Source organism: Lampris incognitus, chromosome 13 (genome assembly GCF_029633865.1).
Source record: "Lampris incognitus isolate fLamInc1 chromosome 13, fLamInc1.hap2, whole genome shotgun sequence".
Classification (NCBI taxonomy): domain Eukaryota; kingdom Metazoa; phylum Chordata; class Actinopteri; order Lampriformes; family Lampridae; genus Lampris; species Lampris incognitus.
The window spans coordinates 46,278,568-46,336,785 of NC_079223.1; the positions used below are offsets into that span (position 1 = coordinate 46,278,568).

Below are 58,218 nucleotides of genomic sequence, written 5' to 3' on the forward strand. Positions count from 1 at the left end.
CTGCCGCGCGGCGGCCTGCGCTCCCCTCCGTGCTCCGTGCGGAGAGAGAGGAGAGAGGGAGGGGGAGGGGGGGGGCATTTCAAAAACCGGAGATCTTTACCCCCGGAGAGGGGCAAAACGGAAGAAATTCGCCCTGATATTCACAGCCTGCGGCGTTATAACGCAGCGGCGGCGCCGCACCAATCCGGATTTAAAGTTGCTGTCTTGCGCCAAAAAACGGGGAACAAAAAAAAACAAAAAAACCGGGAGCGCTCGAACGCGCGTCTTTTCACGTGTACTCACCCGCTGGGGACGCGCGGCGGCGGCGGCGGCTCGCCGGTGCGGCTGTACCAGATGTCCTCCCGGCGCGCTCTCCCGTCCTCCCTGGTCGTCGTCGCGCACGTTGTGGCCACCGAGTCTCTGTGGATACTGGCTCCCCTCAGCGCCCGCCTGCATACTTATTTACCCCCCCGCCGGAAGACGCAGTGGAGCGGTGAAAGGCTCGACGGTGTGGCGGCGCACGCGCTCACGACGGGCGGCGGCGCACGCGCACCACCCGTCACTCTCTCTCTCGCGCGCGCGCGCGCGCACACACACACTGTGCCCGCGTTAATCCCGGGGATGACTTAATTTTACGCACGTGGTTTACAGGTTGAAGGTCTCTGTTTCAAACCTTCAGCCACTTAAAACAACTTCCGCATGGCACCTGTCGCCGCCCCTGTAGCCAACATGTAGACGTGGGAAATATAAATATGAATATAAATATAAATATAGATATAAATATAAATATGGACATCCCTGTAGAGCCATGCAGCTGGCAGCGGAGGAGGGCGGATCAGGGAAAACCTGCCCAGTACGCGCAGCTTTTCCAATGCCGGGGTCATCGGCCCGACGCAAACGAGCAGCCAGGTCCAGACGTCCCGAGGCCTAGGAAGGACCCCGAGGAACCCCCACTCCAATATTCAAATGAACCAAAAAAATAAATAAGATAGCTCGCTGCTTCCACCGATCAACATCTCCACACCAGCCCCGCGATGCGGGATGATCCAGGGAGTGCGCGCTAGATGGGATCGTTTAATTTGATGAGTAATGTTATTTGCCCAGCGGCTGCGGCAGACCCGCTAGGCTCACGTCACGCTGGCAACTTCAAAAGCAGAATTCCTCTCTGAACTTCACGTTTTTAGGCTCCGGCGTCCCCGCGACCCTGGGAGCAGGGTAAGGGGTTTGGGTGATGGATGGATGGATGGATGGATGGATGGATGGATGGATGGACGGACGGATTGATGAATGGACGGATGAATGGATGGATGGATGGATGGATGGACGGACGGACGGATTGATGAATGGATGGATGGATGGATGGATGGACGGATGGACGGACGAATGGACGAATGGACGGACGAATGGATGAATGGACGGACGAATGGATGGATGGACGGATGGACGAATGGACGAATGGACGGATGGATGGATGGATGGATGGACGGATGGATGGACGGACGAATGGACGGACGAATGGATGAACGGATGGATGAATGGATGGACGGACGAATGGACGGAAGAATGGATGAATGGACGGACGGATGGACGGATGGACGGACGGATGGACGGATGGACGGATGGATGGACGGATGGATGGATGGATGGATGGATGGATGGATGGATGGATGGATGGATGGATGGATGGATGGATGGATGGATGGATACGGAGAAATGACTGATCTACAATCCTAAAAAAGAAATCAGCTCGTGGCACCTTTACTCTGTACACATCCTGCTGCTCTTCGTCCCTCTGGTGTTTGTTACTGACTAAACGAAGAGGTCCAGAATGTTGACCCGGACTAGAATAAGATGCCAGGACACCTTCTCATACTGAAGATGGACTGGGACTAGTGGGTACCAAAGCAGAAACTGGACTAAGCCCGGTGCCGCGGGGCACTTTTCTTCTCCGCCCTGTAGGTAGAAGAAACAAAATGAAAAATAACGTCAACTTTTATTATTCTTATTATTATTATTAATAACACGAACAGGTCGTGAGAGGCCGATACGGTTCTGACGTCGGTCCGGTACACCGCCGCGGCGTCCGGTTTCACGTCCCCACCGACACACCCGAAATCTGCTCTTTTTTTGCAGTTCCTCTTTCTGTCGCTAGGGGGAGCAGAACTGCAGTCACACTAAATTAGGCCAGAAATGCACAAAAGGCGGGGGGGGGGGGTTAAACGTTAAAGCATATGTTCTGTATTCTTAAAACTCCCTTAAAATATGTTCAGAGCTACACGGAGAAACCCGCCTGTGGTGCCACGTGTGGTGTTTTGTTTTGTTGTTATTTTTGTTTTTGTTTTGTTTTTATGTTGTGTTTTGTTTGCGAGCCAACTGACAAAGCACAAAATAACAAACTGACGCAACCGCGTCAATGTTTCTGGCGACCGTTCTTCTGTGAGTTTGCGGGGAACTGTTTCTCCCCTCCTTCCTTCTTTCTCCTCCATCCTGCTCCGGGTTTCTCCTCCTCTCCTCTTCCTCCTCCTCTGGGACGGGCCAGGCCGCCGGCTCCGCACGCAGCACGACAGGCCTGACGCGCGCACACTCCGACGGCACGGGAAAGTTCCCAAAACGGGCACGCACACATCCGTCATTCGACCGCCAGGGAATCGGCTCCGTGTGCGGACGTTGAGGAGCAGAAGGAGAACATCGAGGAGCGGAGGGAGAACATGTGAGCTGGCCGTCGTGCCGAGGGGAAAGCGGGCTTCGGATCAACATAAAGGAAAGGCTGTTTCGGAAGGAAAGATGGCGAGGAGACGGGCTGGCGTGTTCCTCCTCCTCCTCTCGGCTCTGTTGGGGACTCTCGTTCTCCGAGCCTCCGCAGGACGGGAGCCGAGGAGCACGGAGCCGCGGCAGCAGGAGCAGGGGAGAGAGGAGGGGGAGACGGAGGAGGAGGAGGAGGAGCAGGAGAGGTCCTGTCAGGGAGCCTTCGACCTCTACTTTGTCCTGGACAAGTGAGTGTCCCCGTCTTATTTACGACTTCGTTACTTTCCCGTCCGCTGCACATTGCCGCGCAACACACCCAGCAGCTGCGCCACGCCGCGCGGAGCGCGTCGGCCTCCTTATGGCCCGAGCCGAGCCGAGCCGAGCCGAGCCGCGCAGGGGGGGACGTCTGGGCTTCGCTCAGGGGGGACGTCTGAGCTTCGTAGGCTCGAGAGCGTTCCTGCTGCGAAACTAGTCCCAAGCCAGAGCTTGTGTAGTGGGTAACCAGATATGGAGCTCTAAAGGCTAACCCCCCCCCTCTCCCCCCGAAGTTTTGGTTGGGTACCTCAAAAACGCCTTGCAGCTCATGTAATGGCAACGCGGTGACATGACCTAAGTGTAGTCGGAGAGGGACATTAGGATTTAATCATCGTTTTGTCCTTTTTTTAACCGCGGAGACAAACACAGTCTCCCTTCCCACCGGGATGTGGGCAGGGCCACTTGCGTTTCAGACCGATGACGCGCCTGCGGACGCAGCTGGAGCAGCTGCTGCTGCCGCTGCCGCTGCCGCTGCCGCTACCTCCACTTTCCTCTCTGATGGACAGACAGGCAGACAGACAGACAGACAGACAGACAGACAGACAGACAGACGGATGGACAGGCAGACAGACAGACAGACAGACAGACAGACAGACAGACAGACAGACAGACAGACAGACGGATGGACAGACAGACAGACAGACGGATGGACAGGCAGGCAGACAGACAGACGGATGGACAGACAGACAGACAGACGGACAGACGGACGGACAGACAGACAGACAGACAGACAGACAGACAGACAGACAGACAGACAGACAGACGGACAGACAGACAGACAGATAGACAGACGGACAGACGGACAGACAGACAGACAGACAGATAGACAGACAGATAGATAGATAGATAGATAGATAGATAGATAGATAGATAGATAGATAGATAGATAGATAGATAGATAGATAGATAGATAGATAGATAGATAGATAGATAGATAGATTATCCATTATCATCTTTCAGTGGTATTGCGTCGTGATGAAATTCGGTTATTGATGATATCCGATGTTGCCGTATTATTATCGATATGGTATCAAAATTGTGGGTAAATCAATCTAAACTAACTTAATGATAACGAGAATCTGTTACCTAAAACGCCTCATCAGGTGACCTCCGGACCATCTGGGGAGTGTCGTTTACAACTACTTTACATGATCAAACAGTTCAATGGGATGAAGCGTGGCTAGATTCTTAAATATCGTTTTATTAGGCAGGAGTCATTATATACAATGTGTCAACAATTTACTTGAATCACTGGATGTTATCATATATATACACACATCAATGTTGTGTATGCTTATGGTGATAATAATCTTTTCCATACCGCCATACCAACCCCAACCCTGCTGCGTGCTGCACACATGTGACGGGCAGGAAAAGCCGCGAGAACGAGCGGGATTTCCCTCCTACCTAAAACGACCACGGGTGGTCAAATTTTTAAACTCTATATTGTGTCAAGATAAACACCCAGTTGAGATATTAATGCGTTGCATATGTTAGCATGTCTGTTAGGAAACTAACTGACACCAAAATTAACATTTTAACAACTATAATGCTATTTTTAAACAATTTAAACTTCAGAGAGACATGGTTGAACTTGAATAGCAAAAGTGAAAAAGTGAAAATGTGACCTGAAAAACAAAATGAATAACACATATTGCCTATCTAACAAACGTAACAAGGCCTATAAAACGTGAAATGTAAAAAAAAAGAACTGAAAATAAATATTGAAACAGTCCCGAACAACGACCAGAACTTAAAAACTACTAGAACGACAGTGGGCGGTCATTTTGACCGCCGCGGTTTTTAAACTCTATATTCTGTCAAGATAGATACCCGGTTGACCCTTTAGTCGAGCGGTTAGCGATGCCTCCTGCGGTGCGGGCGATACGGGTTCGCGTCCCGGCCGCGGCAGTTCCTGTGGTTGCCCCTTGAATTCGCTACAATATGTTAGTCATGTTATGAAACTCGCTGTTATGACACTAACTGACACCAAAATCAACATTTTAACAACTTTAATACTATTTTCAAACAATTTAAAATGGCCGCCGTCCAACGCCTGTAAATCCTGCAGCGCCTCGGTGGGAGTCATGGTGCGTCTGTAACCAGACATGTTGGACATAATCACACATCAAGTTTAGACTATTTCTCTCCACTGGAGGGCGCTAGTGTGTTTCTAGGACAGAGCAACGAACTTCACGAAGGAAATGACGCCACCAACACGCGTCATAAACGGTGACGTGATGTGCACGATCACGCGCAAATTTCGAGCGGTCATTCTGACCGCCCGTGGTCGTTTTAGGTAGATCTTACAACGTTTTGTGCAGTTGATGTAAAGCTCGTTTTAAATGCAAATATATGCAAATTTAGGGAACTTCAGGGAGCGGTAGGTCTGCATCTTTTTTTTCACAGTTATTAAACTTTGAAAAGCCAAAACGGTCCAAATGACCGCCTTGGTCGTCCTAGTCTAAACTGTGCCGAGAGACATGTGGCGTTTGTAAGTCGCTCACACGTGCTAAGCAACGTCACACATACAGCAAATTCACACAACTCGTCACCTGTTTCACGTTGCCCCCCCCCCTCCGAGAACGGTATGTTTACGACACCAGCACCGTCACATCCACCCCTGCGCCGTCTCTGCAAGCCACAGACTGACGCTGGTGTTCGGAGCTGAACCCGAGTTCACAACTGACATTTTTGTCATATCTTGTCTGGAGCTGCGAGGTGAGATTATGCACATGGACACAGAACAGCCAGACATGTCAAAACATGCTGAGTGGCTGCGCGGGGAGAGAGAGAGGGGGGGAGGGAGGGGGGAGAGGAAGATGGAGAGAGAGGAAGACGGAGCTCTGAAGAGCAACGGCCCGGTCGCTGCAGACTTACCACGTGCCTCCTCCCATACACGTGGAGTCGCCAGCCGCTTCCAAGGGACGTAGCGCGTGGGAGGATCACCCTATCCCCCCCCCTCCGTCTCCCACCTCCCGCGAACAGGTGCCCCGACTGACCAGAGGAGGCGCTGGTGCGGCGACCGGGAGACATACCCACATCCGGCTTCCCACCCGCAGACACGGTCAATTATGTCTGTAGGGACGCCCGGCCAAGCCGGAGGCAACACGGGGATTCGCAACGCCGATCCCCGTAACGGACTAGACCGCTACGCTACCCAAGCGTCCTACTTCCCATTGTTGCGTGGGAGCAGAGATAGCAGACTGGGCAAATAGACCATCCAGATACTGAATCCTGAAAACGTGGCTGTGCATTATTGTGTGACGTCGAAAGTAAACACCGTGGTGCTTTAGACTGTTGTAGGGTAAGACAACCCTCACGCTCACCGCTCCAGACTGCTGACAGACAGGCAGACAGACAGACAGACCGACAGACCGACCGACCGACCGACAGACAGACAGACAGACAGACAGACAGACAGACAGACAGACAGACAGACAGGCAGACAGGCAGGCAGACAGACAGGCAGACAGACAGACAGACAGGCAGACAGACAGACAGACAGACAGGCAGACCGACAGACAGACAGAAAGACAGAGAGAGACAGACAGGCAGACAGACAGAGAGACAGGCAGACCGACAGACAGACAGACAGGCAGACCGACAGACAGACAGACAGACAGACAGACAGACAGACAGACAGACAGACAGACAGGCAGGCAGACCGACAGACCGACAGACAGACAGACAGACAGACAGACAGGCAGACTGACAGACAGACAGACAGAAAGACAGACAGACCGACAGACAGACAGACAGAAAGACAGAGAGAGAGACAGACAGGCAGACCGACAGACAGACAGACAGACAGACAGACAGGCAGACAGGCAGACAGACAGGCAGACAGGCAGACAGACAGACAGACAGACAGACAGACAGACAGACCGACGTGTTGGGTGACATTTCGATAAAGGTTCTCCACGTAGGACGGTCTTGTAGGTGGCCCACGCCAACATCTCTCAGCCACCCTTCCTCCGTGTTACCCTTTGCCTCGGAAAGTGCAGGGAAACAGCCCGGGGAGTGTGGCACGACACGCATGGCCAAACCCCTGGCACGCCGCTGTTTACCCGACTGTCTGGACCTGCACGCTCCAGCAGGCCTCCGGGAAGCCGCCGCTGCTGCTGCTGCTGCTGCTCGTTCCGTCAAGCCTGTGTTGACTTGCGGTGCCTCTCTAAACCTTAAATGCCACGCCGTGACCTAATCTAGACCCCCGGGCACGAGAATACCGGGTGAAACTTGCCCGTTAAGTTCTCCTCCCGGCTAAGCTGGGGTTTTACCGTAATTACCGCAGTAAAGACAACGTGTTCCTCTGCAGGTACACCTTAACCTGAAACGCCAGGGGTGCAGAAAATACAGAAGACCATAAAACCCAAAATGCCAGGGTTGCTTAACCCCAAATAATGGGGCGATACCGAGAACGATACCGGGGTTTGATATTGGGACGAGACCAGGCTAAAATGGGTCACTGGTATCAGAGGTTTTACCTGAGACTAGAGTCCAGCAGTGAAGGCCGCGAGTGACGTAGCAAAAGCAAAATGGCTCGACTCGCTGTATTTGCGGCACACAGAAGCCTGTGTTTCTATCTCAGTTATGTCGCCCGTTGACCCCAAACTCAGGTCGGCGTCTACACCGCTCAGTTACAGTAATGGGGGGAGTCGGTACTCAGTATCGGCTGATTCGCACTCAGAATCGGTATCGGCGGTGTAAACGTGACATCGGTGCATTCTGACAAAATACTCCTAAAGTAGAAAAACTCCCAATATCTGGACTCTATGAGCAAGGTAGGCTAGCTAGGCTACACTGTGCAGCATGCGCCACGAAGGCCGAACGTGCTTGTAAAGGGATCGGTGCGCACCTCGCAAGCATGTGTCTGACTCACATGTGTGACTGCTGCAAGGCTGTCCAGACAATTATGGGCTGAGGGGATATGAGGCATGCAGAGAGGAGCGCCGAGACTTTTCTACACATACACAGAAAGACAAGAGAGAGAGAGAGAGGTTTTTTAAATTTTAAAACCAGTCTTTATTTAACGTACTTTTTGAACAACAACAACAAATTGAACAAAATTATTTAACAAAAAAAGACTTGACATCTTTAGCAATATGAACAAAGAAAGGGAGAGACAGAGTGAGAGAGAGACAGAGAGAGAGGAAGAGAGACAGACACAGGGAGGGGGGAGAGAGAGAGAGCGAGCAAGCGAGAGAGCAGAGAGAGAGAGAGAGAGCATTAAAACCCTGGTAGGCCATCAGCTCCTGACATTCCAACATGTCTGACCTACGCTGAATAGCAGGCTACATATTTTCTGTCTCTCTGGTAACCCGCAAGTACGATAATGACTGCAGCGCTCCGGGCTTGGAGCTGAGAGGTGACGGTAGTTATTCACTGACATAAGGGCTTTGGAGGGCAGATCTCACTTAGCAGGAGTGGATCCTTGCCTTGTAGCACAGATTATTAGTTCTACCATTACCAGAGGGAAGTCTAATGGGGCGCAGAGAGGGAGTTTTCTCAGCTAAGTGGACATAAAACCATAAAGTATGTGTGCAAGAGACAGTCTCACATGCGCAGTATCATTTAGATGACATGACAACCGACTCAGAAGTAGCGACGATGAAGATGATGATGGTAATCATGAAGAAACTGAGATAAAAAGCCACGGAACATAGAAGCATTCGGCGTGGCGGATTGTGCGAAGAGGTCTTTGTCGTGGCGATAGTTGCACACAACAGAACAAAACAACAAGTCCCCCAAACCCATACGACCACATGGGTCGTTTGTCCTCTAATACGACCCACAGGGGCGTTTCCTAAATTAGCGCCCCTACCGGCGGCGGGAGATGTGCCACAGATACTTTTCGCCTCTGTGCATTGTGGGGTTTTTCCAAACAATTTGAGAACAATCTGAAAGCGAGAGTGTGTTTGTATGTTCGCTTAGAACTCCCAAAATACTCATCGTAGAACAAAAAGAAAGGTATCTTTAGAATCGGCACTTTCCGAGGATTGCACAGCTCGAAAAATATTTCAGAAACAAAGTAAAATGTTTAATTATTTGCGATACTGAGTTTATTTTGAGGCGATTTCCGCCGATTAATAGACATTGGCAAAGAAGCTTGATGAATGGATTGAAAATGATGACATTTGATCATTTTCATTAACAAGATTCGTTTATTCGACATTCGTTTATCACATGTATCATCGTGAAGATCAGATCGTCTTGGTTGTTTTGGTGAGAACGGATGCCTCTGCTAGTAGAACATGTGGTCGGTGCGTTTTTGTGTTGTTTTGCCGTCTAGTATAGTAACTAAGATTGCTATTGCCAGTATGTTTACCTATGAATAACGTTATACGAGCTAACTTAACGTTTGCTAAAAGTTAGAGAGCCAGCTAGCGTGGAAATGATAACCGCTATGTGACATTAGACTCACTGATATTCGTTCTCGCGAGAGCTTACGGAAGGAGCGCTTATAGTTGCAGGGAAAGTAACGTGTTATAATTACGGAGGGCCGCGAGGAAGGAGCTTGAAACGTAACTATAGGTCGTAATAAGCTGCTTGTACAAACGACCTATGGGGTCGTTTTTTGGTTGAGGGCAGTCTCGAATAAGAGGCCAGAAGAATTAGATGGTTTAGGAGGTTACACGCTTGTGTCTTGGCTCTGGAAATAATAGTCAGGTAAGACTGACAATAGAAGTGCGATACCCCCAAAATTATGATGCTACTCCATTTACTGGTCCATTTCTTAGACAGTGATACAAATAAGGGGAACCCACCACAGAATGCAAATCCCTGTATTTAAGACATGGTTTCATCCTCTTTTTCTTTTTTTTTTGCCCTTTTTCTCCCGAATTGTACTGGCCAATTACCAATTGTACATGGCCAATTACCCCACTCTTCCGAGCCCTTCCGGTTGCTACGCCACCCCCTCGGCCGATCCGGGGAGGGCTGCAGACTACCACATGCCTCCTCCGATACATGTGGAGTCGCCAGCCGCTTCTTTTCACCTGACAGTGAGAAGTTTCGCCAGGGGGACGTAGCGCGTGAGAGAATCACGCTATTCCCTCCAGCCCCCCCCCCCCAAACAGGCACTCCGACCGACCAGAGGAGGCGCTAGTGCAGCGACCAGGACACACACCCACATCCGGCTTCCCGCCCGCAGACACCGCCAGTTGTGCCTGTAGGGACGCCCAACAAAGCCGGGGGTAACACGGGGAATCGAACCGCCTTCCTAAGGGAACAAACCAACCGGACGCCCCTGTTTTCATTCTCAAACAGATACAAGAAGGGCGCTGCTAACATTTTGAATTATAGTTTTATTTGGCAAATTCCTATTAATTTTGCAGTGTTTGACACTTATTTAATTAAGTTGTGAGAACATTGAGTCCTATCTGTAAATCCTACTTTTCAACCATCGTGTCGAATATGACGTGTTGCCGGATGAATGCTTGAAATTAGTCTTACTCTTGAAATTACTGGCAAACGAACCCGAGGATTTAGAAGAGAGATGGAGGGGAATGCTGTTCTCAAATCACGACTCGGTAAAATGGGATCCTCTGTTTACGACCAAGGGTGCAGCTCTCATTACAACTTTGGGGAGAGGGGGAACCTAAACGTGGAACTTTCTCGAGCATGTTCTGGAGGGGATATTAATAATATCCCCATCGCTTATCAAATTGCCTGCTGCAGCAGACCCCCTCGTTAATAGTAGATATTAATAAGTCACTTTTAGAACATCACCACATATTGTAGCGAATTCGGGGAGGGGTGGGGGGCAACCACAGGAACTTCCGCGGTCGGTACGCGAACCCGTATCTGCCGCGCCGCGGGAGATATCGCTGACCGCTCGACTAAAGGGTCCGACCCGTTAGTCAAGGACCAACGTGTCTACTTACCCATGCACGCTACACCACCCCCCTCCTTCGGGAAGCGCACGCGCTTCAGCATATCAGCTCCCTCACGCCGCACGCGCTTCCGATGATCTCACGGTCTCACCATCCCGCTTCTAACACCAATGTTGCGAATTGGGGGGGGGGGACAACCACAGGAACTGCCGCGACGGGGACGCGAACCCGTATCGCCCGCACCGCGGGAGACATCGCTAACCGCTCGACTAAAGGGTCCGACTCGTTAGTCAAAGACCAACGTTTCTACTTATCCATGCTCGTTACACTATTTACCTGTTTTACAGAGCCACACATCCATTAATGCAGCGCCATTCGTTCTCTGAAAACAGGCTTGTAGGTGTCACGGGCCAATCGTCAATAACTGTGGCACGTGATGAGCAGTAATATAAAATCAGAATTTGAAGTTTAACTTGACAACCTTTTCAGGGATCAGGAACATTTATTTGTCGTTTCATTTCATGCACTTGCGCACATGAAACGAAACGAAATATCGTTTCCCCCAGCCCACAGCAGTGCAACACAAAGACAAAAACACATATCCAAACTACAAGAACACACATATCCAAACTACAAAAAAAAAACGGTAACACTTTAGTATGGTGAACATAGTCACCATTAATTAGGTGCTTATTAGCATGCAAATTAGCAACATATTGGCTCTTAATTGGTCATTATTACGTACTCATTAATGCCTTATTCTGCATGGCCTTATTATACAACCAGTAAGCCATTAACTATGAATTTTCCCTCTATAACCTCAGAAGTACTGCTTATTAGTAGTACCATCTCAATATGCTTTGCTTAGTATGGCCTTTATAAGGTGGTAGTACCACAAGAAGAGTTATTCTCCCTTACTAACACTTAATGAATATGCTCTGTTCTTACATAACAAAACATAAAACTACAACTGTTCATAGTGTTAAATTACTCTAAATTAAGTTTTTGTTACTTAGAATATGTTCCCCATACTAAAGTGTTACCAAAAAAAACTACAAAAACAAATATATCCAACATATCCCCAAAAATAAAGGTTTTTTTTTTACTGTCCAAGAGAACGAACGCCAGGATGACTGTCGGAACTGCCGGTCTGCATGGGCTAGCAGTTAGCTTAGCCTGCCCCGCTTCCGCGTCCTGTCAGACCGCCCTCGGTGTTTCCTCCTCGGGCGCAGCTCCAGGCAGGGCCGTGGTCCCTGGGCCCAGACCAGGCTCCCCCAGCCCATAACGTCTTCCGTGGGCCTATAAAGAAGAACAGTCTCAAGTTGTTTGGTCAAACTTTGCTTAGCCTGTCGACGGGAATACAAGTTGGGTTTTTCATGTTCTTGGTGTTTTATGGTATTTAGTATGTGTATTCATGATCTTGTATGATCAACATATGGGACTATGTGCCCTAACTATGGTTGTGTACAGACAAGATAGCCGACAATGTTTTTACAGTGCCAGAAACGCTGGCAGCTTTATTATAAACACAAAACTTAAAATCAGTACAGTACTTGAACCACACACAAAAAAGTAAAACCAAACCCATGTACCACACAGATATGCAGTACTGCTCATCAAATTAACTAACTAGCAAATGCACTAATATTGAAATTATTTTTTGCCTAGCAAATGCAATTGTTGCCTAACGTGTAGTAACGTCTCCTTCATTATGCCTGCTAGACAAATGAGCCAAAGGAGTTTTTACGGTTTCACAAATTGCTGGCAGATTTGCCCTACCCAGCTGGCCAATTTTGTCTCTATGCACGTGACACGCAACAACACCGTTCGGTCTATTTTGAGCCATGTGGGCTGCTAGCCAAGTTTTGAGCCTTCTCATGATGCTAAAACTCCTCTGTGTCACAGGAGGACACTGGCACCGCGAACAAAAGTCTAACCAGAGCGTCTACTTGTTTGAAAAACCGCCGCACCTCCACTGGCCGTCCCCTGAGTCTATCTGCTGTCTCTCCACCGCAGCTGAAGTGATATTTACTGTAAAAGAAAGGCAACTGCACAGCAAGAGCATCTCATTTCAGCTCAGGGTGCTGTCTACCGCATCATCCATGTGCCCAGTAAGAAGCGCACTCTCCAGTTTCTGCAGGACCTTAAAACTCTCCCGGTCAAAGCGGTCAGCAAGTTGAACATCCACATGACTAAGACCTCGAAGAACTCGGCATAGCAGTGGTCATCTGCTTTCCCAGCAAGACTTCTAGAGTTTGGCATCTCAATGGCTTGTATATGTTCAGACTCAACCACTGCAGTTGCCTTTTCGAATAGGTCACCACAGTGTTGGTCCTTTCGTTTGCCCTGAAAACACAGTCACCAGCAGCCTGCACATCAGACACAGTCTGAGTTCTCTTCTGCAGGGATTTGTTGAGGCGTTCCAGCTCTCGTACCACAGCAGAAGCGAGTACAAGCCACTCCTTCCTGGAGTGTTCAAATAAGCCACTAGCAGTGGAAGCGTTCTTTGATGTACCACTAGCCATCTCCTCTAAGCTGCTGAGAACACTGTCATATCGAGCAAGCACAACCCTCATGGCCGTATCCTGGACAGTCCATCTTGTTAGGCAAAGAGGTTTCAGGGTGGTCATTGCCTGATTTTCTGATGGGGCAATCTTCTCAAATGTGGACTTGACCTTCCCTGACTGGCCAGAGAGAATTCCTAATTTGTCGACCCAAGAAAGTACCAGATCAGTGGAGAGTACCAGAGTACCAGATCAGTGGGGAGGCTGAGCCTGTGTTGACACAGTTGACACAGTGTGCCCAACAATGGACATTAGAAGGCCAATGGCTGCAGCCTCCTCAGAATGGCCTGTACACCCGAGTATTTCCCCGCCATGTTGGGAGCTCTTTTGCCATGCAAACCAGTCATGGGTAAATTGAACCTTAGTAGGACGTCAGCAGCAACATTCGAAATTCCCTGACCAGTTGTCTTGGAAACCCTGTGCAGCCCAATGACTCATTCGTGTGGTGCTAGGTCATGATCGACATACCGCAAGCATGACAGAATTCTGCTCTGCACCGGATACATTTTTTTACCCCCCCCCCCAATTGTACCCGGCCAATTACCCCACTCTTCTGAGCCGTCCTGGTCTCTGCTCCACCCCCTCTGCCGTTCCAGGGAGGGCTGCAGACTACCACATGCCTCCTCCGATACATGTGGAGTCACCAGCCGCTTCTTTTCACCTGACAGTGAGGAGTTTCACCAGGGGAACGTAGCGCGTGGGAGGATCGCGCTATTCCTTCCAGTTCGCCCTCCCCCCTGAACAGGCGCCCCGGCCGACCAGAGGAGGCGCTAGTGCAGTGACCAGGACACATACCCACATCCGGCTTCCCACCCGATCACCGGTTCGAATCCCCGTGTTACCCCCCGGCTTGGTCGGGCGTCCCTACAGACACCATTGGCCGTGTCCGCGGGTGGGAAGCCGGATGGGGGTATGTGTCCTGGTCGCTGCACTAGCGCCTCCTCTGGTCGGTCGGGACGTCTGTTCGGGGGGGGGAGGGGAAACTGTGGGAGAATAGCGTGATCCTCCCATGCGCTACGTACGCAACGGTTCAGACCACTGAGAAGGACACATAGTGGGGGAGTCCCGGGAGACATAAGCCATACGGGGGGGAGTCCCGGGGGACATTAACGAAACCTTCAAAACGTGCTGTGTTTACGTGGGAATTGTTTCAGTTAGGTGATTTATTGAGAAATAATTTATTGGGCGGGACAACTTCATGTTTATCAGAAGTTGGAGGGGACACGGCCCCCCCCCCGGGATCTGCGCCCCCAGGTTTACGACTCAAAGCCCTTGCTGGGTTTTCAACTTGTGTTCCTCGGCTATCTGATGTCATCGCATCCTTTGTCACACACACGCACGCACGCACGCACGCACGCACGCACACACACACACACACACACACACACACACACACACACACACACACACACACACACACTTGCCCCCTACCAAGTGTTACTTCTGTGTGCCTCTGTCGTCCATGTCCCAGCCTTTTCACTCTCTGGACCCCCAACCTGTTGTTAGGCTGTCTGTGCTCGATTGGCCATCTGTTCTGCCTCACACACACACACACACACACACACACACACACACACACACACACACACACACACACACACACACACACACACACACACACACGCACACAAACCCATACACAAAGGCAAAGCTGCCTGCTGCATGGTCCCTGCTAGAGGCAGGCCGCTACATCTGTCCCTGTCTCACCTCCTCCCTCTTGCCCAGCAGCAATTAGCCCCAATTAGCCGTCCCCAGGGACCGGCCTTCATTAGGGAGACACAGCCTATCTTATGTATGCAGCAGCATGTTGCTAGCCAACGAGCGGCTCTTAAGCAATGACAGGTTACACGGTCTGGATCCGGGATGAGGGAACGTCTGTAGCTGGGTGGAGGAATGCTCCGCCTTCACAGCCAAGTTTACTTTCGTGTCAGTATGCTGGACAGAATCCCCTCTCGTGCTGTTATATCAGATACATTGCGGTTGGCGCAATTAGTAAATATTTACTGGGGGCGTCCGGGTGGCGTGGCGGTCTATTCCGTTGCCTGCCAACACGGGGATCGCCGGTTCGAACCCCCGTGTTACCTCCGGCTTGGTGGGGCGTCCCTACAGACACAACTGGCCGTGTCTGCGGGTGGGAAGCCGGATGCGAGTATGTGTCCTGGTCGCTGCACTAGCGCCTCCTCTGCTCGACTCCTCTGGGGGAACTGGGGGGGAATAGCGTGATCCTCCCACGCGCTACGTCCCCCCCTGGCGAAGCTCCTCGCTGTCGGGTGAAAAGAAGCGGCTGGCGACTCCACATGTATGGGAGGAGGCATGTGGTGGTCTGCAGCCGTCCCCGGATCGGCAGAGTGGGTGGAGCAGAGACCGGGACGGCTCGGAACGGTGGGGGTAATTGGCTAAGTATGATTGGGGAGAAAAATCCAAGAGATAATATTTACAGCGGCTCACACCAGGACATCTGACCAGGATGTCCTTCACCTGCATTAACCTGTCTGTTTTCGGCTCTGTCAGGTCTGGGAGTGTGAAGCACCACTGGGTCGAAATCTACAACTTCGTCAAGCAGCTGGCTGAGAAGTTCATCAGGTACACGCTGAATGAGTCGCTAAAGTTCTTAAGCTAATGTGAGGAGGCCTTGTATGTTCATCTGTCTCAACTGTGCTGACGTCTTCCAGCCCCATGCTGCGGATGTCCTTCATTGTCTTCTCCACGCGAGGAAACACCATCATGAAACTGACCGAGAGCAGGTAAGACCAGGAGACCTGGCATGAGATCAATCTGGTGCATGACCCAATCTTCATCTGTCTGATTTCTCTGGGCCCAACGGGTGCACCGATACCGACACTTGTATCGGATACTGGGCCAATACCGGGCTAAAATGGACTACCGGTGCCAGAGATTGTACCCAAGACTAAAATCATCGAGTAACATTTCATAAATGCAAAGAAAATGGCTTCATTTCCTGCGTTTTTAGAACGTGGAAGCGCATATATTCTTTTAATGGTAGAAAAAAAACAGATTTTGTCCCAAATTATTTTGCCCATTGACCCCCCAAGTTAATGGTCCCAGGCTGCGCGGTTAAGCAACACTAATGGAACGGATGCGTACTCAGCGTTGGCCAGTACTCAAAGCTTCATACTCCAAAATCAGTATCTGCAGCGAAAACGTGATTTCAGTGCATTCCCAAGTATCCCTGGGCTGTATCACGTGTCCTGGCATGTCTCGAGCCTGCATGCAGCGGTTTGTTTTTTGTTTTGTTTTTGTCAAAAATGCATTCTCTAGGAACTCACATTTTCGGAAGGGTGTTTTGCTTCATGATGGTTTTGCAGGCAAAGTCCGTGGACTACTTATTACCCTACCACTATCGTTTACTACCCTATCACTATCTTTTACGACCCTGCCACCTTCTTTTCTGTTCGCCTGATATTGCAGTGACTCTGGAAGTCAACACAAGTTTGGCAACACAACGCAAGCCGCGCCTTGGATGCTAGTTCCTCCAGAATGTTTTGTCGACCGTCTGTTGTTCCAGGATGTGTCTTTGGATTCCAGAGGGTGGCCTTGAAAATCACTTACGTCCGTGTTGCCTCCGGCTTGGCCGGGCGTCCCTACAGACACAGTTGGCTGTGTCTGCGGGTGGGAAGCCAGATGTGGGTATGTGTCCTGGTCGCTGCACTAGCACCTCCTCTGGTCGATCGGGGCGCCTGTTCGGGGGGTGGGGGGGGGAAAATAGCGTGATCCTCCCACGCGCTACGTCCCCCTGGTGAACCTCCTCACTGTCAGGTGAAAAGAAGCGGCCGACGACTCCACAGGTATGGGAGGAGGCATGTGGTAGTCTGCAGCCCTCCCCGGACGGGCGGAGGGGGCGGAGCAGCGAGCGGGACGGCTCGTGAGAGTGGCGTACAACTGGGGAGAAAAGGGGGGAGGGATTTTAAAAAAAGAGAGAAAATCACTTACGTACACAACCAACCGCTCTCCCTGCAGCTCCTTCTGCCTGTTGTTGGTGCTGTGCCACGCCTCTATTTCCGCTAACACGTGTCCCGTCCTTCACCTGTTCTAAATGCATCCATCAGCAGAGTGTGTCCCTTCTCCCCACTGCAGAGAGGCCATAACCGAGGGTCTGACGGCCCTGAGGAGGGTTATCCCTGGAGGAGATACCTACATGAACTTGGGCTTGGAAATGGTAAGACACACTCGCTCGGCAAAGTTTCTGGAGCTTTCTGAAACCCACGCTTGCTTGCTTTCTGCTGAACTCGTTCATTGTCGGATTTTTGATTCATTTCAACCCCTCTTTTCCAAACCACAGGCTAATACACAGATCTATCAGGAGAACCAAGGTAAGTTGGCTCCGGTGCTGCTTTTCCACTGCGTTGGTTCCCCCACAGGCTCCAGAGAGCATGACGCCGCAGGGTGGGCAGTACCGAAACATTACTGGTCATCGTACTTCAGTGGTATTGCATTGTATCGGGATGAAATTCCGATGTTGTTACGTCATGACACATCATTTTGTCATCCAAATTAAAGGTAGCGTAACCTACTGAAGTCGGCCCCCTTTAGTCGAGCGGTTAGCGATGTCGCCTCGTGGCGCAGTACCTCCCGCGCTGAGCGGAAATATGCTCGGTTACACCGGTGGCATCCGGAAGCGTGCAGATCCTCGGAAGTCTCTTCGGAGCGCGGGAATAATTCGCGCTTCCGGGAGAAGGTGCCTACTGTAACCTATCAAAAGACTCGCCGGCCAGCTGCGTGGGGGGTCGACCCCCTTCGGTCGAGCGGTTAGCGATGTCGCGTCGCGGTGCAACCACGGATCGAATCCCGCAGCGGGGGGAAATGCGCTCGGTTACAGTAGCAAGAATCTGTTACCTAAAATTTCTCAGAAAGTGAGGTGTGAAATATTTGAGGGAGTACTATTATTGAAAGCCAGTTTTGTTTTTGTTAATATTGTACTTTCCATTACCAAACAGTTCAATGTGATGAACCACAGCTGGGTTCTTAAACATGGTGTAACCGGTTATTTTCTTGCCCGGTGCGGGATTCGATACGGGGTGTACTGCACCACAAGGCGACATCGCTAACCGCTCGGCTAAATGGTATTTTTGCTTATGATTGCTCGTGATTATTACTGATATCGCGCCAAATTCCCCGTGATTATCATGAAAGTCACAATTCCCATGCCGTCCAGCACCGCTTGACGCTTACTGTTTGTTGTGAAGGGACGGCTAGCGTTATCATCGCCCTGACCGATGGAGAACTGAACGAGTGGCAGTTTGACACAGCCCAGCGAGAGGTTCGTACCCACGCACACGTTTTACACCCAGATGCGGTTGTATGGGCGCTATATATGTGTAAGTCCGTTGTATGTGAACTGTGTTTATTTGGTCTTTTCTTGCAGGCGGAGAGGGCCAGGTCTATGGGGGCTATTGTTTATTGCGTGGGGGTCAAAGAATTCAACCAGACCCAGGTAGGACGCAGCATCAGGGCTGCTGCGTGCTTCAAACAAAGGGTTGTCCTGAATAACATCACTGGGGTCGGGGGCAGGGGTCTGCATCCGTAATGTGTTCTCACTTTCCAAAACCAAACTTTTCAAAGTCCGGGTTCGCATCCCGCAGTGATCAGCCAGGCGGGATCGGCTGTGAAAATGGCATTTCAAATGGGCGGTACGGTGGCCCAGTGGTTAGCGCTGTCGCCTCGCAGCAAGAAGGTCCTGGGTTCGAACCCCGGGGTTTTCCAACCTTGGGGGGGTTATACCAGGTCCTTTCTGTGTGGAGTTTGCGTGTTCTCCCCGTGTCTGAGTGGGGGGTTTCTCCGGGTGCTCCGGCTTCCCCCACCAGCGTGTTAGGGTTAGTAGTCCTGTCCGTGCCCCTGACCGAGGCATGGCAAGACGACCTGGAGTTGGTGCCCGGATGCTGCAGCTGCCCGCTGCTCCTAGCTACACAGCTAGGATGGGTTAACGCAGAGGAAGAATTAACCCCCACGGGGATCAGTTCAAGGAGTAAAAGGAAGTGGTCTGCAAACTCTATTCTGTTCGTTCTCCTCACAACTGCCTCCGTGCTGGCTCCTCACCCCTCACCCTGGGTAGCTTTGGGTAAAACGGCTGAGAGCAGCAAAGACTTCCTGTTTATCCCGCTCCGCACCGACAGGCAGCTCCACCACCGGCTTCAGCCACTGGGATAAGATACTGTAACGTGCATGGATAAGAAGACACGCTGGCCGCTGGCTCGGGGATCCGACACTTTAGTCGAGCGGTTAGCGATGCCTCCTGCGGTGCGGGCGATACGGGTTCGCGCCCCGCCCGCGGCAGTTTCTGTGGTTGCGTGGTCCCCCGAATTCGCTACAATACCTTGCTGCCCAGCGCGGCCACATGACGAATTGTGCCAACGAGCTTATGTGGAGCATCATGGGTGCGTTAAGGTAGTCTAACACGACACCTAAAAGCCATGTGTCGCTCTGTGTGTTTGCTAGCTGGCGACCATAGCGGACACCGTGGAGCACGTGTTTCCTGTGTGGGGAGGCTTCCAAGCCCTCAGGGGAATCATTGACTCGGTAAGAAACACACACACACACAAAATTCTCTTTGGCCACTTTTTTAAATGTAACCCAGATGGCCTGCTGGGTAATCCCAATTAAAATAACAGCTCGTGGGCGTCCGGGTTGCGAAGCGGTCTATTCCGTTGCCTACCAACACGGGGATCGCTGGTTCAAATCCCGGGCGTCCCTACAGACACAGCCGACTCTGTGCATAACTGCAGCCCACTGACTTCCGGTTTCTACTGCAGCGGTCATACCAGTTTCCTGTTTGTTGGCGCGCGCTATTGACAATGGCGTATTTTTCGCGGTGCCTGCAAGATTCACCATGGATAAATGTCAACCACATGCACACACCTGCACCTACCGGCACACGGGTGAGAAGCTTCAAGTTGTACATATCAAGTTACGTCCACAGGTATGAGGAGCCTCATAATATGCCATTAGCATCACGCCAACAAACAGGAAACTGGTATGACCGCTGCAGTACAAACCGGAAGTCAGTGGACTACAGTTATGCACAGAGCCGATTGGCCGTGTCTGCGGGTGGGAAGCCGGATGTGGGTGTGTGTCCTGTCCGCTGCACTAGCGCCTCCTCTGGCTGGTCGGGGCGCCTGTTCAGCGGGGGGGGGGTGCGTGATCTTCCCACGCGCTACGTCCCCCTGGTGAAACTCCTCACTGTCAGGTGAAAAGAAGCGGCTGGCGACTCCACATGTATCGGAGGAGGCATGTGGTAGTCTGGGGTGGAGGGGGTGGAGCAGCGAGAGTGGGGTGATTGGCCGGATACAATTGGGGAGAGAGAAAAAAAATCCAAAACAACAACACCAGCTCTTTTGCTAAATCCGTTGCCCGGTTTTGCTCTCTGACAGTGTGTTGTGATTGTATTCCATCTGTCAGATCATCAAGAAGTCGTGCATCGAGATCCTGGCCGCGGAGCCATCCAGCGTGTGTGCAGGAGGTAAGAGCCAGTAGCCGGGGCCTGGCGCCGCTTCCGCCCAGCGCAGTTGTGCGAGGTGACGCGGCCTCTGCGGAGGCCTGCGGGGTGCAGACCAGAGTGACAGGGAGCGTATTGTCACACACGGCCGTGGGAGATTAACATAGTGTGTGAAGGAGGAGGAGGAGGAGGAGGGAGAGGGGTAGTCAGAGGAATTAGCTGCGAGTCTTTAAGCATGGCTGACTCTCTGGCCTAGTTTGCCACATACTATATGCTAAACAGCCATTCTGGCCCTTTGCAGCCCCTCTCTCGCGCTCCCGCCCTCTCGCGCAGTTTTAATGGCGTCGTCCTCCCAACCGGCGAAAGAGGAAGTGAAGGCTAGCAGGTGGGAGGCAGGAGAGAGGAGGAGGAGGGGAGAACAAGGTAAAAAAAAAAGGAACAGAGAGGAGGAGAAAGGAGAAAGGAGAAGATGAGGTGAGTGAAGAAAGAAGAAGTGAGTGGAGCGGGGCATAAAAAAAGGACCCGAAAAAGAAGAGAGAAAACCCAACGAAATGCGCCAGATTAGACGGGAGTCAGAGCGGAAGTGGCTGCAAGGCACGAGCGTCCGGCGCGCGGTCCACCAAGTGGGCGCGTCGACCGCCCTCCGACAGCCTCGTGTGTTCGATTGATGAGCCACGTAATGGTCAGTGAACTAAGAAACCCGGGACCACCTTCCCGGAGCCCGCATCAGCGGGGCCAGGCTCTGGCCTAATTAATGACGAGCGATGACGCGGATGTGCCCAACAGGGCGCGCGGGGCCGGCCTTGCCTCGCGCGTGTCAGTAATTACAGACGGAGGTCAATCAACGGTCTCCGGTAGAATACCTCCATCGTCACACACACACACAGCCATTCTCACGCCGTGTGGCGTGTGTCCGTTCGCGGTCCCTTGCCACCACCGTGCGCTGTGCAGCTTTTGTGTGTTTGCGTCTTTCTTTGCTGTGCGGACGGACTGACTGCCCCCCCCCCTGCAGGGGGCGTTTTTGCATGAGTCGAGAAACGTTGCATGGGTAATGTGACAGTCGCTTCAGGAGTGAGAAAGTGTTTCTGTCATGACCGCGTACATGCACACTCTGTACACTAATGCAGACACACACACACACGCGCACACACACGCATCCCTCACGTTGATGAGAAGTGACCAGACCGAGTCGCCCGCAAACAGGCCATCAGACTGGACAGTGAACACCGGGCCGCGCTATCAGACATGACAGCGCTGATTACACACACACACACACACACACACACACACACACACACACACACGCACACACACGCAGGCACACACTAAGTGGGCAGTGGGGATTTGGTCCTATATCTAACGTGACAGCAGAGATCGCTGCTTTCATTAACGTCTGACCCTTTCCGCCCCGCTGTGCCGTTCACCTCCCCGTCATTGCCCCACCCCGCCCCTCCCTGTCCCATCGCACTAATGTGATTGAAGAGGCTCTGTTCGGACAAGCAGTACCCCCCCTCCCCCTCCTCCTCCCCCTTTTCTCCATGCACTCTCACACACACATAATTAAACGCAAGCGCGGTTCAAAAACCTGTGCACGCACACACATATAAATGCAGCGCGTGCCGACCTCTCAGGTGTAGCTGCAAACGGACAAGCAGCCGCAGCCGCAGCCGCAGAGAGGAGTGGGCAGCAGCACGTGCGCTGTGCATGTCAGGGACACCACCAGCCCCTTGCCCACCATGTGCCTGACAGCACTGACCTTTCAGCCACGTAGTGTGTGTGTGTGTGTGTGTGTGTGTGTGTGTGTGTGTGTGTGTGTGTGTGTGTGTGTGTGTGTGTAGTGTGTGTGTGTGTAATGTGTGAGAGTGTGAGGGGGAAAGGGTGCGGGGTGCATGTTGGCGTGTGGGTCTGCGCCTGTGGTGTTGGCGTGTGGCTGTGTGCAAAGGATGCTCAGGTTGGACATTTTTCAACACGGACGTTTAAAATAAAAATGGCGGACAATCGTCAATGACGTCCGATCTCATTAAAATGTAACGATATGTGGCGTCTCAGGGAGTGTTCCTCGGCACGGTCTCACCTCCTCGGGTTGATAAACAGTTTGAACAGGACGCGGTTTGGCACGAGGCTCTGAGCTGGTGTGTAGGCAGACGCGAGACTGCGGTGTGATACGCAGCTTTGCAGACGACAGCCCGCTTTATCTACTTAACTCCGCGAGGCTGTGACCAGTGAAGCCTTCCCAGCGCCCCTTGTTGTTTGTGTTAGCTTGGTGTGTGTGTGTGCGTGTGTGTGAGTGTGTGTGTGTGTGTGTGCGCGCGCGCGCTGTCAGAGCACAACGCGTGTTATTTGACGGTAACAACAGGGGAAAGGGACATGACTGCCGCAGCATTAGCAGTAATTAGTGTGAAGACCTCCAGTTAAATTACACGATGTTGTGGCTACCGACCAGTGTTGCGTCAATGTAATATTGCTTCATGATTACAGCCCCAAACTACACACCAACTGACAGAGCTGAAATTAGCCAGTGCATCATTCCTTTGTAGCTGTGTTTTACTGCAGTGAAATCTTTTATGGAAAATGTGGAAAGGAGGGCCACGAGGAATGAGGAAACAGGGAGTTAGGATTAGATCATAGGGGTGTCTGTAATTAGAGAAGGAGGGCTAATTAGGTGCTGTGTGTGTGGGGGGGGTGTGGAAGACAAGACAGAGCAGCACTGACAAGTTAACGAGTCACTATTTCTTTTAACAAGCATGCATATGTGCAAATGCACACACACACACACACACACACACACACACACACACACACACACACACACACACACACACACACACACACACACACACACACACACACAAGTAGTGCTATACAACTTATGTGCTAAGTAGCTAAAAGAAAATGCAGCAGATATGTGCAGCAGTGTCATCAGTTGTTAGTGTGAGAAGAGGTTGTGTTGAAGCTGTGATCTGAGGGACAACCACACAGTGAGTCTGTGTTGTTACTCCGCCCTGCCCCCCCCCGATTTGGTTTTTGAACATTTAGACGAGAAACCAGACAAAATTTGTCGTTTCATTTCATGCACCTGCGCACATGAAACGAAACAAAACGTCATTTCCTCCAGCCCACAGCAGTGCAACACAAACACAAAAACACATCTCCAAAAACTACAAGAACACACATGTCCAAACTAACGCATATATCTAAGCTAAAAACAAACGAACACAAAATCACTATCCAGGGGGACGAACACCAGCCAGGATGACTGTCGGGACTGCAGGTCTGCATGGAATAGCAGTTAGCTTAGCCTGCCCCGCTTCCGCGTCCTGTGTTTCTGGTCTGCACTGGCTAGCAGTTAGCTTAGCCTGCCCCGCTTCCACGTCCTGTCAGGCTGCCCTCGGTGTTTTCCGGTCTGCACGGGCTAGCAGTTAGCTTAGCCCGCCCCGCTTCCGCGTCCTGTGTGTCTGGTCTGCGCGGGCTAGCAGTTAGCTTAGCCTGCCCCGCTTCCGCGTCCCGTGGTTCCGGTCTGCATGGATTAGCCGTTAGCTTAGCCTGCCCCGCTTCCGCGTCCTGTCAGACCGCCCCCTCGGTGTTTCCTCTTCGGGCGCAGCTCCAGGCAGGGCCGTGGTCTTTGGGCCCACTGGACGCAGCAGACCAGGCTCCCCCAGCCGATCCAGCGCCAGCTCTCCCAGCCATCAAACCGAGGCAACTGCATGGGCGGCAATGGGTGAGGCCCCCGCAAAGGGAATTTGCGCCGCCATCTTCCCACACTGGAAGCAGATATAAGCGGAAGAAAACATAATTAAGATGAAAGTGTATGTGTTCTGAGAACAAATTAGAAAAGCGTCTCCTACATCACATGTCATTCTGGTTTATCTCAGACACAGAGATTATTCACATACTTCTCTGCTTGTTGGTGCCAACTTGTTACTACTAGCAGGCCATAAGTGTGTTGGTTGACCTTTTGAGAAGTAATGTCGTGTACTCGCCCAGACCCACTGGTGTTTTTATCCAGTGATCTTCACGCTGCAGCTTTAAATGTTAAAGGTGTGGGCAACGTTCACTTCTATTAGTCACGATAATGCTGGAGGAAGCGTCAGTGCACAGAAAAACACGATCACACACACACACACACACACACACACACACACACACACACACACACACACACACACACACACACACGAAATCATAACAGACCTGAGTAGTGCACACATATCACATATATAGTATATACACAACCATATACACACACTATAACATGTGCAAAAGGTTTGTGCACACACTCACATGCTTGCGCGCGCACGTACGCACGCGCGCGCGCACACAGCCTGGTGCCATGGTGCCATAGGTAAGGTCAGACCTACTTTGGCTGTGCCGCCGTCAGCCCTGTAGGCATGTTGTTGTTAAGCAAGTGGTTTTTCGCCAGTGTCCAACATATGCTGGGTGGCGGCCACATACACACTGCAGCATATGCTGGCAAGCTTCCGTCAGCGCGCTTTAACGGTGCCTGGGGGGACCGAAAGGTCAAAGACACACACACACACACGTGCACGCACACACACACACACACACACACACACACACACACTGGCTACAACACAGTCTGGGGTATTTGCAAAAAAACTTGCAGCATTAGCAGCAGTGGAGCATATTATGGCCTTTTCACACAGCCACATCACAAGCACACTGATAAGAACAAGCACCGATGAGGCACGTGACCATTTCTGCTGCTCGAGCTGAGAACGTGACAGACCTGGCGTGGTGCTTCCGGGTCAGATCCTCATGGCGCACCGGAAGAGGTTCGTCTGCTTCAAACGGAAGTGGTTCTCAAGTATGAGACAAGCATTTGTTACACGTGGCATGCAATACGCATGTCAGTGTGTCTGTTCTGAAACTAACTGACACCAAAATTAACATTTTAACAACTTTAATACTATTTCTCAAACAATTTAAAATGGCCGCTGTCCAACGCCTGTAAATGCTGCAGCGCCCCGGTGGGAGTCATGGTGCGTCTGTATCCAGACATGTTGGAAATGATCCAAAAATCAAGTTTAGTCAATTTCTCTCCACTGGAGGGCGCTAGTGTGTTTCTAGGACAGAGCAACGAACTTCACGAAGGAAATGACGCCACCAATACGCGTCATAAATAGTGACGTGACGCGCACGATGACGCGCAAATTACGCGCTGTCTCCTGGTCGTTTTCGGTAGATCTTATAACTTTTTTGTGCAACTCATCTAAAACTTATTTTAATGCAGATATATGCAATGTTAGGAGCATTCAGGGAGCGGCAGGTCTGTATCTTTGTTTTTTAACATAAAGTTATTAAACTTTGAAAACCCGAAACGGAAGAATTTCTGGTTCCGATTCAGAATCTGACCCTCAGGGTTTGCGTGCATGCGAGATAACAGCTGGTTTCATGAGTGCAGAAACGTGGACGCTGTGGTAGTTTGCTTATGTCGGTGGCTGCAGCCGGGAGTGATTTTCCGGGGGACTGCGATAGCATCTCTCATCTTCATCTTCATCTTCATCTCGGCATCCACATGCAGAACGGTAGCGGCACGTTTGGAGAAGACCGATGGTGTTGTGGCTACACGCAGACAGACGTTGCCTTATCACGCTTGTGGAGGACCTTTACACGCAGACTCTACAGCATTGCTACCTCTAACCGAGCTCCGCCGTGTTTGGTTTGGGTTTTTTTTTATCCAGTGGTGGAAAAGCTGTTCACACCACAGCACTGGACGCTGATGCATTTCCGATGCAACTCGCTGTTTATCCCCCCCCCCCCACTTCCGGGGTGGGAAGATGGCGGCGCGAATTCGCGTTTGCGAGGGCCTCGCCCGGTACCGTCCATGCAGCGTCTTTGTCCACGTCTGTGTCTGAGTTTGCGTTTGATGGCTGGGAGAGCTTGGTCTGCTGCGTCCTGTGGGACCAGGAACCACGGCCCCCGCGTGGAGCTGCGCCCGAGGAGGAAGCACCGAGGGCGGTCTGACAGGACCCGGAAGCGGGGCAGGCTAAGCTAACTGCTAGCCCATGCAGACCGGCAGTTCCAACAGTCATCCTGGCTGGTGTTCGTTCCCTCGCCTCGCCTCGGCTGTGGTGTTTTTGGTGTCGTCGTGTGGAGGGTGGGGGAGGTGTGCCCAGGGTGTCTGGCTGGGAGAGCTTGGTCTGCCGCGTCCGGTGGGCCCAAGGACCACGGCCCCCGCGTGGAGCTGCGCCCGAGGAGGAAGCACCGAGAGCGGTGTGACAGGACGTGGAAGCGGGGCAGGCTAAGCTAACTGCTAGCCCCTGCAGACCGGCAGTTCCAACAGTCATCCTGGCTGGCGTTCGTTCCCTTGGACAGTAATTTACTTATTTATTCCAGTTTGGATATATGTGTTGGTCAGTATACTATGTGTTGTTGTAGTTTTTGGACATGTGTTTTTGTCTTTGCTTTGCACCGCTGTGGGCTGGGGGGGTGGGGGTGGGGGGGGGCAATTCGTTTAATTTCATGTAGGACAAACGCAGCCTTCCTGCAGCGAGTTAAGGGAGAGACTTCGTGCTGAGTTGTGAACCCGCGTGCAGGTGGAGCGTTGGCGCGGTGCTGATGGAGCCTCTTTATGTTCTGCTCCCACGTCACAGAGAGCTTCCAGGTGGTGGTGAGGGGCAACGGGTTTCTCCACGCCAGGAACACGGACCAGGTCCTCTGCAGCTTTAAACTCAACGACACGCACACCCTGGGTGAGTCTGGCGGACCGAGTCACAGGACGTGACTCTGCAGAAAGTGTGTGTGTGTGTGTGTGTGTGTGTGTGTGTGTGTGTGTGTGTGTGTGTGTGTGTGTGCATGCGTGTGCGTGCGTGCGTGCGTGTGTGAAGGGCCATTAACATAGTTCCCATTAATGGCAGCAAGACGAGCGGCTCTGACTTCCCGAGAAACAGCCAAAGTCAAGTTTGACTGAATTTCTTAGAAATATTTCAGATTTTTTGCCTCAAAAACAACCCGTTCGCTGTTGATTCTGATTTTATTGGCGTGTGGAAAGCGTCGCTATCCGGGTACAATCTTTCAGCTTCAGCGGCGGCGTGAGAAACAGTTGCTCAGACGGATGAGACTCATTGGAAGTGTGAAGGAAAAGTAAATGACTGCTGCAGAGTGCTGACCTCTCACAGGATGTGACTGGGGAACTGGGACTTCCACGTCCGAAAAAAGCCCCTTTTTTGGGCTGAGCTTTCTCTCCTGTATTTAACGTTCTCGACTATTAGGAGCATTTTTACAAGGGTTGCCGTGCTAGGGCCCTATTAAAGTTCCATTTATATTGTTTTGTTTTTTTTTTGTGGCTTTTCCCCCTTTTTCACCCCAGCCGTACTTGACCTGTTACCCCACTCTTCCGAGCCGTCCAGGTCTCTGCTCCTAGACCGCTGCGCCACCCGGACGCCCTTATACTGTAGTCTACTGCATACATTTGATTTCTTGTGTTTTTGTTTTGTTTTTCCCGTGTTCTGTGTTTTTGGTAGTGGCTATATCCTGAAAGTAGACGCTCAGCTGGAAATTGTCTGCAAAGGTGTTTTTGTGGGGGCGTCCGGGTAGCATAGCAGTCTAATCCATTGCCTACCAACACAGGGATCACCGGTTCGAATCCCCGTGTTACCTCCGGCTCGGTTGGGCGTCCCTACAGACACCCGACCGAGATGTCTGCGGGTGGGAAGCCGGATTTGGGTATGTGTCCTGGTTGCTGCACTAGCGCCTCCTCTGGTCGGTCGGGGCGCCTGTTCGAGGGGGGACTGGGGGGAATAGCGTGATCCTCCCACGCGCTACGTCCCCCTGGCGAAACTCCTCACTGTCAGGTGAAAAGAAGCGGCTGGTGACTCCACATGTGTCGGAGGAGACATGTGGTAGTCTGCAGCCCTCCCCAGATCGGCAGAGGGGGGTGGAGCAGCGACCGGGACGGCTCGGAAAATAAAGCAATTGGCCAAGTACAACTGGGAGAAAAAGGGGGAGGATGTTTTTGCGGCAAATATGACAATAATGGGTCCAGTTCTCATTTAATCCTGTAATGCTGGGTTCCCCTAAAGTCCAACATGAGTCATATCTGCAGGGAGTCAGTTGACCTCTGCACCTGACAGCACTGAGGTAGCTGCATTGGTGCATCAGACCTGGGAATTTGACGATAACAAGAAATGTGACTTTCCTGTGCAGATGAGAGGCCGGTCGGGATCGAGGATACCTTCCTGCTCTGTCCTGCTCCAGTCATCGAGGAGGTGGGAAGGTAAGCTGCACGCGTCTTTTTACTCCTTACCATGTTGACACCATTCGTGCATAGACTCCGTATCTGTACCGCTCAGCCGACTTCCCTCGCGCCCGCTGAGGAGACAGAGCACCCGGGCAAGTGTTGGCCCGCCGTGAGACACCAGGGCCAATTATCCCTCCACGCCATAGCACTCTGCAGCTGGTATTTGACAAGCTCTGCACTAGTTCGGTGTAGGAAGGCAGAAGATTGCCGTCCTTGAACAAATTAGGCCCAAAGTCATCAAGTGTCTGTGATCAATCAGTGTTTGTCACGGCTAACGAAGCCAGACACCAATCACAAGGAGACAACAGGAAAGAGGGCCCTGGAACACGACTTAATGAGAGCCTCCTGGAGAGAAAGACCTCCACGACAACTCTGTGTGTGTGTGTTTGTCAGTGTAGCCATGTGCGCGTGTGCGTGTGCATGCGTGTGCGTTGTATCCCTGCACAATTTATGTCTGACACTTTGGGAGAGAGAAAGTGTGAGTGGAGTCAGCAGGGCAGTGAAAAGTTTCCTCCGAGGGTTTGGATTTCCCGTGTGTGTTGGAGTTTGTTGCGGGGGCAGACGGGGCGATGCCGTGGGCGACGATCTGGGAGAGAACTCGGACCCAGAAGCCCTCTCGTCTCCGCCGCCTGCAGCCCCGTGCATAATTATACACTCCAGCCCGCGGCCGCAGACACCTCCCAGTCATCATCTGTCTTGTCGCTGTCACTCAGATTTCTGCCGTGGTTTGAGCCTGTCTCGTCTGCGGGTGAAAACCGCCCATCGCCTCTCCTGAATGACGGAGGAAGAGGAATTTTGTTTGGACACTTAGACTACAAGATGTTGGGGAACTCATATATATATATATATATATATATAGCTTTCTCACATGTGCTCAATGAATATCCTCATGGGGAGCTGTCAGAATCAGGATTACATCAAGGCTGCAGAGACGCAGTTGTGATGAGTTGTGAATAGGGCAAAACAAATTACACAAATGGCAGTATCTAAACCATTCAGGGTGTTAGGTTCGGCTCTTTCCATGGAGAGCAGGGCAGAAAGCGGGGGTCATTACATTCTGTGGAGCTGCCTGAAACGGAGACGGCCCATTAGAGGGGAGCCAGCACCTCCTCACAGCCTAACTGCTCCTAATGAGGAAATCAGCTGTGAATGGCTAAAGGGCCCATGGAGGCGGCCAACAGCTGGCTGGGGAGCCCTGCGCCATAACGCCACGGAGGGAGAACAGATTAGCGCATGAACAGAGCAGTAGCAGAGTTCTCTAAGGCCTGTACAGGTTGTGTCATACCACGGTACTGCAGAATAATCACCTCTGATTGGCCGGGGCAGGGGGGGAAGGGGGTTCATTGGAACTGTTTAATGCACATATAGTTCAGCTCAGATGTAATCACCGTCCTCAATGCCTATGCTGGCCACAAAATCGCCATGTCTCCCGTAGCAAGATCAGTAAACGTTCCTACACTTTAGCTTAACGGCTAACTTTTGCTTCTCGGCCTTCTAACTCCGAGCCCAAAGTGTTCACCGAAGAGCACGTGAATGTTGTGATGTGAAGTCTTCGGTAAGTGACCATGGGATCATCCTGCTTACACGGAGCAGCGTGGCTTTCCTGTGGTGCTTAATGATGTGGTGTCGATTGTGTAATATTTCCGGTGCTCCGAGTGGCTCCACATCCACCAAATTCAACAAAATTATACATGGCACATCTTTCTGTTCAGATAGTAAAGGGCTATACCGTTGTTTTTCATGTCCAAGCCCCCGATCTATAACAAACTCTGGAGCGATGACGTAAAGACCTTGGTATTCCTTAAAAAGCCATTTGCAGCCGGGGTTTCTGCCGGCTCATCACTTTGACTGGATGTGCAAGACTTCATTTAAAAAGGGATGCGGCAAAACGACGCACGTGATAGCGATGTTAGAATGTTGCAAATGGTAATTAATCAAATGTTTCTGGTTGTAACGTGACTACTAAAGTCAACAGTTAACTGCATTTTCTGAGAGCTGATGGTGTTAAATCAGGAATCAGGAACATTTATTTGTCATTTCAATCCATGCACCTGCACACATGACATGAAACGAAATGTCATTTCCCCCAGCCCACAGCAGTGCAACACAAAGACAAAACACACCCGAACTACAAAAACACACATATATCCAACATATCAAAAAATAAACCTCTCTGTCCAAGAGGGCAAACGCCAGGAGGACTGTCGGAACTGACGGTCTGCGTGGGCTAGCAGTTAGCTTAGCCTGCCCCGCTTCCGCGTCCTGTCAGACCGCCCTTGGTGTTTCCTCCTCGGGCGCAGGGCCATGGTCTTTGGGCCCACTGGACGCAGCAGACCAGGCCGGCTCACCCAGCCGATCCAACACCAGCTCTCCCAGCGAGACAACTTTGACACACCTCCCCGCACTCCAGATGACGACGACAAAAACACAGTCAACGCCAGGCGAGGCTGCCGCCAGACCACCCTCGGTGTTATCGGAACTGTCAGTCTGCATGGGCTAGAAGTTAGCTTAGCCTGCCCCGCTTCCGCATCCTGTCAGACCGCCCTCGGTGTTTCCTCCTCGGGTGCAGCTCCGGGCAGGGCCGTGGTCCCTGGGCCCACAGGACGCAGCAGACCAAGCTCTCCCAGCCATCAAACGAAGACAAACTTAGACGCAGACGTGGACAAAGACACTGCATGGAGGGTACTGGGTGAGGCCGCCAAAAATGTGAATTTGCACAGCCATCTTCCTGCACCGGAAGCGGAAAAAAGAAGCACATGGTATTAATGGTTAGTGGATATTAAGCACATCCATAATTATAAATGCTTACCTCGTGGGAAACAAGTCGCTGGTGATGTCCGCCCACAGGGAACACCAAGATGGCAGCATGGTAGCTGCACAGCTTTTAAGCCATAATTGATGTCATGCTCAGTGATTATACTCAATCCCGAGTTTATTATTGTGGTTTTAGCCCATATACTACACATAGGGTATACTTTACATTACTTGCAACCATTTTCCAAAGCGTGCCATTGTTTTCCAGATTTTGGAATAATTACCTGATTTCCCTATATTCTTTAATTCCAATGTTCAGGGGATGAATCCCATCCTTTACATTCTCTGCTGATCTGGCTGACATTCCTGTCCACGTGAAGAAGTTATTGACTTAGGAATTTCATTTGTAAGACCTTTGTTTCGAGCGGCTTATTTGTGCCGGCGACGCTCTGCTGTGCAGGTGTCTTCAGGTGTGGTTGTGACTGACGATTAGCGAGGCGCAACATTTCAAACCGATTTTCCTATTCAACTGTGTTGTCCTGCAACGACAGCATAACTTTGATTTTAAAAAAAAAAGGAATTTTGACAAACCGTGAAGGCAGTTAAATGTTAGATTAATGAATTAGATTCATGCTAGATCTCAGAGCAAGTTTGACATCTCTGCAAATTGTTTTCCATGCCATATTGGAATGAATGGAAATCAATGTGCTACCCTGAAGCAAAGAAAAAAGATTTTAGAAATCTAAAAAAAAACAAAAAACATAAGACATGCTTTGGGAGGTCGTCAGCAGGGATGTAAAGCGTACACAGTTTGCAGTAAAAAAAAAACATGTTTCCAAAACATGCAAAAGCATCAATATGGCTCTTTAAACAGGTTAGGGATTAGGACTGCATTGGGATTAAAGTTATGGCTAGGTTATAGATTAACCCAGCCACTGAGGATGCACAAGCCAGTGTATTCTTAGTGCCGGTCCCCAGCCCGGATAAATGGGGAGGGTTGCGTCAGGAAGGGCATCTGGCGTAAAATCTTTGCCAAATTAAATATGCGGATCATAAATCAGATTCCCATACTGGATTGGTGGAGGCCCGGGTTACCAACGACCGCCAACGGTACTGTTGGCCAGCAGGGTGCCGGTGGAAACTATGCTACTGTTGGATGAAGGAGAGGGAGAGGGGGAAGGCATGTTCAGAGGCAGAGGGAGAGGAGGAAGGGTAGGAGTAAGGAGGTGAGAGTTGGAACTTTGAATGTTGTCACTATGGCTGGTAAAGGGAGAGAGCTGGCTGATATGATGGAGAGAAGAAGAGACCAGGTGGAAGGGGAGTAAGGCCAGGAGCATCGGCGGTGGGTTCAAACTCTTCCACCATGGTGTGAATGGGAGGAGTAATGGGGTAGGAGTAATTCTGAAGGAAGAGTCTGTCAAGAGTGTGTTGAAGATGAAGAGCGTGTCAGACAGAGTGATGAGTATGAAGCTGGAAATCGAAGGCGTGTTGATGAATGTTATCAGCACATATGCCCCGTAAGTTGGGTGTGAGATGGAGGAGAAAGAAGAATTCTGGAGTGAGTTGGATGACGTGATGGAGAGGGTACCCAAGGAGGAGAGAGTGGTGATTGGAGCGGACTTCAATTGACATTGTGGTGAAGGGAACAGAGGTGATGAGGAGGTGATGGGTAGGTATGGTGTCAAGGAGAGAAATGTGGAAGGACAGATGATGGTGGATTTTGCGAAAAGGATGGAAATGGCTGTGGTGAATACATATTTCAAGAAGAGGGAGAAACACGGGGTGACGTATAAGAGTGGAGGAAAGTGCACACAGGTGAACTATATCTTATGTAGGAGATGCGATTTAAAAGGGATTGGAGCCTGCAAGTTGGTGACAGGGGAGAACGTAGCTAGGCAGCATCGGATGGTGGTCTGTAGGATGACTTTGGAGACCAAGAAGAGGAAGCGAGTGAAGGCAGAGCCAAGGATCAAATGGTGGAAGTTGAAGAAGGAAGACTGTTGTGTGGAGTTCAGGGAGGAGTTAAGACAGGCACTGGGTGGTAGTGAAGAGTTGCCAGATGGCTGGACAACCACTGCAGAAATAGTGAGGGAGACAGCTAGGAAGGTACTTGGTGTGTCATCAGGACAGAGGAAGGAAGACAAGGAGACTTGGTGGTGGAATGAGGAAGTATGTGAGAGGATGCCTGAGGAGTGGAGAAGAAGTATACTGGTACTGATTTTCAAGAACAAGGGTGATGTGCAGAACTGTAACAACTACAGAGGTATAAAGTTGATCAGCCACAGCATGAAGATTTGGGAAAGAGTAATAGAAGCTAGGTTAAGAGGAGAGGTGGTGATCAGCAGCAGCAGTATGGTTTCATGCCACGAAAGAGCACCACAGATGTGATGTTTGCTTCGAGAATGTTGATGGAGAAGTATAGAGAAGGTCAGAAGGAGTTACACATTGTGGATTTGTAGATTTAGAGAAAGCATATGAATGGCTGCCGAGAGAGGAGGTGTGGTATTATATGAGGAAGTCGGGAGTTGCAGAGAAGTATGTAGGAGTGGTGCAGGACATGTATGAGGGCAGTGTGACAGTGGCGAGGTGTGCGGTTGGAATGACAGATGGGTTCAAGGTGGAGGTGGGATTACATCAAGGATCGGCTCTGAGCCCTTTCTTGTTTGCAATGGTGATGGACAGGTTGACGGACAAGATCAGGCAGGAGTCTCCATGGACGATGATGTTCGCGGATGACATTGTGATTTCTAGTGAGAGTAGGGTGCAGGTTGAGGAGAGCCTGGAGAGGTGGAGGTATGCACTGGAGAGAAGAGGAATGAAAGTCAGTAGGAGCAAGATGGAATACCTATGTGTGAATGAGAGGGAGGACAGTGGGATGGTGAGGATGCAAGGAGTGGAGGTGACGAAGGCGTATGAGTTTAAATACTTGGGGTCAACTGTTCAGAGTAATGTGGAGTGCAGAAGAGAGGTGAAGAAGAGAGTGCAGGCAGGGTGGAGTGGGTGGAGAAGAGTGTCAGGAGTGATGTGCGACAGAAGGGTCCCAGCAAGAGTTAAAGGGAAGGTTTACAAGACGGTAGTGAGACCAGCTATGTTGTATGGTTTGGAGACAGTGGCACTGATGAAAAGACTGGAGGAGGAGCTGGAGGTGGCAGAGATGAAGATGATAAGATTTTCATTGGGAGTGATGAAGAAGGACAGGATTAGGAACGAGTATACTAGAGGGACAGCTCAGGTTGGATGGTTTGGAGACAAAGCAAGAGAGACAAGATTGAGATGGTTTGGACATGTGTGGAGGAGAGATGCTGGGTATGTTGGGAGAAGGATGCTGAATATGGAGCTGCCAGGGAAGAGGAGAAGAGGAAGGCCAAAGAGGAGGTTTATGGATGTGGTGAGGGAGGACATGCAGGTGGCTGGTGTGACAGAGGAAGACGCAGAGGACAGGAAGAGATGGAAACGGATGATCCGCTGTGGCGCCCCCTAGCGGGAGCAGCTGAAAGTAGTATATGAAGCAGCAGTTGTAGTAGATAGGCGACAACAACCTCACATTTGGTGGTGTGAAATAAGACTGCGTTCTGTGGTGTGGAACTTTCTACACAAGATTCTTGGCTTGGTACACCGATGTTAAACTCAGTGTACCATTTGGTCCGCCAGCTTCCAGCAAGAGCCACAAGCAACCCCCCCCTCCCCGTCCCTCATGCACACCCTCACCCACCTCCCATCCCACCCAAGCCTTGTCGCTTTTGATGAAGTCATGATGCCGTCACGCAAATCCATGTTGACTTGAGACCTTCCGGATGCAGCAACCCAGCACATTCACAGATACATGTGCACGTACGGGGCAAAGACAGATATAGTGGGCAGATTAATGATTGATAGGGGATGAGATCACATTGTCAACATGGAGCTGATAGCACTGTGGCCCCCTGCCTGCCTGAGAGCGCACGGGGGGGGGGTGGGTGGGGTTATACCACATGGAAGAGAAGGAGGGAGTTTGAAAGGATAATTCAGTTATTGTTTTTCCCCAATGTGGATCTTTTCTCATAGTTATTTTTCCATTGTCCATACTGGTTATGATATCACTTTACTCATCAGTTTCATTTTGGAGACTGGACACAGGACCAGGACCACAGCTGGACTCAGCTTTACAACAGCATCCCACTGGGTAGCTGAGGCGGCAACAACCGGAACAAACCCCCCCCCCCCGGTGTCCCAGCCAGTCAGGCCGTGGACATGACCGTCCGTTATCCATGACTTCTCCATGGAGCTGGCTGGCTAGTTTGCGGATGGTTACTCCCACCTACCGGAAGTGTAGGCTGCTACTTCCTGCAGGTTGAACCAGGACGTAGGTCAGCAATGTGATCGACAATTGATTTGAACTTTTATTTATCACGTGGTTTAGCTGATTGTTCGGTTGCCCCATCAGGACCCGTGGTAAAGCTGTGTGCAGCAGTGGTCCAGTTCCTCCCTGACTACTACGATGGGTAAAACGATATCGGAACCGGTACGCACATGGACAACAAATATGAAGAAAAGTTGTGTAAAAAGACAGAATTTTACTTATACCTCCGTTTTCCCTAGTCACAGTTGTGTAAGTCAGAAGTATGGGATGAGCTGCACCATTATGAAGGGATGGATGGATGGATGGATGGATGGTGGTGTGTTGGTGGGGGGGGGGGGCAGACAGTGTGTCAGTGTTAGAAGGAATGAAAAGAAAGAGAGAGGTTTGAGAGGGTCTCGGGGGGGGGGGACAGTGCTGAGTTAAGGAGAACAGGAAAACCTCCTCCTCCCTAACATCCCCCCTCTCTGTTTCCTCTCCTCTCAACAGTTCCCTCCTCAGCCTTCCTCCCCAATCACCCTCCAGTGCCCCCCCACCCCCCTGCTTCAAATCTGAACCCCAGACCTCAATGCCCTTCTTGTCTCTATCCCCCCTAACCATGACCGCAACACAGAAACCCTTTTCTCCATTCATTTCCAAACCTGTAGCTGCCCCCACCCAACCGTCTGTCTGCTGCGTCCACCCCACCCCCACCCTGCACCTCTGGTTGACTTTTTTTTTTTTTTTTTTTTTTTCACCGAGTGATCGATCGACCAGTCACTGACGTTTTTGGCTATTTCAGTTTCTCCGCTCTCCTTCTTGTCGTTTAGCTTGCGCAACCTGATGCTCCCATTTCCGTCGTTGTCGACATCCTCTGTATTTCGCATGCCTCTCCCCCTAATCTCCCCCCCCCTCCCCCATCCCTCTCTCTCCTTCTCTCTCTCTCTGTGCGCTGGAGACAGAGATAGCAGCTTTAACAAGGGGGTGGGGGTGACAGGAAGTCATTTGGCTGTCCGTGGTCTCCACATTAGAGGGTTGGGTCAGATCCAAACAGAAGAAGATTCCTTTTGAGGGTGGAGAAGCTCCCTGAATTCTCAAAAGACTTTCACTCCCAGCGATGTGGCCTTGTGTGTGCATGCGTGTGTGCGTGTGTGCGTGTGTGTGTGCGTGTAAAATCGTTTCCGCTTCCGGTGTGGGAAGATGTCGGCACAAATTCACATTTGCGGCGGCCTCACCCAGTTCCGGTGTGGAAAGATGGCGGCGCGAATTGGCGTTTGCGGCGGCCTCACCCAGCACCGTCCATGCAGTGTCTTTGTCCACATCTGTGTCTAAGTTTGTCTTCGTTTGATGGCTGAGAGAGCTGGAGCTGGATCAGATGGGAGAGCTTGGTCTGCTGCATCATGTGGGCCCAGGGACCACGGCCCTGTCTGGAGCTGTGCCCGAAGAGGAAACATCGAGGGCGGTCTGACAGGATGCGGAAGCGGGGCAGGCTAAGCTAACTGCTAGCTCACGCAGACCGGCAGTTCTGATAACACCGAGGGCGGTGTGGCGGCGGCCTCGCCCGGCCTTGACTGTGTTTCTAGTGTCGTCGTGTGGAGTGCGGCGACTAGTGTCGAAGGTGTCTGGCTGAGGGAGCCTGGTCTGCCTCATCCTGTGGGCCCAAGGACCACGGCCCTGACCGGAGCTGCATCTGAAGAGGAGACACCGCGGGCCGTCTGACAGGACGTGGAAGCGGGGCAGGCTAAGCTAACTGCTAGCCCATGCAGACCGGCAGTTCCGACAGTCATCCTGGCTGGCGTTCGTTCTCCTGGACAGTGATTTTTTTTTTCAGTTTAGAGAGTTTGGATATAGTATGTGTTGTTGTAGTTCATGTAGTTTGGATATGTGTGTTGTTGTCGTTGTGTTGCACTGCTGTGGGCTGGGGGAAACCGTGTTTCGTTTCATTTCACGTGCGTGAGTGCATGAACCGAAACAGCAAATGAAGTGTTTGTGATTCTGATGTTGAGATTCTGCAGGCCGTGTGTAGTAAATCTCGCACCTGTGTTTTGCAGGGTGATCTACCTGCAGGTCAGCATGAATGAAGGCATCTCCTACATCACCAGCTCCGTTCACATCACCACAACGGAATGTGTGAGTGTACACAACGTACTGCACGCCGCACTTTTCATCCGTTAGTAACTACTTTTACCCACGGCAGCGAAAAACATGATTTTATAGTTACTACTATACTATAGTTACTACTATACTATAGTTACTACTATAGTTACTATAGTTACTACTATACTATAGTTAATATAGTTACTACTATACTACAGTTACTATAGTTACTATAGTTACAACTATACTATAGTTACTACTATAGTATAGTTACTATAGTTACAACTATACTATAGTTACTACTATATTATAGTTACTATAGTTACTACTATACTATAGTTACTACTATAGTTACTATAGTTACTATACTACAGTTACTATAGTTACTATAGTTACAACTATACTATAGTTACTACTATAGTTACTATAGTTACTACTATACTATAGTTACTACTATAGTTACTATAGTTACAACTATACTATAGTTACTATAGTTACTGTAGTTACAACTATACTATAGTTACTACTATAGTATAGTTACTATAGTTACAACTATACTATAGTTACTACTATATTATAGTTACTATAGTTACTACTATACTACAGTTACTATAGTGACTATAGTTACTACTATACTACAGTTACTATAGTTACTACTATAGTTACTATAGTTACTACTCTTAAAACACAGTGCACCTCATTCACAACACAACAGCGAGTATTCCACAGACAACGTCTTCTTACGAGTGACTGTTTTATGGACAAGCCCCACTGTGGGACTCTACGCTGCGGTTTCAACCCTGCGAGCCGGCCGCCGTCGCCCTCCTTTGTCCTCATTTGTGAGCTGAACTTTTCTTCCAAACCGTTCTTTTCGTTTCTTCTTTGTTCTCCAGCAGTCCACTCCCTTTCTCCTCCTTCCGCTCTGAAGTCTCCTCTGTTCTGTCTGTCGTCAGAGGAGGCTGTGAGTATTTTCTTTATCGCTCCTCCGCTACACAAACATCTTCCACATCTTCTGCTTGGCTTTTTCCTCCGTTTCCTGTGTACGTTTTTGTCCAACGACACTCTCTGTTCTCTGTGTGTGTGTCTGTGTGTGTCTGTGTGTGTGTGTGTGTGTGTGTACACACAGTTTGACGGCACCATCGTGCTGATCTCATTGCTGGTGTTGTTCCTGCTGCTGGCTCTGCTGCTGATGTGGTGGTTTTGGCCCCTCTGCTGCACCTTAGTAAGTATTTTACACATCAGCATCCACCCCCACACCCCCACACCCACACCCCCACCCCCACACACGTTTTTAAGTTTCGAGACTATCCCATTATTTCACCGTCACATGTGAAACGCCTTCTCTGTTTATCTTCAGGTGATCAAGGAGCCTCCACCGCCGCCTCCTCCAGAGCCAGTAAGTCACTGCCAGTCAAGCAGTCTTCCCACTTTGTTTGTTTTTTTTGGGGGGGTGGGGTTCCCTCACAGCAAGAAGGTCCTGGGTTCGAGCCCCGGGGTAGTCCAACCTTGGGGGTCGTCCCGGGTCGTCCTCTGTGTGGAGTTTGCGTGTTCTCCCCGTGTCTGCGTGGGTTTCCTCCGGGTGCTCCGGTTTCCTCCCACAGTCCAAAGACCTGTAGGTCAGGTGAATCGGCCGGACTACATGTCCCTAGGTGTGTGTGTGGGCCCTGTGATGGACTGGCGGCCTGTCCAGGGTGTCTCCCCGCCTGCCACCCAGTGACTGCTGGGATAGGCTCCAGCATCCCCACGACCCTGGATGTATTTTTCTCCCCAATTGTACTCGGCCAATGACCCCACTCTCCCGAGCCGTCCCAGTCTCTGCTCCACCCCCTCTGCCGACCCGGGGAGGGCTGCAGACTACCACATGCCTCCTCCCATACATGTGGAGTCACCAGCCGCTTCTTTTCACCTGACAGTGAGGAGTTTCACCAGGGGGACGTAACGCATGGGAGGATCACGCTATTCCCCCCAGTTCCCCCTGAACAGGCGCCCCGACCAACCAGAGGAGGCGCCAGTGCGGCGACCAGGACACACGCCCACATCCGGCTTCCCACTCGCAGACACGGCCAATTGTGTCTGTAGGGACGCCCGAGCAAGCCGGAGGCAACACGGGGATTCGAACCGAAGATCCCCGTGTTGGTAGGCAACGGAGTGGGCCACCACGCCACCCGGACGCCCCCTTCATTTGTCATTTTTGTGTGGTAATAACAGTAAGGTGACCTGTCTGAGGATCTCTGACCCCACCCTCAAGCTGGAGGGCAGTGTTACTGCTGGAAGGAAGAACATGGAGGATTTTACCGAGGGATTCAGTAAAATACGACATTATTTTATCGTTGTTAGGTGAAGGCAAGTTCATTTGTGTAGCACATTTCATACACAAAGGTGATACAAAGTGTTTTGTGCCGTACATTTTTTTTAAAGAAGAATTACAAAATAAGGCACAAAAAAAAGACATAAAATAGCCAGAACTGGTTAAAAAATAAAAGGTTAATTAGGAGGAGGCAGGGCCTCCTAATACAATGCACTGAAATTCAGTCCGCAAATGCGACTATTTTCACCATACTATCGCCTATTATTATTATTGTTGTTGATATTAAGGTTGTGTCCTACTCTTCAGGAGTCTGATGATGAAGATGGGATGCCCAAGAAGAAGTGGCCCACAGTGGATGCATCCTACTATGGAGGGAGAGGAGTGGGAGGCATCAAGCGCATGGAGGTACATACACACACATACACATATGCACAACAGTAGAAGCCAAACCAGGAAGCTCTTTTTGACGGTTCCGTCCATCCTACGGTGTACTGCAGGTGCGGTGGGGGGAGAAGGGGTCCACCGAGGAAGGTGCCAAACTGGACAAACCTAAAAACGCGGTGGTGAAGATGCCCGATCAGGAGTTTGAGCCATTCGAGCCCAAACCCCGCAAACCACCACGCCGTCCAGCCCCGCAGAGGAGATGGTATACACCCATTAAGGTGACAGCCGGTCTCTTTTCTCGGTCTTTTACTCTAACATGATATCAGCATGCCCCGCGGCCCTGAGAGCAGGACAAGCGGTTCAGATAATGGATGGATGGATGGGTGGATTTTATCAGCATGCATTATTTTAAGGGGAAAAAAAAACCCAGTGAATGATTTCAAGCATCTCTTGGTGGATGTCTCTCCCCGTTTCTCCGTGTGTCTCCCAGGGGAAGCTTGATGCTTTGCTGGCTCTGTTCAGAAGAGGTTATGACCAGGTGTCCCTGATGAGACCTCAACCCGGAGACCAGGTGAGCATGGCCGTGAGCCACAGCAGAACACATAAGACTCAGTCATGGGCCATGCGTGGCCCCGTATGCAAGTTTCCTTTTGTTCCCCCAGCTCACTTCACTTATTATGTTGTCTTCTAATGCAACCTGTGAGGTTGCGGTTTTGATATGGGAGGTCGACTCATACAACATGCCGGGTGTTCAGGTGGTAAAGTCAGGAGAACTCTGTTGCGAGGCAACTGGGCAAATGCTAACACTAAAGTTATGGATCTCTTACTTTCAAATGCATAATGCAAAGATATACTAACAGAGTAACAAGCAAGACTGTGGGGCATATCAACAAACCATCGGCATGTCAGTTGACCAGTTGGCAGCTGGTTGATCCTCATCAGTGCAACAGGAAAGGAAGATCAGAGGCTTCAGAAAGTCCAGAGAAGATCAGAGGCTTCAGAAAGTCCAGAGAAGATCAGAGACATTTCACAGATCAAGATGGCTGTATGAAGACAAGATAAAGGTTCTAGATGCCCAAATGAAGGCGGATCTAGCTGACCAGGGGAGTCTGGAGGCCAAACGAGCCCAGCAGGAGGAAGAGTCCAGAGAAAAATACAAGCTCAGCAGCGAACAGAAAGCTACCATTAATGCCATGGACTCCAAGATGAGGAGCTTGGAGCAACGCGTTGCGGAACTGTGAGAAGCTAACAACGCAGTCATCGGTAAACTTAACAGTTGAAACTAATTCAATAAAACACAAAAAGGAGACTAGAGAAGACTGCTGTTTGAGTTGTGCCATACATTCCCTGTGGTTGGCTAAGGCCTTTTTCAAGTCTGGGCAGAAGGTGAAGCAAATTTCCCTAAATAACTTGACAGATAAAGCTACAGTATAATTACACCAGTCACCGCAAAATGGACATCCGTGGGCTCTGCCATTTTTCAAAAAAAAAATTTAAGAATCATGACAGAAGTCGTGATCTTGGCGCTAACAGGAAATATCCAGATCAGAAGCTGTGAATGCCAAAAGAAAGTGGCCATTCATATGACTGCTTCTGGTGGCCACAACAAACATGGAGCCCGTCTGAAGGCACTATGAGATCTTATATGGAAACAGCTGCTGTAGTTGTTGGCACTGGAAATAAACTCTGCATATTCTGTACATGGCCCTCCATGGTACGTGATGGACCGCTACTGTTTCTTACCTGTGCCTTCAACTTCTGGAGGGACGGATAGGGACAACAGCTATACCAACACTACCTTTTCCTCATTTAGCAGACATTCAGCAACGGTACAATATGGTGATTATGTGCGATTGTTTACTTGTGGACAACATTTAACTCAAATGTTTAAAGGGTTTGCGCATTTGAAATGTTTCAGAATGTGTTTTTTTGTGTCTATGTGTTCATAATGAAGCATCTGGACTCTCTCACATCGCACAAAGGCAGCAGGTGCCAGTGAACAAAATCAGGCTCGCAGTACAGCAGCTTAGCAGTGATCCACTTCATTCACACACACACACACACACACACACACACACACACACACACACACACACACATAAAGTGAGTGAATGAGCTACTGATACCAGTCTCTTACAAAGCTACCATTGTTCAGCACAAGCAGTACAGTGAATTTCCCTGAAAATTCCTTGTGATAGTCCCAAAAGAATGTCTGGATGGGTTTTCCATTTGTTCGGCAGACACCCGATACCTTGTTGTACACTACTCAATAGTAAGACAAAATGAGAATAAAAGCAGTTTACATGGTCTGCCAAGCAACAGATTACAAGATATCAGTGGTGCTACTATAACCCGCAAAAACACCTCTTATAAGGACATCCCTGCCACGCTCCATTATCACAAACATGTGTGTGTGTGTGTGTGTGCGCGCATGTGTGTGTGAGTGTGCGTGAGTGAGGGGGAGAAAAGATCAGGCCCTGTTATCTGTCCTTGACCCCTTTGTAGGCCATGCCATTACCACAGATGCTTCCAGCATCACGCAGGTTGTCATGGTGAAACATCTGGCCTGGTACCGGCTAAGGAAATGGTTTTGTACTTTTCTATGGTTGAGGCCATATTTCCGTTACATTCGTTGATTTGTTCCATTTATTGCTCGGTTAAGCTTTATTGCGGCACAGTAAAGATGGTTGCAATCTGCCGTTCAAAAAGTAGGTAAGCAGAAGTTGTGTTAACATCACCGTGTCACTATTTATTTCCCTCCAGCTTTGACTTAATCTGAACACATCTATTCATCTCTGTCAAAGAGGACAAAACTCTCTTAAGTCTTTCTCAGCCACTGTCTCGGGGGCTGCGGTTCACAAACCCTGCTCAACAATGACCCCCACAAACCCTTTCACACATCATTAAACCGGGAAAATAAAAGGCTCCTCCTCATATGGAAGGCAATGAAGGGGGGGGGGGCTTTTGCTATGAGGGAGTTACTGCCCGGCATTGGCTCCAATAGCTCCGATCACACACCAAACGCAACAAATGACTTCTTGTGGCTGGGTTTACAATGGCCCGGCCTGTATAGATCTGAATATTCAAGGCGAGCTCCTTACAATAGAAATGTCAGCGCATCCAGACTAGACGCACAATGTAGCATGACCCACGGACCGAATGACAAATAGGATAACAACATTACGAAACACGCAACAACGCATCAAAAAAGGCAGCGATGGGGGCGTCCGGGTAGCGTAGCGGTCTATTCTGTTGCCTACCAACACCGGGGTCCCCGGTTCGAATCCCCTATAGACACAATTGGCCATGTCTGCGGGTGGGAAGCCTGATGTGGGTATGTGTCCTTGTCGCTGCACTAGCGCCTCCTCTGGTCGGTCAGGGTGCCTGTTCGGGGGGGATAGCATGATCCTCCCACGCGCTACGTCCCCCTGGTGAAACTCCTCACTGTCAGGCGACAAGAAGCGGCTGGTGACTCCACATGTATGGGAGGAGGCATGTGGTAGTCTGCAGCCCCCCCCCCCCCCGGATCGGCAGAGGGGGTGGAGCAGAGACCGGGACGGCTTGGAAGAGTGGGGTAATTGGCCAGATACAGTTGGGGAGAAAAAAGGGTGGGGTGGGGTGAGGGGGGGGACGGCAATAACTAGCAGAGTTCAGATATTTGGGGTGTAGATTATTAACCAGCCGTTTGGGAGGACGTCGCTCTGCCTTCCCCCTGCATTAACCCCACCCCACTGCTCTGCAAACGGCCATCAGCAGGCGGCCAGTTTCTGCCATGTTCTCCCTACGCGCGTGTGTGTGTGTGTGTGTGTGTGTGTGTGTGTGTGTGTGTGTGTGTGTGTGTGTGTGTGTGTGTGTGTGTGTGTCACTGTAACGCATGTGTCAGCCCTCCTGAGCGAGCGTCACACAAACAGATGGGGAGTTGAAAGGCCACGAGCCATATTGTGACAGAAGAGATTCCCTCCCATTGTCCCCAGAGCTGATGGCTGCTGCTGCAGCCCTGTCACATGGCACACAGCACACACACACAGACACACACACACACACACACACACACACACAGACACACACACACACACCGGGGGTCTTCTGCCGCCCCTACATCCACTCAGATGCACAGGCCAATGAGCACCGCCCCCTCCCGTTCTCTCTCCTTATATCACCTCCCTCGGGTCTGAGTACTTCCTGGTACAGATTGATCCATATCGGAAAAGGATGAGTTGTCGTGGTCCTGGCTAGATACTGGCGTTTACATTTCAATGCATGCTGTGGACTCGAACCGTGTGCGTGTGCGTGTGTGTCTGTGCTGGCAAGTGTGCGCGTGAACATTTCTGTATACGAGTGGATCACATTTAGCATCTTTAATGTGAGGTGACAGGAAGAGCTGTCAGGTCAGATGTGTCTCCCCCTCCTCTCTCCCTCCTCTCTCGCCCGTCCTCCTTCCACGGCCTCTGCTGCACAGCGGTGAAGTGTGTCTGCGTACACAACTTCTCAGGCAGACCCCAAAAGTGGGTTTAAAAGACGAATTTAGACAAACGTATAGAATACACTGGTCTACAAAAATATAGTTTGTTTTTTTCTTGCATGGACTTTGGAAACTGTTTTTGGCCAATTTTGGGCTGCTGAATCCAAACCTGAGCTCAGATTTGCTCTGTCCCATCAAGTTTTTGTGCTATCTGGATGCTCCTTATTCAGGATTTTACAAAAGTGGACCGTCTAGTCCTGCAATCTTGGCGGGGGTAAAAATGACCCCTATTCATTTCCTAAGTAATTTCATGCCGGGCTGAGAGTTTATTTATTCACTGTAATCATTTTTGCATCTATCGATCTTCTAATGCAGCAGTGTTTCTTTAACTTCCGAGTGTAAAATTGCTGTTTTGATGATTTTTCATAGTTCAAAAACCTGACGTGATGGGCAAAAACTAATGCCAGATTTGGATTCAGCCCCCAAAAGGGAGCTAGAATCTGTTGAAAAACCCCATGCAAGAAACATTGCGTTGACCAGTGTTATCATCCAGCTGACATTTTGGCCACGTTGCTGCGTGAATAGCAAAGTATTTGGACGTGGTCGTCGTGGAAACGGAAATGAGCCACAGTGACGTGCAGGGGCAGGAGGGTTGCTTCCATGGAAGTGTGGAGACTCATGCAGAGGAGGGAAGGCCGGGGTAGAATCAGGGATCAGGAAGACTTTATTTGTCGTTTATTTCATGTACTTCTGCACGTGAAATGAAATGAAATATCGCCCCCCCCCTCCCCAGCCCACAGCAGGGCGACACGAAGACAAATACACACATGCTAACACAGATATCCAAACTCCACAAAACAATCATTGTCCACGGAAGGAACGCCAGCCAGCATGCCTGTCGGAACTGCCGCTCTGCATGGGCTAGCGGTTAGCTTAGCCTGCCCCACGTCCACGTCCTGTCAGACCGCCCGCGGTGCTCCCTCCATGGGCGCAGCTCCAGGCAGGGCCGTGGACCCTGGGCCCACCGGACGCGGCAGACCAAGCTCTCCCAGCCAGACACCCTCGACACACCTCCTCACACTCCTCACGACGACACTAAAACACTACAGTCAAGGCTAGGCGAGGCCGCTGCCACACCGCCCTCGGCGTTATCGGAACTGCCGCTCTGCATGGGCTAGCAGTTAGCTTAGCCTGCTCTGCTTCCGCATTCCCATCCCTTGGTGTTTCCTCTTTGGGCGCAGCTCCAGGCTGGGCCGTGGTCCCTGGGCCCACCGGACGCAGCAGACCAAGCTCTCCCAGCCATCAAACGAAGACAAAACTTGGATGTAGACGTGGACAAAGACACCGCATGGACGGTACCGGGTGACACTGCATGGACGGTACCGGATGACACTGCATGGACGGTACCAGGTGACACTGCATGGACGGTACCAGGTGAGACTGCATGGACGGTACCGGGTGAGACTGCATGGACGGTACCGGGTGACAGTGCATGGACGGTACCAGGTGAGACTGCATGGATGGTACCAGGTGACACTGCATGGACGGTACCAGGTGACACTGCATGGACGGTACCGGGTGAGACTGCATGGACGGTACCGGGTGAGACTGCATGGACGGTACCGGGTGACACTGCATGGACGGTACCGGGTGAGGCCGCCACAAACGTGAGGCGGGGTATAGCGGCGGTGTTTCACAGCTCTATGTGTTTCACATCCTGGTGGAACGGAGTAGAGAAACAGTAGAACACTTTCAGCGAGAGGCTGACAGCCGCTACACCCCCCCCCCCCCCAGGGTGCACAGGACTGGACTGACCCGACCGTGCGAGACCCACCACCCACTTCTCACACATCCACACATGCCGCACACCCACCCGTTCACAGCATCACACCACCTCTTTACCGCCACAGAGCCCTGCTCCCCTTTCTGTCATCTTCCCCTCCCTCTTTTCCATACCTCTCCCGTCTTTATGGCTGTGGTGTTCTTATAACCCCGCCCCCCCCCCACACATCACACACACACACACATCACACCGCTTCCACCCCCACCCCCACCCCCCGTCACTGTTGGTTCTTCCTATCTGTTTGTCATCAGGTTTGTGGTTTCATTCAGGCCATATGCTTTGGTGGAAGTCCACTTGCAGTCACACACACACACACGACACACACACAAACACACACACACACACACACACACACACACACACACAAACACACACACACACACACACACACACACACACACACACACACACATATTCATGAGGTTGTGTTCTCATTGTGTCCATATGCTGTCTCTGGTGTTGTGCTGCAGCACTGCTGCTCACAAACTGGCCTTTATTCTGCAGCCCGCCAGCAAGACCGAAGCAGTCACACACACACATACACACGCACACAACATACACACACCACACACACACAATGGCCTCTTAAGTGAACAAGCCGACGCAGCCGGGGTCCTCTTAATGGCCCCTGTGTGACTCCAGGGCCTCTTGGTTTAATAAGGTGTTAAATCAGACCACCAAGGGTCTCCTGCACACATCCACCCTCCACCATCCTTCATGCACTGCATGAATCTGTGTGTGTGCGTGTGTGTGTGTGTGTGTGTGTGTGTGTGTGTGCGTGTTTGTGCGTCGGAGGGGCAGCGGGTGAAAGTGAGGAAGACCCTCAATAGGAACAATAAGAGAAGCGCTCCTTTCTCCTGCACTTGTAAATTATGTTAACCACTGAGGGGCATCTGTGTTAACTGTTGTGTAACTGCTGTGTAACTACTGAGTAACTGTTGTGTAACTGTTGTGTAACTGTTGTGCGAGTGCTGGAAATCCCCCTTTACATTCCAACAAGACAGCCACACAACACACATAAACCCACTTTCTGTTCCGCGTCGAACCAGAAAGAAAGAAAGCGAGACGGCGGAGATTGGGGGGCAGAAAGGAGTGGGGGGGGGGCAGGAGGGGGGGGGCAAGCGGGGGGGGAGGGGGTATCGCTGCGACTTGTGTGTCTGTGATCATGTTGTCAGTGCCCGTCACTGCTAGCATCACAGCTATTGTAGCGCAGGTGTGCAGAGAAGACACTAGTGGCTCTGTGTCCGCATTTAGGCCTCGAACACCCAAGTCTCTGTCTACACAGCCTGCCAACACACACACACACACACACACACAGACACACAACCACTCACACACAACCATACACACACACACACACACCCAACCATACACACAACCATACACAGAAACACACACACACACACACACACAACCATGCACACACACACACACAACCACATACATACACACACAACCATACACACAACCACACACACACAACCACGTATATACCAGACACACACAACCACACACAGACACACACACACACAGACACACACACACACAGTCTTACACTCTAATATCAGTGCATATAGTATGTTGTGTGACCCCGTCTGCACGTGTGTTTTTGTGTCTTGCAGGGACGCTGTATACATTTCCACCGGGTCAAAGAGGAATCTGCTCCAACGAAAACTCTTCCTCGCTCTCCTCCTCCTCCTCCTCGCTCCGCCTCTCCTCCTCCCCCCGTCATTGAGCAGCAACCACTAGTCTCCTCCTCCTCCGTGCCCCGCTCCAAACCGCCCTCCAGAGGTCCTCGCACCGCACCACCGGCCCGCTCCCCCCCTCCGATGGCCTCCTCACTCCCGGGCCCACCCCCCGCCCGGGCTCCTCCCCCGGGGCCTGCGGGGGCCCCTCCCTCTCGACCTCCTCCCAGGCCCTGATGAGAAAGAGAGAGAGAGAGAGAGAGAGAGAGAGAGAGAGAGAGGGCATCCAAAAGCGTAGCGTACGTCAAATCTGTATTTTAAAGTCTCCACAAAACCTGTATTTTCTCTTTTCACTGAGAACTCTTCCTCTCTCGACAGCGAGGTCTTCATATCCTGAAAGCCAGGGTGTACGACTTTATGCTCTGTGCTTTGTTGCTGGACAGCAAAAAAAAAAAAAAAAAAAGAAAAGAAAAAGAAAAAAAATGAACTGAACATTAAAATCTGCTACCGAGTTTCATAGTGTGGCATGAAAGTCATATATTATAGGAAATGTTAAACCTAGCATGTACCCGTTTTGTGAGTTGTTGATATTGTCGATCAGATACTGCAGATGTATTTACTGGCGTGTGTAGTTTAACAGGTTGTTGGGCAAAGCTGTGTGTTTTGTAGGCTGTGTTATTTGGCATGTGTTTGTCCTGTAGAGCGTGGTCAAGGCGAGGAGGGCGAGGTGGGTAAGACAGCGGTGGGAGGAGCTAAAGCGTGTGGATAAAGCCTGTTGTAGGGGTGCACCGATACCGATACTACTACCGATACCACTGCCGATACCGATACTACTACCGATATTATTACCGGTACCGATATTACTACCGATATTACTACAGATACCGATACTATTACCGATATTGCTGTCGATACTACTGCCGGTACCAATAATATTACCGATACTATTGCCGATACCGATACTACTACCGATACCAGCTATCGGAAAAATAGCTTGTTTGCAGTCACGTGATCCTGATGACGCGCGAGCTTCGAGATGGAGGGCAGGAAGTGGAAAGCGGAATGGACGAGATGGAGCTAGTTTAGACGGTGTTATGAGAGAAAGGTGTAAACAGGAAGTAAGACGTGTTGGACATGATCTTATGTGATGAAGAGGGATTTTATTTTTTCGAAATTTATTTCTGATTTTCTCCCAATTTAGTGGCCAATCGATCCCTGTTTTTAATTCAAACCCCCACCCTGGTACTGCATGCGTTCGCCAACTGCATCTCTCCGGCCGGCAGTCTGGAAGGAGACCGCCTCCCCACTTTCCGGGACAAGGAGACTCCAGGCCGAACCACTGCTTTTCCCCCCCACACACGCCTAGAGGCGCATTCATGTGACGAACACAAGCCGACTCCGCCCCCCTCCCGAAGACAGCGCTGCCAATTAGTGCTGCTTCATCGAGTCCGGCCATACTCGGATCTGACGAGACCGGGTCGCGAACCCCGGTCCCCATTGCACAAAGCCGATGCTTAGACCGCTACGCCACCGCGGACCCTAAGAGGGATTTTATTTTTGACGAAGTGGTCGCTGCGCACGCGCGCGTTATCCGACTCCGCCCCTCCCGACCGCACACGGCGGTTCACAAACCATTTTTTCCGGCGTTTCCGGTCAATTTCTTTCATCTCCCCCCCCCCCCCCTCATGAACAACAACTTTTGGTACTCAGTAAAAACTCCTTGTGCTTTCTCAGTTAATGACGCCAAACAGGCGTTTCCACAGTTTGTGATAGTGCTTCCTGTGTAGAAGACCACTTCCTGCCCTCCAGCTGTAGTTCGTGACGTCATATGTAAACAAGCTATACCGGGCTACAATGGAGTGTTGATGCTGAACGTCTTGCTCGAGACTCGAAACCAGAAACCAGAAACCACAAAGGCGTAAAGGCATGCATTCACAGCGCTTTCGGCTCATGGAAGAACTCGTATTTCTTTACTGCTGGGGGAAAAAAAATTGCTTGTATTGCCAATTTTTTTGCTTGTTTTGCCCACCGGCCTCAAACTAACGACCGACAACAGGAGCGGCTCAGATCGGTACTCGGTATCGGCAGTGACACGGGACGTGGCGCGTCGGTAGCGCGAGCTTCCCGGACCAAATCCTACTACTCCTTCTCAGACCCCAAATGGTATAAAACACGTATATAAGTCAACCCAAATTCAATCATAGCGTTCAAATTAAGTAAAGTCGTTTACAACTGCGGGGCAGTTTTCCGTATTTAATTTATTTCGTAACAGGCCCTGTGTGCGTGCTCCGTGTCCTGTTTTACAGACGATAGGAGGTACGTAGGAGGAGTCGCTGTCCTGCTGACCTGCAGGCTTGTGGACAGCGTGGGCCAGCCGTTGCAGGCCGGGCTGCAGGCAGGCGGGCGGGGCTGTAGGCGGGCGGGGCTGCAGGCAGGCGGGGCTGCAGGCGGGGCTGCAGGCAGGCAGGTAGGCGGGGCTGCAGGCAGGCAGGCGGGCGGGGCTGCATCGCCAGGGGGTTTGCTGTGTAGCACATTGTACTAACGACTGAAACGATCACTCGCATCGTTTCTGGATTAACAAGCCTGGTGTCCTTTTCCATTAAAGAATGTTTTATATCACGACTGCTGGTGATCCGTCTCTTTCAAGTCGACCCTAAAAGACAAAACGTCTCACCTGTAGGGCGTCCGGGTATACAGCGCGGCGACCAATACACGGGGAATCGCCTGTTCGAACCCCCCCCCCCCTCGTGTTACCTCCGGCTTGGTCGGGCGTCCCTACAGACACAATTGGCCGTGTCTGCGGGTGGGAAGCCGGATGTGGGTGCGCGTCCTGGTCGCTGCACCAGCGCCTCCTCTGGCTGGTTCGGGACCAGCACGTGGCACGTGATCCTCCCGCGTGCTACGTCCACCCCTGGCGAAACTCCTCACTGTCAGGTGAAAAGAAGCGGCCGGCGACTCCACATGCATGGGAGGAGGCACGTGGTAGTCCGCAGCACCGGCAGAGGGGGTGGAGCAGAGACCGGGACGGCTCGGAAGAGCGGGGTAAGTGGTGGGGTACAATTGGGGAGAAAAAAATGTCAAAAAGAAATGAGCAGCAGGGTGGGTGGGTGCCTGCCACGCAGTCTTACTGGGCAGGTGAGCCAGTAAACACGTTAAACTGGCAGCGGATCTTCCCACCCAATCAGTATTACGGCATCTAACGTTTCCTCATGTTTGTCATCTCCTCTAATCAAACTAATTACAGGCAGGGGTTAAAGTGGGATTTGGTAAGTGGGGGATCTCTGTATTAGAGAGGTGGGCAAAAGTGCTAGGTAGCTAACGTTAGGCTAGCTAACCACTGGTCCAGTAGTCCCGACGTTAGCATTGTTAGCTAATAATAGCTACCGGTAGCTAACGTTTGCTAGCTAGTTAGTTATTTGAATGAAAATATTGCATAGCCAGAGCTAAGGTTGGACAAACATAACTAGCTAGCTACCGGTAACGTTACCGGACGCTACCGATAGTTAGCTTGCCTAGCAGCGTTCAAACAACTAGCCAGCAACGTCAGCAACTAGCTAGCGACGTTACCGGGTGGGAGATAGCTGGTTAGCTAGCTAGCTAATGTTACGTTCGCTAACGTTAGTTGCTTGAATGAAAACCAGAGCAGAGCTAGACAAAACTATTGGAAACAGGGGTTAAAGTGGGATTTGGTAAATGTGGGATCTCTGTATTTGAGAGGTGGGCAAAGGTGCGGGAGTGATAGGTAGCTAGCTAACGTTAGGCTAGCTAACCACTGGTCCAGTAGTCCCAACGTTAGCATTGTTAGCTAATCATAGCTACCGGTAGCTAACGTTTGCTAGCTAGTTAGTTATTTGAATTAAAATATTGCATGGCCAGAGCTAAGGTTGGACAAACATAACTAGCTAGCTACCGGTAACGTTACCGGACGCTACCGATAGTTAGCTTGCCTAGCAGCATTCAAACAACTAGCCGGCAACGTCAGCAACTAGCTAGCAACGTTAACCGGGTGGAAGATAGCTAGTTAGCTAGCTAGCTAACGTTACGTTCGCTAACGTTAGTTGCTTGAATGAAAACCACAGCAGAGCTAGACAGAACTATTGGAAATACTATTGGAAATACACTGAAGATACTTCCTCTTTGTGCCCCCCAATCCAGGATAATAGTGCAGGTAGCAGGTTGACGCTCTCTCGAGTCTTGCCTGCCTGGTGCGGTGAACTGACCCTGACCCGTGAGTGTGAAGCCAGTCTCTTCTGACGTCATGTCTGGTGAAGCCAGACAGCAGGCAGGTGCGGGTCACGTGAGGACGCGACGTCATTCAAACTTTTAGAAAAAGTAAAGTAGTATAAAAATAGAAGAGCGACTTTATTGGCGATGTATTTTGTAATGCTTGTGAATTGGCTGCATCATGTTTTTTTGTTTTACATTTTACTGTGACAAAAAGGTTGACATTACTCCTGTCTACAGAGTGCTGCCGGATCTCAGCTCCGGTTGACTCGGGGGGGGGGGGGGAGGGGAGGTGCCGGTGTCGGGATCCGGGTAGCTCCGGCCCACTTTAATCACTGGTTACAGGCCGCTGATGTCAGGGCTGAGATAGAGCGCCTGACGGGTAAGTAGGTCAGCGGTCCTCAAAGATGCCCCCCCTCCCCCCGCTGGCATGAGGGGACAGTTTAATCTCACCGTAATTTAAACAGCAAGAAATTATCCCAATTAGAGAAAGTACGAGGGGGCCAACTATTCCAATCAGACGCTTCCCTCGCTCGCAAATAACCCTGCCCTGGTTACTGCACCATAAACAGGGGACACGGTGTCCGGCCCCCGAGTTTCCGTTTCGAGGAGCTTCGTTGTGCAAAAACTTTTTTAATCTGTAAATGAATCTGTGGCTTCAAAACATTACACAACTTCAATGATACTGTAGAGCCGAAGGAACGGAGAAGACCGTAGGTTCACACTTTAGCCGTGTAGGCAACTTTCTTTAATCCACGGTAAATCAGAGAGACAACCAAACCACAGCTCGACTGAGCGGAGGTGGCAAGAATAACCAGAAAACTGGCTGGACAACCATAACTTAACCCTGCGTTAACCTGCCAGGGCAACCATGACTTAACCCTTAGTTCCTGGGTTGAATTCTGTCCCCAATACGTGTCCACCACATGAGCCCCCCCAGAATTCGCCCTAGTAATCGAAGTCAGGCAGGCGCGGGGGGACGACAGGCCGTCCGCGGCGGCTCCGGATAACAGGGGCCGGAGTGTCTCTGGGAGGCATTGACGCGGGCCTGTGGAGGTCGGCCTGAGGAGCAGAAGAGGCAGCTCGGGCCTCCACGGGGGGAGGAGGCGGAGCCGGGGGACGACCGCGACGAGGAGGTTGGGCTAACTCCAACGGCTGCGTCAAGTCCAGGTGTGCGGGTTTAACTCGGTCCACTGAAACATGCTCGGCCGTGCCCCCAAAATCCACCACCAGGTGCTTAGTTCCCCGTTCCAGGACGCGGAAGGGGCCGTCATAAGGGGGTTGCAGAGGGGGGCGGTGTGCGTCGTGACGGATGAACACGTAGTCCGCTGACTGCAGACCTGGGGGCACCTGGGACACCGGCGCGCCGTGTTGGGCGGTAGGGACGGGTGTGAAAGCTCTGACCCCGTCCAGCAAGGTGGCTCGTTGGTCCACAGCTGACCAGGGACGCGTTGCATTGGGCATGAAATCGCCTGGGACTCGCAGCGGCGTGCCGTACACCAGCTCCGCAGAGGAGGCTTGTAGGTCTTCCTTCGGGGCGGTCCGCAGGCCCAGCATGACCCATGGGAGCTTGTCGACCCAGTTGCAGTCCTTGAGAGTAGCCCGAAGCGCAGCCTTCATGGACCGGTGGAAGCGCTCACATAGGCCGTTCGCCTGAGGGTGGTAGGCGGTAGTGCGATGAAGCTTGACGCCCAGAGCCTCACCCACAGCACTCCATAGCTCTGAGGTAAACTGTGGCCCGCGGTCAGATGAAAGGTCGGAAGGCGTACCGAAACGTGAGACCCACGACCCAATAAAAGCCCGGGCCACATCAGCAGACGTCGTGGATGCCAGGGGAACAGCTTCAGGCCAGCGCGTAGTCCTGTCCACCACAGTGAAGAGGTAGGTGAACCCATGGGAGGGGGGTAGGGGACCAACCAGGTCGACGTGGACATGGTCAAATCGTCTCTCCGGCACTGCGAAGCGTTCCAGGGGCGCCTTAATGTGGCGGTGTATCTTAGCCCGCTGACAGGCAACACACGAGTCGGCCCACGCTTTCACGTCTCTCTTAAGTCCCTCCCACACAAACTTAGCAGAGGTCAGGCGCACGGATGGCTTACCGCCTGGATGAGAGAGGCCGTGCACAGCTTCAAATACGGGGCGTCTCCAGCTGTGCGGGACGATGGGCCTGGGCTGTCCTGTGGAGACGTCACACAGGAGGGTGGCACCTGTGTCGCTGAAAGGAACGTCCTGCAGGCGGAGCCCCGTGTCGGAGGCCCGGAGACGGAGGATGCTCGGGTCCGTGGCCTGGTCAGCAGCCATCTGTGCATAGTCAAGGCCTAGGTGGACCGCTCCAATCACTGCCCTAGAGAGGCAGTCAGCTACCTGGTTAGACTTACCAGCGACGTGCTGGATGTCGGTAGTGAATTCCGAAATGTAGGAGAGTTGTCGCTGCTGGCGAGCGGACCATGGCTCGGCCGTCTTGGACATGGCAAACGTGAGGGGCTTGTGGTCCACGTACGCAGTAAACTCGCGGCCCTCTAGCAGGAAACGGAAATGCCGGACAGCGAGCCAGAGACCGAGGAGTTCCCTGTCAAAAGTACTATACTTGCGCTCTCGGGGTGTAAGCTGGCGACTGAAAAAGGCCAAAGGCTGCCAAGCCCCCCCCACCCACTGTTCGTGAACCGCACCAACAGCATAGTCCGATGCATCCGTGGTTATGAAAATAGGCGCTGTAGGTGAAGGATGCGCTAGCAGGGTAGCCTGGGAGAGCGCAGCTTTAGTCTCGGTGAACGCACGGTCCCGCTCTGCTGTCCAGTCGACCGCCTGGTTGGGGGACATGCCTTTTAGCGCCTCGTACAGTGGCCGGATGATAAAGGCGGCTCGGGGAATGAAGCGGTGGTAGAATGTCACCATCTCGATGAACTCCCTGAGCGCACGAGCTGTTTGGGGGCGCGGAAAGGCCGCCACCGCTTCCACCTTTGAGGGCAGGGGGACTGCCCCGTCCCCAGTGATGCGATGCCCGAGGAAATCAATGGCTGTCAGCCCGAACCGGCACTTCGCCGGGTTGACGATCAGCCCATGCTGGCTGAGGCGTGTGAAGAGGGCATGAAGATGGGACAGGTGTTCTTCCTCGGAGGCGCTGGCGATGAGTATGTCGTCCAAATAGACGAAGAGGAAAGGAAGGCCACGGAGCACTGAATCCATCAGCCGCTGAAAGGACTGGGCCGCGTTTTTGAGTCCAAATGGCATTCGTAGGAATTCAAATAGGCCGAATGGGGTAGTCACCGCTGTCTTGGGGATGTCTGAGGGGTGCACGGGAACTTGATGATAACCACGGACCAGGTCGACTTTTGAGAAGACGCATTTGCCAGACAGGTTTGCAGAAAAGTCCTGGATATGCGGGACAGGATAGCGGTCGGGCGTGGTGGCGTCATTTAGTCGGCGGTAGTCCCCGCATGGGCGCCAACCTCCATCAGGCTTAGCGACGATGTGGAGTGGGGACGCCCACGGGCTGTCAGAGCGGCGGATGATCCCCATGCGTTCCAGGTGCTCGAACTCAAACTTGGCAATGGCGAGTTTGGCGGGGCCGAGACGCCTGGCTCTGGCGTAGACCGGGGGCCCCTTCGTAGCAATGTGATGCTCCACCCCATGCTTAGCGGTGGGTGCAGAGAAGGTAGGCTGGGTGAGGTCAGGGAACTCAGCGAGGAGGCGGTTGAACTTGTCTGCCTCTGAGAGAGAGTTGGCTAGACCTGCATAGGCCGCTTCCCTCCGCGTACATGCGAAGGAGGAGAAGGTTAAGGCATCGACCAGACGGCTGTTCTGAATGTCCACTAGCAAACCGTAAGCGCACAAAAAATCAGCTCCGAGGAGGGGAAGCGTTACATTGGCCATGACGAACTCCCACGTGAAACGTTGTCCACCAAAACACAGTTCTACAGACCGCACGCCGTAGGTGTGGATAGGGCTGCCGTCAGCCGTCGCCAACTGGGGACCCCGCTCCCCGCCCATGATGTCGACGTCAGTAGCAGGGAGCACGCTTCTCTGTGCGCCCGTGTCACAAAGAAATCGCCGACCGGAGATGGTGTCGAGGATGAAGAGTAGCCTGCTCGTATCGCCAACACTCATGGCCACTACTGAGTGTTGGCCCTCTCGTTTCCCGTCGGCCTGTAGTTGCAGGGGGAACGGCACCGTTTAGCTTTCGCACCAAATCGAGCGTGGTACATACAGAGTCCAGAGGGCTTGTAGCGGTCTGATGCTGTGGCGCCACCGTCGGGCCACGCCCGCGATGTCGGCGGGGGGCCAGTGAAGGTAGGAGCCAGCACCCCGGCATGGGAGGAACGTTGTGTAGCGACGAAGAATCGGTCAGCTTCCTTTGCCAGCTCACGGGGATCAGTGATGGTGGAGTTAGCGAGCGCAGTCTGGACGTGGGGCGGCATGTTGCGCAGAAACAGCTCCATAAACAGGAAACATGGCTTTTCTTGACCCAGTAGGTTTAACATCCTGCTCATTAGCTCCGATGGTTTGCCATCTCCCAAGCCCTGAATTGCGAAGAGGCGACGTGCTCTCTCCGTTGTTGACAGTTCAAAAGTTTCAAGGAGGAGATGTTTAAGTGCGGCGTATTTACCGTCGGCCGGTGGGTTGGTTATGAAACCGCTTATCCTGGAAGCCGTAGCGCCCCCCAGCGCTGCCACTACGTAGTAGCACCTGGTCTCGTCTGCTGTTATGTCTCTGAGCGCGAACTGTGCCTCAGCCTGCGCGAACCATGTAGCCGCGGAAGACTCCCAAAACTCCGGCAGTTTAATTGCAACGGCGTTCGTAGCCATAATGTGTGTGGTTTCAGAAAACTTATCCGAAAACCGACGTCGGGGTCACCAGTGTAGAGCCGAAGGAACGGAGAAGACCGTAGGTTCACACTTTAGCCGTGTAGGCAACTTTCTTTAATCCACGGTAAATCAGAGAGACAACCAAACCACAGCTCGACTGAGCGGAGGTGGCAAGAATAATCAGAAAACTGGC

At 51.5% G+C, this 58,218-nt stretch overlaps 1 protein-coding gene across 1 annotated transcript; it reads left to right on the forward strand.

Annotated features, from left to right (window-relative positions):
* The first annotated feature begins 2,304 nt into the window (after positions 1 to 2,304).
* antxr1d (ANTXR cell adhesion molecule 1d) lies at positions 2,305 to 51,612 on the forward strand. The gene is made up of 18 exons (XM_056291681.1): positions 2,305 to 2,972; positions 15,950 to 16,021; positions 16,111 to 16,182; positions 17,534 to 17,615; positions 17,739 to 17,769; positions 18,643 to 18,716; positions 18,822 to 18,890; positions 19,892 to 19,972; positions 20,852 to 20,912; positions 27,503 to 27,601; positions 29,055 to 29,124; positions 38,269 to 38,347; positions 39,441 to 39,536; positions 39,672 to 39,710; positions 40,929 to 41,027; positions 41,120 to 41,284; positions 41,497 to 41,577; positions 48,934 to 51,612. The coding sequence occupies exons 1-18, from the start codon at positions 2,764 to 2,766 to the stop codon at positions 49,231 to 49,233; spliced, it is 1,779 nt and encodes a 592-aa protein (XP_056147656.1). The 5' UTR covers positions 2,305 to 2,763; the 3' UTR covers positions 49,234 to 51,612.
* Positions 51,613 to 58,218: the final 6,606 nt, after the last annotated feature.

Bases quoted from the DNA above. Each gene is read 5' to 3' on its own strand.
- antxr1d (XM_056291681.1), top strand. From the start codon at position 2,764: ATGGCGAGGAGACGGGCTGGCGTGTTCCTCCTCCTCCTCTCGGCTCTG. The intron at 27,602-29,054 runs GTGAGTCTGGCG...TTTCCTGTGCAG, and splicing joins CAACGACACGCACACCCTGG to ATGAGAGGCCGGTCGGGATC. The intron at 41,028-41,119 runs GTACATACACAC...GGTGTACTGCAG, and splicing joins GAGGCATCAAGCGCATGGAG to GTGCGGTGGGGGGAGAAGGG.